We start from the raw sequence: 72089 nt of genomic DNA on the forward strand, positions 1-72089 counted from the left end.
ATGCTTTGTCTCTTAGGAGTGCTTGGGCTTTGTCAAACTATCACCGGTTTTTCAAGCTTTATAGACAAGCGCCACGCATGTCTAGGTATCTGATCGACAAGTTTTCAGAAAGGGAGAGGAAGGAAGCAATTAAGGCCATGATTAAAAGGTATGTTTTCGCTAGCATATTGCTTAATCAAACCTCACTTCAGATTTCTTCCCCTCTTGTGTTTAAAGAACTATCTTTTTTTTTTTTTTTTTTTTTAACTCCCTAGGGGACTAAGTGCTATATGCAGAGGGCCACCAATCTGAATGGGACCAAGTGCTTGGTCTTGTTCTGATTAGTGATCCTGTTGTCCCCTAAATGTATTTCTGTATGCTGGCTATAGCCTCACCCCTTTAGAACCCCATATTATGAGCATTCTGTGGGGGAGGTACAACCAGCATAGAGCCCCTACGATTTATCTACAGCGATCAGATCACTCCAGGTAATCGCTGGCTGTACCAACAGCCATAGATCACTGCGGCCACCTCTGACCTGTCAAAGTGTGCAGACTCAGCAGCTAGCTGCTCACAGGTAGCAGAAAACAGCTACAGGAATCAGCCTCCTTTTTGCTGGTGCTATTAGCAGTAGACTGAATCACCCGTGTAAATGTAGCCTTATGAATGAACGGTCAGTGTTGGTTGTGTATAATAGTAAAAGATCTCTTAGAGCTTTGGCTCTGTGTAAAGTATCTGTCCTATTTGTGTAGAATACACAATACACAGAGCTGGCGCTCTTAATGCTCTTTTACTATTATAAATGAACAAGGAGCACTGATCAATCAATTGTGATGCTTGTTCATACATAAACTGGTTGATGGATCTGAGCTCTGCAGATTTGTGAGCTTTCACTTGAATGAATAAACTATCATCAATGTATGACCAATACCATGTAAAGCGCAGCCCAACAGCAGGGATCACTCATTCATAGAACTGAAATATCACACTTCACTGCAGGCTGTGTGATCTTTTTTTGTGAATGGAAGCACTGGCCTCTGGAGTGGCTCCTGCCAGATACCAGAGCGTACACTCACAAATCTGTCTCCTTTCTAGCAGCGTTGTCAGATGGGGGTAAGAGGGATTTGTGCTTGTCGGACCAAGTGGCATAGAAACTAAAGGGCCTGATGTGAACAAAACCAAGTGCTGTATCCACTTGCCCCCCTAGGGAAATGAAAAAATGTGTGGTGGTAATAGATTTTTAACTTGTCTATTACTACCAATCACATGGAAGGAGAGTTGCCCTATTTAAACAAATTCCGCAGACCTAGGTTTATCATTAAGATAAAGGCAAAGCTGGGTTAATTTTATCTAAAAGATGTACCTGAAACCATAGCAGCATTTAGTGAAAAGCCTACACCACAGTAAGATGTTATAGGACGATTCTCTGTCATTAGCCCCCCAGTTAGTAGGTTTCATAGCTATAAATGACACATGTATTTACTGTTGGGAATGCCATCAAACAGCCCAAGTAATTGTTTAGTCTCTCCAGCTGTGGTGTAGAATGCTTTTACACTTGAGGCTGATTGCAGAAGGATATAGGATTGTTCTGTTCTTTGCAAACATCATGTAGGCTTTTGCATTAAACCTTTGCAGTGTTGAAGGTAAGTATGAAGTAGGTTGACTTAACATACATTTATTATAGATGCGTCAAATAACATGCATATATCCTTGTTGCATCATTTAGAATCCTTTAGTTGTAAATCTGTTAGTATATTGGATCTCACAAGGCTATGGGCTTTGTTTTGCCAAGGACTTCTGTACAGACGGATTGGGGTCCCCCCCCTCCCTTTGTCAGTAATCTGTTTATTCTTCTCAAATCTAGCATTGCTAGATATGGCTGCCCATAGATGTTCCTCGGTGCACTCTATAGTGGTCTCTAGTATCCTGTGCTATATTACTTCCAGGGCATTTCCTATTGTACAGTTGTATTAACCTTTACAATTCTCCTATTTTTATATTCAATGACTGTGACTTAAGTTTTTTTTTGAGTTTTTTTTCGCAGAATAGAGTTCTATGTTAGGGGAAAGGGGGCATATATAATCAAAGATAAGCAGAATAGTTAGAAAAAAAGTAATTTTAGTCTTCAATTTTCTTTTTAATGGAGAAAAAAGTGGTCAATCCCTTGCTCTTCTAAAAATTCTAGCTGCCTGGCTGATCTGTTGACCTCTTGCTTCATTACGCACTGAAAGAACTCTAGCTTTTCCAATCTGCATACTTTTGCCTAGTTATTGATTTAGGAAGCATTCAAAAGAGAATTGATATACCAGCCAGGTAACAAGAATTTCAGGAAAGCAAAGGAGTGCAAATGAACCACCTAAAAACAGGTATACCTGCATGTGGTATGCACATGCAGATTTGTTCAACCTGCCAAGAGACATGCAATTTACAGCCTTGGTTGCCTAGCTTTATGAACTGATTTACACAATATACATAATCACTTGAGAGATAACATAATTTTTTTTTTTTTGGGCATCTAGCTATGTACTAATTCAAAAAGCTATATATCAATCCTAGTTAATCTGTTCAGACACAGCTCTGCATCAAAATAACATTGTCCCTACCATGCACACTGATTGTGCTATATTATGCAACCTGCCCATCCATTGGCTCAGATTTGTCACTTTTCTGGTGGCTAACACTGGCCTTTCACCATTGATCAACTCCGGGCATAATAAAAAAAAAAAATACATAATGCAGTCTGTCATTGGCATTAATATAGTCGTTTTTGTTTTTCGAAGGCCCCATATCTTTTTTTTTTTTTGCCTGTTTTATCCAGCCAGTAAATCCACTATTTTTCCACTCCTAATAGAGTGACAATGTGGTTTTTGTTGCGAAACCACACAGCAGCATTGTTAACCACTTTACCACCGGAGGATTTTGCTGTCTTACGTCCAGGCCACTTTTTGCGATTTGGCACTGTGCAACTTTAACTGACAATTGTGCGGTCGTGCGACGCCGTACCCAAACGAAATTTACGTCCTTTTTTTTTTCCCCCCACAAACGAAGCTTTCTTTTGGGGGTATTTGATCACCTGTGCGATTTTTACTTTTTGCGATAAAACAAAAGAGCGTAAATTTTGAAAAAATAACAATATTTTTCACATTTTTTTTATATGAAATTCCCCCCCCCCCAAAAAAATGTAAAAATCAAAATTTTTTAAAATTTTTGGCCAATTTGTTTTCTGCTACCTATGTTTTGGTAAAAAAAATCACAGTAAAAAAAATCACAATAAGCGTATTCTGATTGGTTTGCGCAAAAGTTATTGCGTTTACTAACTAAGGGAAAGATTTTGTCATTTTTGGTGTTTTTAATGAGTAATGGCGGCGATCTGCGAAAATGTTGTTTTTTTTTTTTTTTTTTTTGCGGGACTGCGACATTGCGGCGGACAGATCGGACCCTTGACTGACATTTTTTACACTTTTGGGGGTACCAGTGTACTACAGTAATCAGTGCTATACATATGCACTGTTACTGTAAAAATGACACTGGCAGGGAAGGGGGTTAATTTTATTGGAGAGGGGAGTGGGTAATGTATGCCTGGTGCTTACTAACGTGTGTGGGGGGAGGTGACATAGGGACAGATTGCAGGTTCAGCTATGCTGAACCCTGCAATCTGACCCTGTCTGTCACTTAGGAGATGTGTAAACAAAGCGGGCGGATCTCCAGACTTGATTCCCCGACGATCGGGGAAGAGCGGCGGTGATCACCGCCGCTCCTCCCCTGGCCCGACTCCCGCTGTGACTGAATACAGCGGGAGCGAGTCTCCGGCGGCGCGCGCGCGCCGCCCACGAGGGGATGAGTCCAGCGACGTAGGTATACGTCGCTGGATAGGAACGAGCCACTGTGCCGCAGTAGAGGCACAGTGAGCGGTCGTAAAGTGGTTAACCTTCGGACAGCGCAGTCTTTGCTTGATGTAGTTTTGAATGAACCTTCAAGGACAGACTCCTCAAATCCCAGCTCCAACCTACACTTTTTCTTTTTTTTTTTAGGTTCAAGCAGATCGCAATTTGTGGATCTATACATGGCACCATTGTTTCCTTTTGGGCCCATGTATACAGTTCTGTTTTTGGTCTGCAGCATACGGATGCTTACACTGAAACTTAAACAATCAGCATTCAAGGTCCTATGTAAGGGACTGTATTTGATACTGTATGGATGATAGATATTTGTGCTAATGTTTATATGCATCTAGTATACATAAACCTTTTACACCATTGCAGCTGCTGCTTAGGGCTGACATGCAAATAACAATCTGTAAGCATCGTCGATCACACACTATTGGGGGTTACATGTTTGCCCTGGACTATTCATGTGCTGGAATGTGCACAGAATACTTGGCACAGTTCTGGGCCCGCTCACAGCCTGTGACTGAATAGTGAATGGAGAAGTCTTTCTGCTTGCTCCTCCTGTCAGCATGCCTTTTGTCAGTACATGAACTGATTGGCTCCTTGTTCTGCCTTTTCCTCTTCTACTTCAGCTCTGATGTATAAGGACTGCAAGGGGGGTGTAACTAGGTTGAATTCAGGTACTTGATCTCCATGCATTTAAGAATGTACATTGATGAGATGTATTGTTTACAGAGCTGCATTTAGTTGTATTTTTTTATAAGGTTCGGCTTTAAACAGTCTGAATTAACAGTGACCATTGTAAGCATCCTCACATCTGTAATGTTATTCCAAACCTGTAACCTCCACTCTTGAGAGCCTGGCCCGTTATCATGAGAAAAATAGCTCTACTGGCATGATCAAAAGGTAATAAAACTATAAATTAATGGGCTGTAGATAAAACAAAGACTTCTGCGTTAATGCCAAGCTGCATCATGCTCTTTTTATTTTTGTGCATAGTTGCCATTTAAATAATGGATACAAGTGATTTTATTAAACAGTGTTACCTTGTATTAACACTGTATTAAAATCTTGCTAGAAATTACTTCTCTGTGCCATTGCAGTAATTTTGTGTAGCATTTATTTTACATATTTGCTGCTGTACTTTAAAGTGTTTTGCACCCTGCAGTTAGTGAAGTTACAAAGGTAGGTATGTTTTTCTGCTTGTGTATTGTGAACTTACAAACTTTTATTTCAGGTTGGTAATGCATATTTTCATTGTTCTAACTTGTGGTTTTTCTTTTTGCTCCTTTTCCCTTGCTGCTTTTTTCTTTCAATTCTTTAGTTTTCGGCCAGTGCTCCCAATTTCCTACATTCAGTCAGAATTGGCCTTTGAGAGTGAGGAGGAGTGCCATAGTTTCCTGGCTTCTCTGTCCCTTGTATATGCAGAGAATGACACCAGCAAGATTGATTGCAAGCAAAGCTTAACGGTCTTGCCAAACTTCTGAGCCAGGCGGTCTTTCCAAACTTCTGAGCCAGTTTTTATTTGCAAATTAAAGTTTTTATTTTACATAGCATTTATTTTACATATTTGCTGCTGTACTTTAAAGTGTTTTGCACCCTGCAGTTAATGAAGTTACAAAGGTAGGTATGTTTTTCTGCTTGTGTATTGTGAACTTACAAACTTTTATTTCAGGTTGGTAATGCATATTTTCATTGTTCTAACTTGTGGTTTTTCTTTTTGCTCCTTTTCCCTTGCTGCTTTTTTCTTTCAATTCTTTAGTTTTCGGCCAGTGCTCCCAATTTCCTACATTCAGTCAGAATTGGCCTTTGAGAGTGAGGAGGAGTGCCATAGTTTCCTGGCTTCTCTGTCCCTTGTGTATGCATGCAGAGAATGACACCAGCAAGATTGATTGCAAGCAAAGCTTAACGGTCTTGCCAAACTTCTGAGCCAGGCGGTCTTGCCAAACTTCTGAGCCAGTTTTTATTTGCAAATAAAGTTTTTAAATGTGTTTTACAACACATGATATAAGCTCACACTATGTGTATATATGAAACTATGCTTGTATTGGATCAATTTCTGATCGGAGGGTCCATGACTTGGTATTCCATTCTGAACCTGGGCTTCTCTGACTTACTGAGAGCCGTTTCAGACCTTGGTAATTTTTCTTTGTTCAATGTGCTATGCTTTCATACTCAACATGGAATTACCATTGATTTGATTGGGTTCAGCCATTATAGCTAGAGCTTCCAGAAGGTAAGTGTTAACTGCTTTGATTTTACAATGCAATTTGAACATGCTGTGGGTGCTGGACAGAAGATGGATACCAGTTAATATAGCAAGGCAACTATTAGTCTATGTGTAAAAGAAAAGTGCGCTGGTCTGTGATAAGCTGCTCCCAGATAAAAAATATGAAATGGTGCGCTTTATCAAAATGGTGATGTGCAATAAATGTGCAAAGAAATCACAGATGCAAATTCAAAATAAACAAAGTATTATGATGCAAAATTGTGATAAATAAAGTCCCAGACACAACGTGTCTATGTGTTGGAATAACAATCCCGTGATATAAATGTTGACAGATGGTGATGAACTCAAATGGTGACTAAATTCCCTCCACCTGCTGGAATTCCTCCTTACCGGACGGAATAAAAGTAAGTGCTCTCCTCTGCAAAAACTAACAATCCCTGTGCTCCAACCAAAATATGTGCTCTCCACCGTGCATGCAAGGTAGCCCGCTGGGCCTCTTACCAGATGGATATGGATAACGCACACTGCTACAAACTCTCAGAAGAGTGTATCTCTTAATCCAGATGATATTGACAGCCACTTGATTGGGTTAACCCGAAGGATCGTATCACTCAGCATAGCATGTAAAGCAATGACCACTGATAGTGCATTACCCTTGATACATTATTTATTCAAATAAAATTGCACTTACATTTTATGCAGACAAATTCGCTAGTTGTTAGAGAAGCGATGAGGAATTCCTATATTGCCTGGGTCCGGCTGCAGCCCGGTTCCCAAGCGACGTAGTGACGGCACGCCTCCTATCTGACGCGTTTCCACCGATAGGTTATCTTCAGATGGAAACGCGTCAGATAGGAGGCGTGCCGTCACTACGTCGCTTGGGAACCAGGCTGCAGCCGGACCCAGGCAATATAGGAATTCCTCATCGCTTCTCTAACAACTAGCGAATTTGTCTGCATAACATGTAAGTGCAATTTTATTTGAATAAATAATGTATCAAGGGTAATGCACTATCAGTGGTCATTCCTTTACATGCTATGCTGAGTGATACGATCCTTCGGGTTAACCCAATCAAGTGGCTGTCAATATCATCTGAATTAAGAGATACACTCTTCTGAGAGTTTGTGGCAGTGTGCGTTATCCATATCCATATCCATCTGGTAAGAGGCCCAGCAGGCTACCTTGCATGCACGGTGGAAAGCACATATTTTTGTTGGAGCACAGGGATTGTTGGTTTTTGCAGAGGAGAGCACTTCCTCCTTACCGGACGGAATAAAAGTAATTCCAGCAGGTGGAGGGAATTTAAGTCACCATTTGAGTTCATCACCATCTGTCAACATTTATATCACGGGATTGTTATTCCAACACATAGACACGTTGTGTCTGGGACTTTATTTATCACAATTTTGCATCATAATACTTTGTTTATTTTGAATTTGCATCTGTGATTTCTTTGCACATTTATTGCACATCACCATTTTGATAAAGCGCACCATCTATCACACACCAACTATTAGTCTATACCTGTAGAAGACCCTCTGATCTAATAGCCAGCCCATTTGTGGATGAGGTTTAAGGTCCGCAGAATGGTTTAACCTGGTCAGGAAGAGAACTTGTCTCAAAGAGGTTGGGAGATTTAAGCTGGAACTCTAGCTTTTTACACTTAAAGCGGAGTTCCGGGCACAAAAGTCATTTTTTACTAAACATACCCCCGGGACAGTCAGGGCTAGCACATTCCACAATGGCTAGCCTCTGATCTGTCCCGGTTCGCACTTACCTTTTAGAAGAAATACTTACTTATAAAATTTCTTCCACAGCGTTTCCATCTCTCTTGTGGGCAGCTGAAGCCGGCGCGGTCCTCTTCTGTGTCTTCTTCCGCGTCTTCTTGTCCCAGAATGCGCCGCACCGGCCCCTCTCGTCACTTCCGGTGCGGCGCTGCATTCCTCCACAGCCTCTGGGCATGCCCAGAAGCTGTTTAGCAGGGGAATGCGGCGTCGCCCCCGGAAATGACGAGCGGGGCCGGTGCCGTCGCATTGATTCCTGGGAGCTATGACGTTCAGCTCCCAGGAATCATAGCGAGACAGGAAGTGACGGGGTGAGCCGCGGCTCCGAGGGAGGAAGTACTCTGAGGTGAGTATCTTCGATCTTCAATTACAAGGTAAGTAAACAAAAAAAAAAATAACTATCCAATTCCTTTTCAGGTGAGGTGTACCTAGCGGAGGGGCACAAAAAAAATCGTTTTTGTGCCCAGAACTCCGCTTTAAGTTAAAATGAGTGTTCTATACATAAGAGATCCTATTTAGCTGTTTACAAAGCAGTACATTTTGTATTTAAGGGTTTCTTTTGAAGTGAACAAAGAATTTTTGTTTGTTTTTTTTTTTTTTTACTTTTTGTATTTTGAATGTTTGTTAGCTTTGATGTTGTAAATGGACACGAACTATGTTTCAGTTTCTTTTCTCTCTTTACCTCACTTGCACAAAGCCTTTGTCCACATGCTGCACCAAAGCAACTATTGTGGCTCTGGGGAGAAGGCGTAAATTACAGAAGGAAAAAGCCAACTCATAGATTGGGAGAAACCATATAAGCACCACAAGCTGCTCTGCCTTGGCGAAATAAGACTTTCCTAAATGCATACATATAAAGAACTGTTTTAACATCCAAAAAATCTGCAAATGAAGAAAGAAGTTTCTCTGTCGCTCATTGACAGACGCAGACTTCTTGATTAATATCAGTAGGGATATACTGCCCCCTACAGGAGTAGGACACTAGGCAGTAAAAAAGTTCTGGCCACACCTTATGGGCAGTCCCAGGGGGTATATCCTCTCTCTCCCTGCTACAGGATGTCAGTTTTTTTCTGCCTAGTCAGGAGTAAGGACCTAAGTTCCTTGCTGGGATCTCTGGCCCTGGCAAGCTTTTTTAGATAAATATTTTTTAGTTAGCTTTTTTTCTCCAGTTTCTTCCTGTGAGATCTTCAAGCAATTATGCTGGATCTGGGCGACGGGCTGGATGTTGAGATCTGGTGGTCACCCCAGCCAGCCTACGAGCACGTGCAGGCCCTAGCTCCGCGCTGGGTCGGCCGCGACATAGTCCCGCTGGACGGGGACTGGCCCCGCGAGTTAAACGTCTCGCCAGGTCGCCTACGACCAGTCGGAATCTGAGTCGCGGCGTCCGTATTGGCCGACAGCCCCCCACCTCGGTGGAGAGGGGTTCTGTCAGGAGTTGGTGGCCGCCTGTTCCAGAATGGTGAGTAGAATGTTCCCCCTCTCCCCCTGACTGGTTTTGGGATGGTCGGACCCTCATGATTCCGGGTTCCCCTCTGTCCAATTACGCACCCCCACCTATCTGCCCCCCCTCACTAGTGGGCCACATATGGAGGCGGTGGAGGGGCGCCGCTGGTGTTACCCTAAAAACGATCAGGGGAGGGTTAATACCTGTGCTTTCAGGCCCATCTATGATCGACTTGGTACACCCAGCTCGTCCTGCTTGAGAGCTGAGCAGCTGTAGTAATCACCAAGGGCGTGGCCCCTCCCTAGACCCGGGAAAATCACTCCACAAAAGACTTCCTGTCATAAAGACAGCGCTGAGAGCAGTCCTGGTTTGAACTCTGGTGCAGTGGTGAGCCTTTTGGGGGTCTCTCTTCTCTCTCTGCGGGGGTCTCGAGCACGTGACCACTGGGGGCGCTTTAGCGCTGGGGGATTCTTTTTTTTTTTTTCATTTTGTCATTTTTTGATGACAGGTTTCCCTGGCATTGCCATGGACCCTGCTGCACATGAGTCCCCATCTGATCCCCTCGAGGTGGCCGCAGGACCCTCTGATTCTCCACTCACCATTGATTTGCTTTCAGCGGTCCTGGAGTCATTTGTGTCCCGGGTGGAGGTGGCCTGTCAGGGAGGGGGGACTAAAAAACGACCCCCGCCCACCCCTATCTCGTCCGATACCTCAGACTCTGATCCTGAGCCCGTCGCTGCTGTTGCGGGTTCCTCCTCTAGGTTTGATGTCCCGCGTCCCTCTGACAGTGAGGATGATCTTCCTGCCTCTGCCATAGCGCAGGACAAAGCACTGGTGGGCGCACTGATTATGTCAGTCCGGGAGACCCTAAAACTGGAGGTTGCACCGGTGGATGCAGCTCAGACGGAAGTTGCCTTTGGCACTCGCAAGCCCTCCAAGGTGGAAAAGGTGTTTCCCTTTCCCAAATGCTTTGATATTATTAAAGATGAGTGGGCCCATCCAAAACGACCCCCTGGGATGCCTAAAGGGATTGCTAGGCGCTACCCGTTTGAAGAGTCCCTCCTTAAAAAATGGACGGTGCCACCTTCGGTGGATCCGCCGGTTTCCAGACTAACTAAAGCCACAGTTATCCCGGTGGAGGATTCCCCGTCCTTTCGGGATCCAATTGACCGTAGGGCGGAATCTGTGTCCCGTTCCATATTCTCCCTGGCAGGATCTGCCCTAAGGCCAGTGTTTACCATTGCTCTGGTTTCACAGACATTGACGGAATGGGCCAAGCTATTACGCCATGACCTGGAGGGGAGAAGTCTCCCTCCTGCCGTGCTGGAGCAAATAGTGCAGGGGCTACAGTTTGTTTGTGACGCCGCACTGGACGCTGCCCCATTGCTGGGGCGTGTGTCGATCTCGGCGGTGGTCCTCCGGCGCATGCTATGGTTAAAGTGCTGGTCGGCGGATCAGGCTTCCAAAAAAGCATTGACTGATCTCCCTTTTCAGGGGGATGGCCTGTTTGGTGCTACCTTGGATGAGATTATTAAGGATCTCACTGGGGGTAAGAGCACCTTTCTACCATAGGCTAATAAGGGTAAGGAACCTCGTCGCAGACGGGGACCTTCCTTTACAGCTCACAAGAAATTTTTTCGCTCCTCCGGGGCGGGCGATAAGGCAAAGTCCTCCAAAGCCCCCCCGGGGGGTTTCAAGAGACCCTGGTCTGGTAAGCAAAAATCCGGTCCTTCCAGACCTGAGGATAAGACCGCTTCAGCCTGAAGGTGCGCCCCCACCCAGATCAAGGGTGGGGGGATGTCTTCGCCGGTTCCCGGACCCGTGGCTCTACAGTATTCAAGTCAAATGGGTTCACGAGGTCATACGGTCGGAACACAAGATCGAGTTGCGATCGCTTCTACGGGTGCTGTTCTTCCCTTCCAATATGCGACTGTCCCCGAATCGCCTAATGGCTCTGTTGGGGGCAGTGCAGCACTGGATGCAAAGGGCGCCCATAGAGGGTGCCTATCTTCACGTTCCCATTTACACAGGACACCAGCGGTATCTGCGCTTTGCGGTGGGAGCGGACCATTATCAGTTTGTGGCATTACCCTTTGGTCTCGCCTCTGCTTTCCAGGTCTTCACAAAAGTTTGGGCCCCAGTCCTAGCGTTGTTGCGGCAGCGGGGCATATCAGTCCTGGGCTACCTGGACGACGACCTCTTCTGTGCGAAGTCTCCGCAGGCTCAGTGTCATACGCGGACTCTCCAAAAGGAGATTCTTCTCAAATGGAAATGGCATTCTGATTCCCTGGACAATCGGATCCGGCTGAGCGAGCGGACCAGGTAGTTTCTGGTTTGGGGGCCTCGGTCTCCGATGCTCAGTCAGGGGAACTGAACTGAAAGCGATCAGGTTTTGCCTGGCTCTCCGGATCGAGCATCTTCAGGGCTGCTCGGTTCGAATTCAGTCGGACAATGCCACGGCGTGGCCTATGTCAATCATCAAGGGGACACCAAGAATGTTCTGGCGGCCGTGGAAGTGGCCGGCAGGTTTTGGGCGGAACAGTTTTTGTTCCGGCTCTTTCTGCAGTTTGGGTGTGGAAAATTGACAGACGGATTTCTCAGCCGTCAGACCCTGGATCAAGGGGAATGGCCTCTTCAGACAGAGGTGTTTCACCAGTTGTGCCTTCATTGGGGCACCCCGGACCTGGATCTGTTGGCATCTTGGCGCAACAGAAAGGTGCAGAGGGTTGTAGCCCGCGCTCGCGATCCTCTGGCGGACGCTGCAGACGCACTGAATACTCTGTGGGGGCAGTACCAGCTGCTGTATGCCTTTCCTCCTCTCAAGTTGTCACCGAAACTTCTTCACAGGATAGAGGCGGAGGGAATTCCAGTCATCCTTGTGACTCCGGATTGGCCTCATCGGGCCTGATATGCTGTCGTGGTCAGGCTGGTCGCAGACGCTCCTTGGCGACTTCCTCTCAGGGAGCATCTGCCATTTCAGGGACCGATCGTCCATCCTGCTTTACGATCGCTGGCTTTGACGGCTTGGCTGTTGAGAGCCAGGTGCTGAAGGACAGGGGTTTGTCTGCTTCAGTTATCCCTACTCTGATAAAAGCGAGGAAAGCGACTTCCAGAAAGGTCTATCATCGCACATGGAAGTCTTATATCGCGTGGTGTGAATCCCTTGGGTTTCCTCCACGTTCTTACTCGGTGGCTCGGATATTGGCTTTTCTGCAACGGGGGGTTAAGCAGAAACTGGCCTTGAGCACTATCAAGGGTCAGGTCTCAGCATTGGCAATCTTCTTCCAGAGGCCACTGGCTACTCATTCCTTGGTGCGGAGTTTCATCCAAGGGGTGCGCACCTGGCTCCTCCGGTGCGCGCGCCCTTGCCGCCCTGGGATCTTAATTTGGTGTTGTCGGTTCTCCAGAAACCTCCCTTTGAAAATATTAGGGAGATTCCCTTGCTTACCTTATCCCAGAAGGTGGCCTTTTTGGTGGCTATCACTTCTGCACGCAGGGTGTCGGAACTGGCTGCATTGTCCTGTCGTTCCCCATATCTGGTGGTTCATAAGGATAAGGTGGTTCTTCGTCCGAATCCATCCTTCCTTACTAAGGTGGTTTCAGAGTTTCATTTGAATGAGGATATTGTGTTACCTTCCCTGTGTCCAAAGCCCAGTCATCCTCGGGAGTTTGCGTTACACTCCTTGGATGTGGTTTCGGGCGATCAGGGTGTACTTGGCTACTACTGACTCTTTTCGTAAGGCCGATTCACTTTTTGTGATCACGGATGGCCCTAGAAAGGGGTTGCCTGCGTCTGCCGCGACTATCTACAGATGGATCAGACAGACGGTGGTACAGGCTTATTCTATTAAGGGTCGGGTTCCTCCGTTCCCTGTTAAGGCACACTCCACTCGGGCGCTTAGTGCTTCCTGGGCCTTCCGCCATCAGGCGTCGGTGCTTCAGGTTAGCAAGGCGGCTACCTGGTCGTCGGTTCATACCTTTACAAAATTTTATAAAGTTGATGTGCTGGCATCTGCGGATGCCTCTTTTGGCCGCAAGGTTTTGCAGGCCGCTGTATGAGGGGGCCTTTTGGTCTACCTCGGGGGTTTTTTTTTTTTTTCAGTTGGGTCTCATCCTTTTGTTTCGATGAGTCCTCGATGCTTCTGGTTGGTTCCGGTTAGGCCTTCTGGATTGGATTTTTATTTCTGATTATCCCACCCCTCATTTGTGGCACTGCTGATATTAATCAAGAAGTCTGCGTCTGTCAATGAGCGACAGAGAAAACTGGATTTTTGACTTACCGTAAAATCCTTTTCTCTTAAGCTCATTGACAGACGCAGGACCCGCCCCTCTAATTTTGAGTTAGTTTGGGTTGAATTCTCTGACACTGCTTTGTTACATAACTGACATCCTGTAGCAGGGAGAGAGAGGATAAGGTGTGGCCAGAACTTTTTTCCTGCCTAGTGTCCTACTCCTGTAGGGGGCAGTATATCCCTACTGATATGAATCAAGAAGTCTGCGTCTGTTAATGAGCTTAAGAGAAAAGGATTTTACGGTAAGTCAAAAATCCCATTTTATGCTTCGCTGAAAACCCTCCTGTTCATCTTCATGGAATTACTTCCCACTCCTGGATCCTTATAGCCTGTGAGAAGATGTGCTTATAGTTGTATTAATTTGGTCCATTCCTTGTTTTCCTTTTATTTTATTTTATTTTTTTTTAATTTCCCCCCCCCCCCCCTCTACTCACCTATTATATTTGGTTTACTTTTATTTCTGTCCTATTTTCAGCAGGTAAATATTGGGTAATATCAAATGCCAAAGCCTCCCCTTCCCAAAGTGTTTTGTTTCTTTTTTAGTTTTCTTTTTTTTTCTCTAAGCTTTTCTCATGCTTTCTATTTATTTATTTTCTTTTTCCTTATTCCCAACCTCCCTTTCAGCCCATCTTTATGAAAAATACTCCCTGCCCCCAATCTTAAAATTGTAACAATGTGGTATTGTGCAAAAGTGAACTGATGTTGGTCAAGTGCTCCTTTCATTGCAGATGCGTTTTTGTTTTTTTTTTTTTTTAATTTTCCTTTCTCCCTTAATAAACTCATGAGTTGCAAGTGGCTTTTATTCTCCTTTCAAAGTGAAAGTGTCAGTTTAGAAGAAATTATAAGGGCCGGTTCACACCAGAACGAGGTGCGGTAAACCAAAAAGCACTGCAGATGGGTGACAATATTAAGTTAGTGATATTCCAAACGCACTTGCCCGCAGCGGCTCGTACGTTTGGTTTTTGCACTGCCTTGGGAAGTACTAGAAAATAGTACATTTTTGAGCACATATTAGAACTATTATGAATTCAACCTGGCTTTGCTGTCTTAAAAGGGGGCACAGCTGATTGCGGGAGAGGCTTTATAGTGTACAAGAGTGTATACAGGGGTGTACAAAACATACCACGTGTAACAGTCATGCATAATAATGTAAAAGTGTGGCCTATATAATACGCACAAGACATTATACAAATTAGAATGTGGTGGGGAGTAAAGAATATACACTGCAGACACATAAGAACTGTGGGGAATAAAAAAGCAGAACAGTATGATGTGGTATTGGGTACATTGTGTAACAGTCCAGAGACTAGAACATTCAGGGTACTGTGTCGGTTGCAGTCTTGAGAACAGAATTCTGCAGCATAGAATTGTTGGATAGAATGTTCAGCACGTCCTGATACTTAACTGCTTTAGTCCCCAGTGTGTTTTAAAGCGGCGCTTGGAGAGCGGCTTTTTGTCGCAGTGCTGTTAAAAGAAAAACTGCAACAATTGCCTGGTCCTGGCGGGGTATTAAATGCTGGAACTGACAACTGTCTGTGACAGCTGGCATCTAGGGCTAAGCCAAGGAGTGCTTTGTGAAGGCAAGAGTAAACAGCATGCCCACGTTGTTTTACCTTAAACATGTGGAGTCACAAGTGACGTCACCACCGCACACCTATACACCAGGGTTGGGCAGAGCTATCATACCAGCCATCCACACACCAGCTGTTCACTACTAAAGATGACTGCTATATATACCTGTAAAAAGTGTGTCCGTCTTGCTACTATAGTTTGTTCCCTCATCAACCCAACTTGTTCTAACGATTTACACAATTGTTTTTTTTTTTTTTTTCTTCATATAGTTTGTAGCATCAAAAGGGAGCAAATCTCTCATAAAGTAAAACGCATACATTTGCTTTGACCTTTTTTATTCTGCTATGTTACATAAGTCATGCTAATGTGATATCATTTTAACCACTTTAGGATTTGGCTGCTCAAAGACCAGGCCCTATTTTGCGATAAGGCACTGTTACTTTAACCGACAATTGCGCGGTCGTGCGACGCTGTACCCTAACTAAATTGATCTTTTTTTTCCCACAAATAGAGCTTTCTTTTGGTGGTATTTGATCGCCTTTGTGCTATAAACAAAAAAAGAGCGACCATTTTGAAAAAATTACAATATTTTTCACATTCTTTTATATGAAATTCTCAAGAAAAAAATGTAAAAATCTATTTTTTTTTTTTACATTTTGGGCCAATTTGTTTTCTGCTACATATTTTTGGTAAAAAAAATCGCAATAAGCGTATTTTGATTGGTTTGCGCAAAAGTTATTGCGTTTACTAACTACGGGAAAGATTTGTCATTTTATAGTTTTTTTTTTTTTTGTTTTTTTTCTTGCGGGACTGCGACATTGCGGTGTACAGATTGGACCCCTAATTGACATTTTTGACACTTTTGGGTGGTACCAGTGACATTACTACAGTAATCAGTGCTAAAAATATGCACTGTTACTGTAAAAATGACACTGGCCGGGAATGGGGTTAACAGTATAGGTGATCAATGGGGTTAAATGTGTCCCTAGGGGCGTGATTCTAACTGTCGGGGGCGTGGCTTGTGACGTAATCAGAGACATGCAATCCTATATAGCAGGATCACATAGCCTCTGTGATCACTTCAGGGAGAATGACAGACGACTGTTTACATCAGCCGTCTGTCCTTCTCTCTCAGCTTTGGGAGATCGCGAGTGGCCGGCGGCTATCGGAGCCGCTGGTCACACGCTCTGGCTCCCCAGCTAACGAGCGGGGCGGGAGCCGGCCGCGTGCCTTCGCCCCCTAGTGTCTCCTGAGCGCGCGACGTTGTATATGTTGCTTTGCCCAGGAGCGGCTGCCTGCCGCAGTAAAACTGCAGTGGGCAGTTATGTGGTTAAAGGTCAAGTTCACCTTTCATTTTTTTACAAAAAAAAAAAAATGCACATGATTTTGCAGGTAAAAAAAGTGCATGATAGGGATACAGGTTGGCTGCTTCAAAGTAACAGGTTACGCCCTAAATATGTGTGTAACATATTAGAAAGGGTGAATTTATTCTTTTAACTAGCTGACTTTGTTGATTACAGTATATTGGCCCACATTTCTATGGGTGCCCAAATTGGGTGTTTCGTTGGGAAAATTTCAGGGAAAAAAAAGCAACCTTCTAATTTTTTAACATTTTCAGTAAGTCCCAAGGAAATAAATTATATACTACTGTGTAAAACCTTTTGGCAGGTGTGAAAAAATGCTGTAAATTAACAATACTTTCAGAAATAAGTGTTTATTTTTATCACCTAAAATGGAAAGTAATTGAACAGAAGAGAAATTCAAATCAATATTTATTGTGGCCAACCTATTTGTCTTCAAAACAGTCAATTCTTCTGGGTACACTTGCACACAGTTTTTGAAGGAACTTGGCAGCTAGGTTTTTCCAAACATCTTGGAGAACTAACAGATCTTCTGTGGATGTAGGATACCTCACATCCTTCTGTCTCTTCGTGTAATCCCAGACACACTCAATGTTGAGATCTGGGGGTCAAACCAGCACTTCTAGGACTCCTTGTTCTTTACGCTGAAGATGATCTTAATGACGTTGGCTGTATGTTTGGGGTTCTTTGAACCTGCTGCAGAATAAATGTGGGGCCGTTTATGCCTCCCTAATGGTATGACACAAGTAATAAGTATCTGTTGTTTTTTTTTTTTATTTTAATCTTCCCTTTCGTCTACCGACGGGTAATAAGCCCCTCCTACTAGGAGTGTCGAGGTAGAGCCAAAGGCTTTGACACGCCCAGGGGGCGTAATCCCTGGGTTATTCACCATTGTATCTTCAGTTTTAGCTGCCTGGTCTTTGGAGTTGGTTCCTCCTTGGATGACTTGATCAAGATGGTCACTGGGTGAAAGAGCACACTCCTTCCTCACTCAACTAAGGGTAAGTCTCCCTCGGGTAAGTGAGGTCCTTCCCTTTACAGTCCAGAAGCGTCTTTTCCGTGCGACCGTGTCGCAGAAAGCCAAACAGACTTCGGGCGAAAAAGGATATTTGCCAGGGTCATCGATTCCTCCGCTTCGCGGTGGGCAAGGACCATTTTCAATTTGTGGTGTTACCGTTTGGTCTTGCCTCTGCTCCCAGGGTCTTCACCAAAGTGTTAGCCCCTATCCTGGCTCTGCTAGGAATAGTGATTCTGGAGTACCTGGACGATCTCCAAGCAGACTCGTCTGTGACAGTGGAATGGGATTTGGAGGTGACCAGTCACACACTGAAGCAGTTTGGTTGAAATCTCAACCTTCAGAAATCTGCCCTCATTCCAACAACCAGACGAGTATCTAGGGATGATCCTAGATTCAGCTTCGGCAAAGGTATTTCTACCTCCTGTGAAGTTACAGAAGTTAAGGGAAGCGATTTTTTTTTTTTTTTTTTTTTCGCTACTGCCTTGCGACCTGGTATCTCAGGTAATCTATGCAGGTGCTGCACCTGATGGTGTCCTTCTTCTAAGCCGTACCATATGCTCGGGCCCACAGGAGACTTTTGCAGCAGTAGATCCTTGTCAAAGGGGACAAGGATCCTCTATCCCTGGACAGTTTGATTCAGAGATCCAAGGACTCCCTTAATTGGTGGCTCAGCTCTCTGAATCTTCTCCATGGGAAATCCTTCCTCTAGTATTCTGGATGGTGGTGACGACAGATGCCTGTCTGACCGGTTGGGTGGGAGTGCTGGGCACCCTGAATGTTCAAGGGACCTTTACGTTGGAAGAGTCCAAGCTCCCGATCAACGTTCTGGAACTGAGAGCAGTCAAGTTGAGCCTGTTCTACTGGACGGACAATCTCAAGTGGTGTTCTGTCCGAGTCCAGTCTGACAATGTCACGGCCGTGGCATATGTCAATCAAGGAGGCTCTGGAGGTAGCTGAGATCCTGCGTTGGGCAGAGGACTACGTCCCAGCCCTATACGCCATGTACATTCCTGGTCTAGACAATTGGCAGGCCAAACCCTGGATCAGGGAGAGTCATCCCTGCATCCACAAGTGTTCCACCAACCCTGGTGGCTCCCTGGAGCCGGTACGGGCTAATTTATGTGTTTCCTCCGCTGAAACTGCTACGCAGGGTTGAGTTGGAGGGGATTCTGGTAATTCTGGTGGCTCCAGATTGGCCCCGGAGATCCTGGTACGACGACGTGATTCGGCTAAAGATCGCAGGTTCGTGGACACTTCTTCTGCGGGAAGATCTTCTATCCCGGGGTCCGATCTTCCATCCTGCTTTAGTCGCTGGCTTTAACGGCTTGGCTGTTGAGAGCAAGATGTTAAAGGACAGCGGTCTGTCCGATTCTGTGATCCCTACCTTTCTCAAGGCTAGGAAGTCCACTTCTCGGAAGATTTATCATCGTACTTGGAAAACGTACATTACTTGGTGCGGATCGCTGAAGCTGCATCCTAGATCCTTTGCTATCTGCAGGATCTTGACCTTTCTACAGAAAAGGGTTGACCAACGTTTGGCGTTGGCACTCTTAAGTGTCAGATCTCGGCCTTGGCTGTGTACTTCCAACACCCTTTGGCTACGAACGCTTTGATTTGTACGTTTCTTCAGGGGGTTCACCATTTGGCTCCGCCCAAGTCTCCGTTACTTCCTTGGGACCTTAATTTGGTTATATCGGTTCTTCAGCAATCTCCTTTCAAGAACATGACACATTTCCTTGCTCGCCTTGTTGCAGAAAGTTGCCTTCTTGGTGGCTATCACCTCTGCACGCAGGGTTTCTGAACTAGCGGCGCTATCTTGCTGCTCTCCTTATCTGGTAATACACAGGGGATAAGGTAGTGTTATGGTCTAGTCGTTTCTTTCTAAGGTGGTTTCAGAATCCCATCTGAACGAAGACATAGTGCTTCCGTCACTCTGTCTGAAACCTTCACATCTTAAGGAAATTGCCTTGCATTGTTTGGATGTGGTTCGGGCGATATGGGTGTATCTGGAGACTACTGAGTCCTTTCGTAAATCGGACTATGTTTGTGAATACGGATGGACCCTGTAAGGGTCAGGCTGCGTCTGCGGCGACCATCTCTCGATGGATCAGACAGACGGTGGTGAAGGCGTATTCTCTTAAGGGCAAGGTTCCTCCTTTTCCCCTGTCATGGCTCGCTCTACACAGGCGTTGAGTGCCTCTTGGGCTTCCTGCCATCAGGCGTCAGTGATGCAGGTTTGCAAGGTGGCCACTTGGGGAACGTATGTACAGACGACCACGTTTTACAGAGTGGATGTGTTGGCATCCTTGGATGCGTCCTTTGGCTGCAAGGTTTTGCAGGCCGCCATTAAGCATCAGTTTACTTCTCCTTTGTGGTTTTGCTACAATTGAGCCCCAGTTGTTGCTTGTTGGGCTCCATGTTATATAGTTGGCTTTGTTAGCTGTGAGAATTGCATTCTTTAAAGTTTGTCCTTTCCCCACCCCTCAGTGGTTACTGCTTTTGGACGTCCCATCCATCTATGATTTAAAGCAGCAGCTACATCCATCGGAAAAAAGAGAAAATTGGATTTTTTATTTACTGTAAAATCCATTTCTCTGAGTCCACTGATGGACGTAGCTCCCACCCCTCTTCTCTGAAGAGTTGGGTTTTGGTGGTTGTTCACTGCTGCTTGCAACTAACTGAAGATGCAACGGTGAGGCCAGGGGTAATAACCCAGGGATTTCGCCTCCCTCCCCGTGTCAAAGCCTTTGGCTCTACCTGGTCACTCCTAGTGGGAGGGGCTTATTACCCATCCATCTATGATTTAAAGCCGCAGCTATGGCCGTCGGACGAAATTGATTTTACAGTAAGTAAAAAATCCAATTTTTTCCAGCATTGAGGACACCATTGACCCTTACCAAATCTCCAACTTCATTTACAGAAAGGCATCCCCAAACTTCCACTATGCTTCACTGTGGACACTGATAATCGTACTGCTCTTTAGCCCTTTGGTGAACAAACGGTCTTCTGCTACAGCCAGATATTTCAAATTTTAATGCATCAGTCCAGAGAACCTGCTGCCATTTCTCTTTTATACATTGATGGACACAACTCCTGAATCTTCTTAACCATTGGGTTATACTGCCCCCTACAGGAGTAGGACACTAGGCAGGAAAAAGCTTGACTACGCATTTGAGCAGTCCCAGGGGGTACCTACCCACACTCAGCTGTAGACATTCACTTTTTTTTTTTTTTGCCTTGCTAGGATCTCAGGTCCTGGGGATTTTTTTTTATGGAATTTTTTTCTATCTATTTTTGTTCCTGTGAGAATCTACAATCAATTGACGGACTGGATAATCTAGATCCAGAGGGCCCCCCCCAGTCTGCCCAGCAAGCGCATGCAGACTGCAGCTCCATGCTAGGTAGGCCATGACAAAGCCCCACTGGACAGAGGGTGGCCTGCGAGTTAAATGTCTCGCAAGGATGCATATTACCTGATCTCGGCCTAAGGCGCAGCGTTCCTCCTGGCCGACAGCACCCAAATTGCTTTGAGCGGTGGTCTGTCCGGAGCGGTGCCCACTCTGTTCCTGGTATGGTAAGTAGCTGTCCGCCCTCTACTGGAGGGTTTTGGGGTGGACGTGGGTCCCTCCCTGGACAGTGAGACCCCTGGGTTCCTCTCCTCCTCTCCCCCCCCATGGTATTTCTGCTGGCGGGCAGCCCCAATGCATTCAGCTGAAGCCCCCCACTCTTCCTTTGGACATCTGCCAGGCTGGGATCCGTGCACTTCCAGCTGGGCCTCCACAAAAATTTAGGCCGGTGCTTGCAGCCTGCTAGGCCATTTGGTCAGTTTGGCGCCTCCCTTGGAAGGGGGAGCGCTTTTATCGCTGTGGGATCACCAGGGTACCTTGCCCGTGCATCTGGCGGGCAACTGTTTTAAGGGGGCAATTTCCCATTTCGCCCTTTATCAAGGGTGACCCCTCCCCCTCGTTTTTTTTTTTTTTTTTGCAGGGTCCAGTAGGTGGTTCATTAGTGGACCCTTGGTTTGTGTCCCCTTTGCAGGATCGCAATTGGCGGCCTCCCTTCATTATGTTTTCCGGGTGAACTTGGTATATGGCGACCCTACTGGAGTCTGTGTCCACACACCCTGAGTGCTCAGATAGTGAGGAGGATTCCTCTGTTCCTCTAGCCGCACATGAAAAGGCACTGGTGGATGCACAGATTGTGTCAGTGCGTGAAACTTCAAAACTGTCTGATGCTGCGTCGAAGGCGCCGGTCCCTATTGGCACTCACAGGCCATCCAAAGCGGCAAGGGTGTTCCTCTTTCCCGCTTTGACAACATTGTCACAAAACAGCGGAGTTGTCCAAAACGCACTCTTGTAGTCCCTAAGTGTTTTGCTATGCAGTATCCTTATGTAGATTCCCTGCTTTAAAAGTGGAAGGTACCACCTGTAGTGGACTCGCCGGTTCCAGGTTAAATAAAGCTACCTTAATTCCGGTTGAGGAGTCCCCGGCCTTTAAAGATCCAGCTGATAGGAGGGCTTAGGCTCTGGCCCCCCATATGTTCACTGTGGCTGGTTTGACACTTGGGTCAGAGTTTGCGACACCAGGGCAATAGTAAATACTGGCCTGAGTAGTCTAAACATTTTTACGTCAGGACCTACTGATGTTACTTTGATTTCTAGGCTGTCTGTATCAGCAGTGGTCCTTCGGTGTATTTTCTGACTGAAATGCTTGTCTGCGGACCAGACTTCTAAGAAGGCCTTAGCTGATCTCCCCTTTGGGAGGGATCACCTGTTTGGAGTGTCCTTGGATGACATCATTGAGGGTTGCAGGGGGGAGTACTTAAGACGTGGGCCATTCTTCTTGGCTCATAAGAGGCCTTTTCGTCCCTTAGGGTCTCCTGGACAAGGAATCAAAGCTCTTCTAGACCTGCGGAAAATGCTTCCTCTGCATAAAGGAGCACCCTCACTCGTATGTGGGGGGGGCGTCTTCGCTGGTTTCCGGATCCATGGACTTCCCTGGTACAGGACAAGTGGGTCCACAAAGAAATTTGATCCGGCTACACAATCAAGTTTCGGTCTTGTCTTCTGGAAAGATTCTTCCCTTCCAACCTGCACTTGTCTCCAGATTCCTTTTCAGAGTCTCTTTGGGGCAGTGCAAGATTTGTTACTTCTGAGGGGGGATTGTTCCAGATTCCGACTTCGGTTTGTTTTCAGGGGTTTTACTCAACCATCTTTACAGTTCCCAGGAAGGAAGGCAAGGTACGTCCAATTTTGGACCTTAAGGCGCCAAACTGCTTTGTACGGGTACAGAAGTTCCAAATGTAGTCCTTTCGCATGTTAGTGGCTGGTTCTATGGTTAGCGTTCTTGCCTACCATTAGGGGAGCCCCGGGTTCGATTCCTGGCTACTGCAAGTGAAAAAATGTTTTTTTATAGGTTTTTAAACGTTTTTATAATATCTTGTTCATGGCCACATGAATTTTAAAAAAATGACAATTAGGTGAATGGAGACTGCAGTATGTAGCCATGCTTTAAAAATGCACCATCTGAAGGTGTCCATGATATCTTCACAATCTATTTTCTTCATGAGCCAGGCTAACTCAAGAGCATTTCCACATGCAGAATGCAGACTGTTAGTTTGCCTGTATAATGCCCACCTCGCTGTAGGTATAATGGTGCCCATGTTACAAATCTCACCCTATGCACAGTATGCAGAATAAGCAAGCATGCCCATGAAATTCCATCCCTTATATCCTTTATAAAACTGTACCTTATATGAACCGGGCTAGATGAATATAGGGCACCCACCCATACCATGCTGGCTCTGATAGGTTGCCCAACCAAAGCCACCCTTTACATGTCTGTAGGTATCGTTGTTGCCATCTAGACAAGCTGTGTCATATATGTGCTGTTCTAGCTAAACAGGGTACTCACACTATGTAGACGACAGGTTGCCTGTCCAATGCCACCCCTTTTCTGTGTGTAGATGTCACATGTAGTCCATGTTACTTAGACAATCTGTGCCACATATGAGCCAGCGGTGCACACAATATTCATTCAAACCATTTAGACTATGCCAGTTTGATACCCTTTTCTTGTCTATAGGTGTCATTCTAGTCCATCTTATCTTGACAACCCGCCCCCTATATTAGCCAGCATAGCAGTTCCCACCCACACAAAACAGACTACACCAGTTTTGCCATACACACATTTACATTATATATAAATATCTTTAAATACATTCATATTATCTTTAACATATTTTAAAATATAAGTTAAAAAGTGCCGTGTATGTGTGGGGGGTCACAGCTCGTCGGGCTTTCCATTTCCATGGGTATCAGAACATAATAGCCAGCACAGTTCTGAACCCCAACTTGTAGGAAATATTACACTGTTGCCCCTACATGAGGGAATTAAGAATGGTTAGAAGGCAGCATGACCGTGTGTGTCTATGGCGGTGTTTCTCAACTCCGGTCCTCAGGGCACACTAACATGCCAGGTTTGCAAGAAAACTGAAATACATCACAGGTGATATCATTTTCTGCTCAGTGATTGCAGTATTGAAGTCTGCATCTCCCCAAGTTAATACATAAAATCTGGCCTGTTAGTGTGCCCTGAGGGCCGGAGTTGAGAAACACTGGTCTATGGTCATAGCAGATCAATCATGACAATTACTGATCTAGACTAATACAGCTTTCATGCAGACAATTAGCCTTATATTCTAAATCAGGGGTCCTCAAACTACGGCCCGCGGACCTCATGCGGCCCGCCCGCCAGGATGTATCATTCATGGGGCGGCACAGTGGTGTAGTGGTTAGCACTTTCACCTAGCAGCAAGAGGGTTGAGGGTTCAAATCCCAACCATAACACTACCTGCCTGGCGTTTTCATGTTCTCCCTGTGCCTGCATGGTTTTCCTCTGGGTACTCCGCTTTCCTCCCACACTCCAAAGACGTGCTGGTAGGTTAATTGGATCCTGTATAAAAAAAATTTGCCTTACTGTGTATGTATGTGAGTTAGGGACCTTAGATTGTAAGCTCCTTGAGGGCAGGGACTTATGTGAATGTACAATGTATATGTAAAGCGCTGCGTAAATTGACAGCGCTATATATGTAACTGAAATAATTAAAAAATAAATTCACGTGTTTTTTTTTTTTTTTTTTTTTTTTTTTTTTTCATGATTCACCTAATTAGAGCCAGTGCCTAGTTAGAGTAGCAGTTTTACAGTGGTGAAGTCTTGGGTTCTAGCCCTGGTGTCAACACCTTATTATAGTAATTTTATTTTTAAATATGAGTTAAAATAAATGTGTTTTAAAAGTCAGAATCCTGAGTTTATAAATACAGTTGTCTTTATTAGGATGATTTTTGAACCAATGAGAATTAATGTAGTAACTCCCACAGACCATCTTTCTGCAGACACACATATTTTGTGCTCTGTAAGATTTGTAAATCTATCCTAATTCCAGCACACAGTATATATAGGAAAGCAGGGCAGTGCTGGGTTCTGTGGTTCCTGTAGTGTATTAAAAGCTCCTCATTTTGCTGTCATCCTCCTGCTCTGCCATCAGGAGCCATGCTGAAAAGGTGTGTGTCTATGGTCATAACGGATCAATGATAACAGTTACTTGTCCAGACTAATATAGCTCTGTTACAGAGACTTAGATCTCTAAAAGTGCCCTTCAACAGTCTTGGGGCTATAGCGTAGCGGTTAACCACTTAAGCCCCGGAGGATTTGGCTGCTCAAAGACCAGACCCCTTTTTTCAACTTGGCTCTGTGTGACTTTAACTGACAATTGCGCGGTCATGCAATGCTGTACCTAAACGAAATTTACGTCCTTTTTTCCCCACGAACAGAGCCTTCTTTTGGTGGTATTTGATCCTCTGCGCTTTTTTATTTGTTGCGATATTAATAAAAAAAAAAAAATTTTTTTGCAAAAAAATGACATTTTCAACTTTGTCTTTTAAAAAATATCCAATATACTCAATTTATGTCATTTTTTTTGGCCAAAATATATTTAGCTACATGTCTTTGACAAAAAAAATCAATGAGCGTATTTTTATTGGTTTGCTAAAAAGTTATAGCGTCTACAAACTATGGTGTAAATACTGAAATTTACGCAGCTTTAATTTCTGACGGCCTAGCTCATTTCATGAAGTGCTAAAATAGCAGGGCAGTACAACCCCCCCCCCCCCCCCAAACTACCACTTTTTGGAAAGTAGACATCCTAAGGAATGTTCTGAGAGGCATGTTGAGCTCATTCAATATTTCATTTTTTTGTCACAGGTGTTTGAAAAGTGACTAAAAAAAAAATTTTTTTTTTACACAAAGTTGTCATTGAAATTATATATTACTCACACATGCCATGGGTATATGTGTAATTACACCCCAAAATATATTCTGCTGCTTCTCCTGAGTACAGGGATACCACATATGTGAGACTTTTTGGGAGCCTAGCAATGTACGAGAGCCCGAAAACAAATCACCACCATCAGAATTTCAAAGGGCGTACATTTTTCATTGCATTTTCTCACTACCTATAACGGTTTAGGAGGCCCTGAAATGTCAAGATACCACAAAACCCCCCCAAATGACCCCATTTTGGAAAGTAGACACCCCAAGCTGTTTGCTGAGAGGCATGGTGAGTCCATGGAATATTTTATATTTTGCCACAAGTTCCGGGAAATATATATATATATATATATATATATATATATATATATATATATATATATATATATATATATATTTTTTTTTTACACAAAGTTGTCAGTAAATGATATATTGCTCACACATGCCATGGGTATATGTAAAATGACACCCCAAAATACATTGTGCTGCTTCTCCTGAGTACAGGGATACCCCATGTGTGAGACTTTTTTGCAGTCTAGCCGAGTACAGGTCCCTGAAAACCAATCTCCACTTTCAGGCTTTCCAAGGGCGTAAATTGTTGATTTCACTCCTGACTACCTATCACAGTTTTGGAGGCCATGAAATGCCAAGACTGCACAATTCCAAATGACCCCTTTTCGGAAAGTAGACACCCTAAGCTATTTGCAGAGAGGCATGTTGAGTGTTTTGCAGATCTTACTTTTCGTCACAAAGTTTTGTAAATTGAAAAAAGAGGAAAAAATGCATTTTCCTGTTTTTTCTTCATTTTCCAAAAAAAATGAGAGCTGCAAAATACTCACCATGCCTCTCAGCAAATAGATTGGAGTGTCTACTTTGCAAAATGGGGTCATTTGGGGGGGGTGGTTTGTGCCATCTTGGCTTTTTATGGACTTCAAAAGTGTGATAGGTAGTAAGGAGTGAGATCAACAATTTACGCCCTTAGAAAGCCAGAAGGTGCGGATTGGTTTTCTGGGTCCTGTACGCGGCTAGACTGGCAAAAAGTCTCACACATGGGGTATCCCTGTACTTAGGAGAAGCAGCAGAATGTATTTTGGGGTGTCATTTCACATATACCCATGGCATGTGTGAGCATTATATCATTTACTGACAACTTTGTGTAAAAAAAAATAAATAAATAATTTTCCCGAAACTTGTGGCAAAATATAAACTATTCCATGAACTCACCATGCTTCTCAGCCAATAGCTTGGAGTGTCTACTTTGCAAAATGGGGTCATTTTGGGGGGGGTTGTGCTATCTTGAAATTTCAGGGCCTCCGAAACTGTGTCATTTCACACATTCCCATGGCATGCGTGAGCAATATATCATTTAGTGACAACTTTCTGTAAAATAAAAACAACAAAAAAAAAAGAAATAATCATTTTCCCGACACTTGTGGCAAAATATAAAATATTCCATGGACTCACCATGCCTCTCAGCAAATAGCTTTGGGTGTCTACTTTTCAAAAAGGGGTCATTTGGGGGGTGTTTGAACTGTCCTGGCATTTTATGCTCAATCTTATCCACACATCACCCACTCTTCAAACCACTTGAAAACCAAGCCTTTTCTGTGACTTTTTGTTTACATGAAAAAAATATATATTTTTTTTACTAGAAAATTACTTTGAACCCCCAAACATTATATATTTCTTTAAAGCAGAGGCCCTATAGAATAAAATGGTGGATGTTGCAAATTTTTTTGTCACGGTATTTGCGCACAGATTTTCCAAACGCAATTTCTGCAGGAAAAATAATTTCTCTGTCGCTCATTGACAGACGTAGTCCTCCTTGATTAATATCAACTTGGGTTATACTGCCCTCTACAGGAGTAGGGCTAGACAGGAAAGAAAACGTTCTGGCCACACCCTAGGGGCAGTCCCAGAGGGTATATCCTCTCACTTCCTGCTACAGCAAATCTGTTTTTTTCTGTCTAGTTAGGAGTAAGGACCTAGATGCCTTGCTAGGATCTTCGGTCCTGGCAGGATTTTTTTCTTAGATTTTTTTTTAGACCGCTTTTTTCTCCAGTGTTCCTGTGAGATCTTCAAGCAAGAAAGCTGGAACTGGGCGACGGGCTGGATGTTGAGATCCAGTGGTCACCCCAGTTCAGCCTACGAGCGCATGCAGGCCATAGCTCCGCGCTGGGTCGGCCGCGACATAGTCCCACTGGACGGGGACTGACCCTGCGAGTTAAACGTCTCGCCTGGACGCCAATGACCAACAGAGTCACGGCGTCCGTATTGGTCGACAGCGCCCCCACCCCGGTGGAGAGGGGTTCTGTCAGGAGTTGGCGCCCGCCTGGTTCTGTTATGGTGAGCAGAATGTTCCCCCTCTCCCCCCTGTCGGGTTTGTGGTGGACGCGGGCCCCTCTCTGGGATGGTAGGATGGGTCTCCCCTCTATCCTATAACAGGTCACAGATCCCCCAATTTGAGTGTGATTGTTTGTGAATAGTAACCAGGAGGCTTGGTTTGGGAGCTGACAAATCTAAGGTCATTGTAAGACTGTAAGGGCGACTGAAGTCAGTGGCAGTACAAAAGGGCATTACTATTGAAGTAGAAGGTATCCTACCCGTCAGAGTGTGTACACAGGCCGATGCCTATGCCTGAGTTACTGCAGTCCAGATCGCCATTCCTCCAGCAACCGGTCACTTCCACGGGCTGCACAGCCTCCCGACGGCCCACGGAACGCATGTGGCCTGCCAGGGTCCTATACCGCCGGCCAGGCTTATCACCATTCAGGGTGAAGTTTGTGGGGCCGAGGCACTCCCGCAGGCCGCCAGGCCGAATACATACTTCCCGCAGGCCGCTGCTAGCCGCAGCTATCCTACACAGGCCGCCGCCATTGTTTTGCAGATCGCACGAGGCCGCCATAATGGCGTAGCCTCCTCTCTCCAGCATGGGGGCGGCCATGTTTGAGGTGACCAAACACCTCGAGGAGCTAGGGGGAGGCGCCGGAAGGCGTGTAAAGGGGCGGAGCCGCCTCCTTGGCCCAGGGAAAGCAAGCCAAAGACTTCCTGTCTGGAACAGACAGTGCTGAAAGCAAGTTGATAAGAAACTTCTGTGCATCAGGTGAGCTTGGGGTCTCTCTCTCTCTCTTTCTGAGGGGTCCAAGCAGGTAGACTGAGGGGCGCTATTGCGCTGGGGGACTAAAAAAAAAAAAAAAAAAAAGTTTTTTTCTTGCACTTAATTTTTTTTGTTTTCTGGCAAGTGTCTTGTTACATGAACCCTGCCACACATGTATCCCCACCTGATCCCCTTGGGGTGGCCGCAGGACCCTCCAGTACCTCATTTGTGATGATGCATTATCAGCAGTTTTGGAGTCTTGGGTATCCCTGGTGGAGGTAGCCTGTCAGGGACGGGGGTCAAGAAGAGCGACCCCCGCCTACCCCTATGTCATCTGATACTTCAGATACGGATTCTGAGCTGGTCATTGCAGCCCCTTTTCTGGGGTTGTTGTCTCAGGTACGGTCTCCTCCGACAGTGAGGAGGACGCGTCTGCCTCCGCCATAGCACAAGAAGCGTTGGTGGAAGCACTAGTTGTGTCTGTCCGGGAAACCTTAAATCTTGAGGTTACACGGGCAGAGGTAGCGGAGACTCATATTCCTTCTTTGGTACTAGCAAGCCTACCAAAATGATGAAGGGTTTCCCTTGCTCAAATGGGGTCGCCCGTAAACGAGCCCCTGCTATTTCCAAACGCATTGCTAGGCGCTATCATTTTGAGGAATCCCTCATTACAAAGATGGACGGTACCACCAATAGTGGACTCACCGATTTCCAGACTAAATAAAGCCACTGTTATCCCGTTGGATTGACAGAATGGACCCCACCCATCTCTAGGGTGGGGGGACGTCTTCACCGGTTTCCGGATCCAGGGCTTTCCAGAATCCCGGATAAAGGGGTTCGCAAGGTCATATGGTCGGGATACAAGATCGAGTTTCGATCACTTCCACCGGTGCGATTCTTCCCTTCCAATATTCGAAATCCCCGGGTCGCTTAAAAAGCTTGGCGGGGGACAGCTTGATGCAACAAGCAGTGGTAGTTCCCATTCCTTGGAGGAGTTCTAGTCGAACCTGTTCACAATGCCCAGGAAAAAGGGCTAGGTGCATCCAATTCTGGTCTTGGAAGAGATGGAGTCCATCCATACAGTGGTGGCCTCCCTGCATCAGGGGGATTTCCTGGCGTCCATAGACATTTAGGGTGCCTATCTTCATATCCCCATCTTCGCAGGACATCAGCGTTTTCGTTGCTTTTCCCAAAGATTATCCCTGGTTTCCACCAGGAGACTGAACTATCTGGGCCTAATTTGGGATACATCCTTGGCAAGAGTGTTTCTCAATGCGGAGAAACTCCAGAAGATTCAGTCAATGATTTGGATGTTGCTGTCCGTCAACTGGCTGGGATTGATGGTCGCCTCTTTAGAAGCAGTACCGTTTGCCCAGTCTCATACCCGAATTCTCCAAAAAGGAGATTCTTCTCATATGGAATCGGAATTTCCGATTCCCTGGACAATCGGATCCGATGGAGCGAGCGGACCAGGGAGGCTCTGGTCTGGTGGCTTCGGTCTCCGATGCTCAGCCAGGGGAAGTAATTTCTTCTGATAAATTCCAGGTCACCGATAAATGTGTTGGAACTGAGAGCGATCAGACTTTGTCTGATTTACTGGACCGAGCAGCTCCAGGGCAGCCCGGTTCGGATCCAATCGGACTATGCCTCGGTCATGACTTATGTCGATCACCAGGGGGCACCAAGAGTGCCCTGGCGGCCATAGTAGTGGCCAACATTCCTATTGGGGGAACAGTTGTTCCAGTTCTCTCCGTGATATTTATCACGGGGGTGGACAGGCAGATTATTTTCAGCCGTCAGATTCTGGATCAAGAGGAATAGTCTCTTCATCCAGAGGTATTTCACCAGCTGTCCCTTCATTGGGGCACCCCAGAGATGGATCTGTTGGCAGGTTGGCTCAACAGGGCTCGCGCCTGCGATCCTCTAGCAGACGCAGCAGACGCGCTGAGCGCCCCGTAGCGGAAGTATCAGCTACTGTATGTCTTCCCCCTTCTCAAGTTACTGCTGAGATTTCTCCGCAGGATAGAGGTGGAGGGAACTCCAGTTATCCCGGTAATTCCAGGCTAGCCTCGTCAAGCCGGGTACGCCGACTTGGGCAAGACTAGTCGCGGACGCTCCTTGGAGACTTCTTCTCAGGGAGGATCTGCGGTCTCAAGGACCGATCTTCCATTGTGCTTTACAGTCGCTGGCTTTAACGGCCTGGCCATTGAGACCCAGGTACTGAAGGACAAGGAATTGTCAGCTTCAGTTCTTCCTACTCTAATTAAAGCAAGAAAAGCGACTTCCAGCAAAGTCTATTATCGCACATGGAAGGCTTACATTGTGTGGTGTGAATCGTAGGAGTTTTCCCCCACGTACCTATTCGGTGACCCGAATCTTGTTTTTTTCTGCAAAAGGGGGTTGAGCAGAAACTATCCTTGAGCACTATCAAGGGTCAGGTTTCAGCGTTAGCAATCTTCTTCCAGAAGCCTCTGGCTACTCAATCCTTGGTGCGGAATTTCATCCAGGAGGTGCAGCACTTGGCTTCGCCAGTGCGCGCGCCCTTACCACCCTGGGATCTTAATTTTGGTTTTGTCGGTTCTTCCGAAACCTCCCTTTGAAAATATCAGGGAGATTCCCTTGCTTACATTATCCCAGAAGGTGGCCTTCTTGGTGGCTATCACTTCTGCACGCAGGGTGTCAGAACTGGCTGCATTATTGTGTCATTCCCCATATCTGGGGATTCATAGGGAGAAGGTAGTTCTTCATCCGAAGCCATCTTTTTTTCCTAAGGTGGTTTTCAGACTTTCATCTGAATGAAGATATTGTGCTACCTTCCTTGTGTCCTAAGCCCAGTCATCCTCGGGAATGTGCGTTGCATTCCTTGGATGTGGTGCGGGCAATCAGGGTATACCTGAAGACTACGGAATCGTTCCGTCAGACGGATTCACTTTTTGTGATCACGGATGGTCCCAGAAAGGGGTACCCTGCATCTACCGCGACTATCTCCAGATGGATTAGACAGACGGTGGTACAGGCTTATTCTATTTAGGGTCAGAATCCTCCGTTCCTTGTTAAGGCGCACTCCACTCGAGCGCTCAGTACTTCCTGGGCCTACCGCCATCAGGCGTCAGTGGTCCAGGTGTGCAAGGCGGCTACCTGGTAGTCGGTGCATACCTTTACAAAATTTTATAAAGTTCATGTGATGGCATCGGTGGATGCCTCATTTGGCCGCAAGGTTTTGCAGACCACAATTTGAGGAGACCGGTGGTCTACCTCCAGGGTTTTTTTTTCCGTTGGAATTTCTGTTGAGTCTCATCTTTTGTTTGATGAGCCTTTTAAACTTCTAGTTGGCACCGGTTGGGCCTTCTAGATTGGATTTCCATTTTCCCACCCCTCATTTGTGGCACTGCTTTGGGACGTCCCGAGTTGATATTAATCAAGGAGGACTACGTCTGTCAATGAGCGACAGAGAAAAATGGATTTTTGTAAAATCTTACCGTAAAATCCTTTTCTCTTAAGCTCATTGACAGACGTAGTACCCGCCCCTCTGTTTTTGAGTTGGGTTGGGTTAAATTCTCTAAACACTGCTTTGTGACATAACTGATTTGCTGTAGCAGGAAGTGAGAGGATATACCCTCTGGGACTGCCCCTAGGGTGTGGCCAGAACGTTTTCCTTCCTGTCTAGTCCTACTCCTGTAGAGGGCAGTATAACCCGAGTTGATATTAATCAAGGAGGACTACGTCTGTCAATGAGCTTAAGAGAAAAGGATTTTACGGTACAAAAATCCATTTTTTTTTTAATTTATTGCACAAATACACTATATAATTCCAATTTGTTTGGTAAAATTTAAAAGATGATCTTAAGCCGAGTACATAGATACCATCATGACATGCTTTAAAAATTGCGCACGCCTCTGCAGCGGCAACAAAGTACGTACATTTTTAAAAACCTTTAAAAGTCTTTACAGGTTACCACTTTAGACTTACAGAGGAGGCCTACCACAGGAATTACTGCCCTCGACCTGGCGTTCGTGGCAATTTCCCAATGGCGCTGTTTATTTCTGGCGAAACAGAAGTCATGAAATGCTCGTAGCTTCCGGTATCTTAAGCCATAGAGATGATTGGAGCCATTCTCATCTCCAATCAGCTCTATGGTTAGATAATTGAACCACCGGCTGCACTCTCGGGTTAACCGGTGGGACAGGAGAGCCCGAGAAAAACCGCGGAAGGCGGCAGGAGGGGGGGGGGGTTGGAGTCCCCTCCCACTGCATGTAAAAGCAGTCTAGCAGCCAATTATCCGCTAGGATTGCTGCTGGCTGTAAAAAACGATACCAAGATGATGCCTAAATCTGCAGGCATCATCCTGGTATAACTACTCAAAGTCCTGCAACGTACCAGTACATTGCTGGTCCTTGTTTGGCATTAGGTTTTTTTTTTTTTTCATGCAGCCTGTGGGCTGAACGAAAAAAAGAGAACCTATCAGAAATCAGCACAGGAATAATGCGTAGTATTACTCATCATTAACCGCCCAAACAACCACCCACTGAATTTAATGATGGGTATACACGACACTATCCACGTATACCAAAATAGGATTTTAACTGCAGTGCTGAAATCAGAAAATCACCACAGCTGCTACCAGCAAAGGTATCCATATATGCTGAGCGCAAACACTGTTTGTGTCAGAATATATAAAATCAATGTCATGGTAGCCGACGAGTACCTGCAAGAGAAACAGGTCACAAAAGAATGAAAAAACAAACAAAGGACATGAAAAGTACAGTAGAAAGCGTAGAAGAACATATAAAATGACTGACACCACAACAGTTTTTGGATCCTTTTATTTTTCTTTCTAACTATTCCTTGATGTCTTGATTTGGGACTGCGATCTTCCAGCTTGGGTCTCTCAAAATGTCGATGGACATCCAACATCCTTCGAGACCCTGTGTTTGTGTGCCCTACACTGTGTCGTGCTGTACCCTACACTAATACTCCACTAGTGTATGGTAGCACTCAAAACATTCCCCGATGCAGAGACCAGGTTGGTCAGGACATTTGGGACAATAATAACGGGTGTCACTCCTACATCCGCGCCTGCTACAAAAACGACATCTTCTTTGGGGGTGTCTTTGGGTAGGGGTACGCGGGAGGACATAAGGAAAATGTCTCTCATGCAGCCGGCTCACTGCATCTGGAAGGGGAAGTTGGGCAGGCATGCCTCCTGGGTACAGGTAGGCAAGGATGACCGCTTCCTGGAATTCCCGGAAGGATCAAGTTCGTCCTGATTCCCTGTATAGGACAAAGGCGTTCAGCATAGCCAATTGGTAAAGGTAAACAGACACATTTTTGTACCAGCGTCTGGCTTTACGGGCAACTAAATACGGCGCCAAAAGCTGGTCGTTAAGGTCCACCCCTCCCATATTAAGGTTATATTCGCGGACAAAGAGGGGTTTCTCCATAACGCTAGTTGCCGTAGGGATTTGGATCGTCGTGTCTGCGTGAAGGGAGGACAGAACATAAACATCCCGTGTATCCTTCCACTTCACCGCAAGCAATTTGTCCGTTTTCAAGCAGGCTCTCGCCCCCCAACTAAGACGGGAATTTACAAGCCGTTGGGGGAAGCCCCGGCGATTAGGTCGCACGGTGCCACATGCGCCAATTTGTAAATCGAGAAGGTGACTAAATAGTGGCAGGCTTGTGTAAAAGTTGTCCACGTACAAATGGTACCCCTTTCCGGATAAGGGTGACACCAAGTCCCAAACAATCTTACCGCTGCTCCCTATGTAGTCTGGGCAGTTCGGGGGCTCCACACAGCTATCTTTTCCCTCATAGACCCGGAAACTAACTGTATAACCTGTGGCCCTGTCACACAATTTATACAGTGTGACCCCATACTTGGCACGCTTGCTGGGGAGGTACTGTTTCATAGCAAGGCGGCCAGTAAATTTAATCAGGGACTCGTCAACGCAGACAACTTGTTCGGGGGTAAACAAGGCTGCAAACCGCTGATTGAAGTGGTCTATGAGGGGCCGAATTTTGTGGAGCCGATCGTATTCAGGGTCTCCCCGAGGACGACAGATTTCATTGTCGCTGAAATGCATAAATCGCAGAATTTGCTCATATCTCGCCCTGAACATCGTGGCAGAGTACATGCGCATATGGTGAACTGGGCTAGAGGACCAATATAGCCGCAATTCACTCTGTTTAGTTATGCCCATGTGGACGGAAAGGCCCAGAAAGATTTTAAAATCGGAAACCGTTATAGGTTTCCAGCCGAATGGTCTGGCAAGGGGCGAATTTGGGTTGGCGGCGAGGAATTGTTGTGCGTATAAATTTGATTGATCCACAATAGATCTGTAAAGATCTTCCGTGAAGAACAGCTCAAAAAAGTTCAGGGGCGTATAAGCAGCTGTCTCCACGTGGATTCCAGGTTGGGCGGTGAATGGGGGAAGTACTGGCGCTGTAGAATCAGTGGGTTGCCAATTGGGATATGCCAGCGCATCAGGGAGGGCACTATGGGCTCTACGGGCCTGTCTACGAATACGCGGTGGCTGCGGGCCACTACTTGTGCTAGCCACCGCACCAGCTTCAACTGCACTTAGGGGACTCGCCACGTCCCCAGGTGATACTGCAGTGCTGGTTGTACTAGGTCCAGGGTGTACTAGGCCGCTGGTGCTTGCCAGGTCACCAGAAAAATGAGCGGCACTAGTAACCACACTCTGCTCCATACGAGCACCCTGCGATTCCTGCATCTCAACAACTCCAGAATGGGGTCGGGTACGCCTGGGTCTAACAGGGACCCATCTGTCGTCGGAGCTATCTGTCAGGGAGCCGCTGCTGTCATCTGGTTCATATACTGACAGTAATTCGGTCACTGTAGCTTCCCCATCGCTATCAGATGACACGGCCAGCATACTATAAGCCTCTTCACCACTGTACAAACGTTTAGACATTTTGGTAACTAAATTTACCTGTACAGTGGTGTTGACTCACAGGTAATAAAAGCACCTGGTTGTCAAGGACTATTTCAAGCGCTACCAAAAAAACTGCTACTGCTAGCAGGGATCAGGCCTGACTCTGCTAACACAGCGGTTTTGTGTGTTGTGTTTTTTTTAGTGACAGTAATCTATTGATTACTACACTTGCCTGGGTGAAAGGGTTAAACGCAGGTGCTGGCAGGAATCAGTGCTGACGGTGCAAACACCGCGTTTTGGGAACCCTAAACTATGGGGGCGCTAGTATAGTTCTGATCAGATCAGATATTGATCTGTTCAAACACTATACTAGTAATAGAAGTGTATGTGCATGTGTGTATGTGTGTGTGGTAATCAAGGGGTTATTTCTAACTATGCACTGGGGATGGTGGGGACCCTAAACCTCCTTTGGGATAGAAACTAACTCGCTAGCGCAACCTCAAGTCACAATCACACTAATACAAAATACAGTAAAAACAGTATATTATGTGTGTATTAGTGTGCAATGTGACAGGGGGGAAGGGGTTAACTGGATGTGATCAGGGGGGGGTCAGGGGGTTAAATCTTTATTGGGCGGGGCTGGCGGGTATCCTACGGATAAAAGAAACAGTGGCAAGCGCTAAACCTGGTCACAAGTCACACTTATACGGGTATATAGAAAATGCTACATACTGTATACAGTGTGTGTTGTGGCAGGGGGTGTAGGGGTGATCAGGGGGGGATCAGGGGGTTAAATCTTTATTGGGGGGGTGGCAGGGACCCTAAACCTCCTTGGGACAGAAACTTAGTCGCCTGCGCTAATTCTGATCACAATCACACTAATACAAAAATACAAAAACACAGTATATTACGTTTGTATTAGTGGTGAATGTGACAGCAGGGTAGGGGTTAACTGGCGGTGATCAGGGGGGGATCAGGGGGTTAAATCTTTATTGGGGGGGTGGCGGGTAATTTAAGTGGAAAAGGGGGGGCCGCAAGCGCTACACCTGACCACAAATCACACTTATACAGGTATATAGGAAAATTCTATATAATGTATACGGTGTGTGTTGTGGCAGGGGGTGTAGGGGTGATCAGGGGGGGGTTAAATCTTTATTGGGGGGGGTGGCGGGGACCCTAAACCTTCTTGGGACAGAAACTTAGTCGCCTGCGCTAATTCTGATCACAATCACACTAATACAAAAATACCGTATATTACGTTTGTATTAGTGTTGATGTGACAGCGGGGTAGGGGTTAACTGGCGGTGATCAGGGGGGGATCAGGGGGTTAAATCTTTATTGGGGGGGTAATTTAAGTGGAAAAGGGGGGGCCGCAAGCGCTACACCTGACCACAAATCACACGTATACAGGTATATAGGAAAATGCTATATGCTGTATACAGTGTGTGTTGTGTCAGGGACTGTAGGGGTTAATTGGGGGGGGGGGGCGATCGGGGGTTAAATGTGCCTATCTAGCTTTGTGTGGGTGCTTGGTGCAGTTACTCACAGTTAGATGTGCTCTCCTCTCACGCTGGATCCAAAAAGACCTTTGGGAGGGGAGGGCACATCTTCTTTAAGCCTGTGTTTACATTTCACAGGCTTAGAGTGTCACTTCATTGGGCAGGACCGATCAACAGGTCCAGGCCAAAAATGATTGGCCTGGACCTGATGACTGATCGGTTCTGAACCCAATCGAGTCATCGGCGGGATCGCGTGCGCGCGCGCCAGAGCGGCTCGGGCTAGTGACGTAAATATACGTCACTTTGCCTGGCCGGGGCTGACCGCCGCAGTATATTTACTTGCGGCGGTCGGCAAGTGGTTAAAGAGGAGTGGGCTCCCTCCAGGCAAACCTGCCATTTAAAAAAAATAAATAAACAATCATACTCTCCTAGATGGCTGCAGCACCAATCCCATCTGCAGCTGTCTCCTGCGGCATCCAAGATCAAAATCTGCAGGATTCAGGACCACTCCTGGTCTTTAATGAGGAGAGAGATGGTGACTGTCAGTCACCAGCCCTCTGCTCTGCCCATTCAGCGCTCACGGGTGCATTGGGCTTTGGAGAGGATGGGAGCAGCTGGCTCAGGCTCTCAGTGGCTCACTGAGATGCTGAGCCAGCTGCCGGTGTAAGCATCTACATGGATATTTCCCAAGCCTGGACCAGCTGAGTGACGTCAGTCCACAGCAGGTCACAGAAGTGCGGAACAAACTGCACCCCTGTGATCCAAATTGGCTTTGGCTATACTTCTTTCATTTATCCACTGCTATATATGCTCCAACCTGGAGACTCTAATAAAAATATGGGTTAGGCCCCTTTCACAGTGATGCGCTGTTGATGTGTTCCTATTGACCTACAATTAGAGATACACCAAAATTTTGGCGGCGGAAACGTATTGGCCGAATATGGTCTTATTGGCATTTTGCAGATAAGTGCCGATCGTGCCACTGAAAAATGCACATGACTTTGACACGACTTTACCGTTATTTTACAATGCTTATTGACTCAAAAACTGCATAAAAAAAAGTAACACCGGTGCGTTGATGCATTTTCAATGCTTGTTAACAGGGAAGTGCGGTTTTTTTTTTTGTGCAGTTTTTTTAACTGACCAAAAATGCAGCAAGCAGGATTTTAGACACCCCAACGGAAGCGCAATGGACCAGTGTGAAGACATACATGGAATTTAAGGGGATACATTTTTCTTGAGCTTTTCCTGCGCTAAAGGTGCCAGTAATGGCCGACCAATAAATTTTATATTCATTTTAAATTCATGACAATAATTAAAATGTTGAACATAATAAATTTCTATATAAGAAAAAAAAAAAAATGTGTGTGTGTGTATATGTATGTGTGTGTGTGTGTGTGTGTGTGTGTGTGTGTGTGTGTGTGTGTGTATATATATATATATATATTATACACACACACTGCATAGGGAAAGTATTGATAGCGCTTCACGTTTTCCATATTTTGTTATGTTACAGCCTTAATCCAAAATGGATTAAATTCATTATTTTCCTCAATATTCTACAAACAATACCCCATAATGATATAACAAAAAATTATCAGCGCAAAACCAAATATGTGATATAACACTCAAAAATAAATAGAAACACTGTGCATGAACTATATACTGAAAAAGTGCTTAAATATCACTGTGCATAAAAATGTAAAACTTATGTAGCCGGCAGCACACACCAATCGTGTTCACATCCCACAATAAATCATATAAATACATAAAACGTGCTGCGCCAGACGTGCACCAATAAAATCAAAAGATGATAATATAATCAATATCTAAAGTCCATAAGAACTGTGATTGTGCTCAAAATCCAATAAATTGTGCATTAGTGTCCAAGTGTCCAAATCAGAGATGCAATCTTGTGGAAAGTGCACACCAGTCTGTGAAATCCCTCCACCTAATAAATTGGCCTCTCACCTCCAAATAGGACCCAAACGGGCCAGCAAAAGCATATACTGAGGATATCTGACTCCTGGAATGACACTCCAGCCTCTCACCTCCGGAGGTGTCAAGACACGGGACATGCGATGCAAAATATAAAAGGGAAAATATAGTGCTCTCCGTTTCAACAATCAGGCTTTATTGAGGTAAATTAAAGTTTACTCACATGTACAGGGCACTTCGCCGTGCCTGCTGTTATGGCAATAGTAGCGTGTGTGTCACTAGGGACCCCTACCGAGGAAGACGTTGGAGCCATACGGTCGTCGTAACGCGTATAGGGGGGCGGAGCTTGCATGACCGACGTCGAACATCTCTCTAGTGACACACGCTACTATTGCCATAACAGCAGGCACGGGGAAGTGCACTGTACATGTGAGTAAACTTTCATTTACCTCAATAAAGCCTGATTGTTGAAACGGAGAGCATTATATTTTTCCTTTATATATTTTGCATCGCATGTCCCGTGTCTTGAGACCTCCGGAGGTGAGAGGCTGGAGTGTCATTCCAGGAGTCAGATATCCTCAGTATATGCTTTTGCTGGCCCATTTGGGTCCTATTTGGAGGTGAGAGGCCAATCTATTAGGTGGAGGGATTTCACAGACTGGTGTGCACTTTCCACAAGATTGCATCTCTGATTTGGACACTTGGACACTAATGCAGAATTTATTGGATATGCGTCTTTGATCGGGTCCTCTCTTCAGCGGCCGTGCAGGCTGGTTGCCCGGGTCTCCTGGTGGGACGGGATACCCGGGCGAGCCGTGGACGTCCCCTCCCGCTCCTTGTAATGACAGCCGAGTGGCTTCTCAGCCGCATCCGTTGTCATTACAAGACAGCCGACCGTCAGCTATGGACGCCGGTACCGGGGTGATGCCTCTAGCTGCAGGCATCACTCAGGTAAACGCACTTTCCCGAAATATCGGTAATATCAGTAACCTCCAGGGGCCGATTTCGATTTATATCGGGGAAAGTGCATATCGGCCCCCGAAATATCGGCTTTGCCAATAATCAGTCGATCCCTAGTGTATTCATGTTCTTGCATGACTGCTGATAAGCTTAGGCCCATTCTGACCAGTTATTATAAACACAAGACCTTGCCCCCCAGAAAAGACACACAGACTTTTTTAAGTTGGAATTAGGGCAAGGCCACAGCTTTATTGAACTTACCAACTGTAACAATATTAAACTACCACATAATGATGGCAGTCATGGTCTATACCATGAGCATCATAACACAGATTGTCTAACAGTAGGCCTGTCTCCACCATCAGTGCGAGACAGGTATTAAACTGATCCCAGACTAAAACGTGAGGGCATGGCCCATAAAGGAATATCCATATTGCCAATAAAGCTGTGACAAATTTGCAACATGCAGGTGGGTGGGCAACTCTTGTCACATCAAAATCACCTCAGAGTGGTGGGACATGCCCTTGCGTAGCCCCTTTTCTAGAGTTCAGGCTCCACCCCATCACCTCGTGCCTTAGTGGCCAATCCCATCAAATTCACTTAAATTCCCTGTTTATAACAACACCCACATAGCTGCCAAGCTTCCAGCAGTAAAGGCTCCCTTTCCCTAGAGGATGGGGTCAAGGGGCCTTCATTATGCATTGTGAAGTAGGAACATTAAGAGTCGGTTCACACTATGTCGACACGACTTCGGGGCGACTAGTGTAGTCGCCGTGCACTGCGACTTCGGCGCGACTTGCACGAACTTCACATAATGGAAGTCAATGCAAGTCGCTCCGACTTCTGTCAAATGTAGTGCAGGAACAATTTTCTAAGTCGGAGCGACTTGAGTCGCTCCTATTAGAACAGTTCCCATAGCACTGAATGGACCGCGACTTGTCAGGCAACCAAGCCGCCTGACAAGTCGCAGTAGTGTGAACTGGGACTAAAGAGGTTGTAAACCTCAGGAAAAAAAAAAAAGAAATAAAAATAACACCTGAAAGACAAACACATAATGAGCTAGTATGCATCACATACTAGCTCATTAGGAAATACTTACCTTAGAACGAAGCCCCGCAGTGCCGTCCGCTCACCTCTCTCACGGGTGACATGTTCGGTCGCCCTACTTCTGGGTTTGCTGCAATCCGGCCATCTGATTGGCTGGAGCCGCGATGACGTCATGCACGCGGGAGCCGACGTTCACAGCACGGGGCTCTGAAGGAACGACACGAGCGGCCGTTCCTTCAGGGCGCATGCGCAAGTAAATATCTCCTAAACGGTACATGTTTAGGAGATATTTACAGTACTTATAGGTACTTATCATAGGCCTACCTATAGGTACAAGTTGCAGAGGAGGGTTAACTTCCACTTTAAGCGTAGAGATTTTATTTCAAGATATGCAACCTTTTAAGTCTTGAGACCTTTAAAGGAGATCCCACCATAAGTAACAGCATAAACTTTTCTTTTATAACCTCAGCATTGCATAGCAATATAAATGATCATTCCTTTTTATGACAATCCAATATAAGCCTACCTTAAAATCTTCTTTCATGTTGCTAATGTGACACAAACCATGCATAGTCACAAGGCATTGTAAATGTGTCACTGCATTCAAGGAACTAAATGTGTTGGGCTCTTGGAAAAGTATGTTTTCAAACTTCAACATTGTTCAAATAATGGAGGTAGGCTAGAAAAAATTTAAACCTATTTGACGGGGTTCTGAAGGGTAGCATTTTTCAACCAGGGTGCCTTGGTAAAATGTCTAATGCTGGTCATACACTATACGAAAAATCGTTAAAACTAATTTTTGAAAAACGAACACTCGGCCACGAGAGCAAACGATTGTGCCATCATGTAATGACTGATCGTTCAATGGACATAAATGAATCAGTTTTTTGTTCCTTTTTTCACATATACCTAGTGCAAACAGTTTGGACGAGAAACACAATAACCTTTCAATTTATCATTCGTTTGGCAGAAAATTTCAAAACTTGTCCTTTTTTTTTTTTCAGCTCAAAAACTTCATAACCAATTACCGATTTGTGCCCGTTAACTGGCCAAAACGCGATAGAACTGTCCAAATGACCAAATTTCGGACGATTTTTTGTATAGTGTATTGCCAGCATAAGGCTCAGTTCACATTTGTCAGGCCATGGTTTCCCTGTATTTTTAAAAGCAGTCAGGTGCAGTTTTTTGTTCACCAGTTCAGGCGCAAATTTTTACTTGAAATTGCACCTGAACCGGACTGAGAAACTCACAGGGCTCTTTTTAAATGGGGACCACGGCAGGCCCACAGATATGTGAACCGGCTCCATGTAGAAGGCTGCTGGTTCATATGTCATACGAATTGGATGTGGTTTAAAATGCATCGAATTCGCAATATTGGGAACCAAGCCTAAAAGTTGTATACAAGCCAGCGAGTGGACCAGGCCTGCCTTTTAGTTACAGGTTTTCATTGTGCATCATTACAACTTTTTAGTTACTGGCAGTCTAACAACCAAGGATGTCGGATGCCTGCATGCTTGTTTCCCCCTCGCCTGCCCCTCTCCATCAGCACTGGGGTCACATTAGCTGAGTGAGGGAGAAAAAAAACATTGGAATACTGTAATGGCTGGAATACACGATAAGAAAATCGGCCGAAAATTTCCGTTCAGCGAGCAATTGGCCGATATTCTACTCGTTAATGCCACAGCCATCAATGACCGATATCGATATTGTGAACAAAAAATACCGTTTGAAAAAAACAAAAAATTTGTCTCATTTGCGAAAGAACGATATTCTATACATTGGTGTTGAGGTCGTTCAGTTTAAATCTGTATTACCTCATCACGCATGCCCAAAAATATTTTCACTGTTTCGATGGTCGGCGGGCAACGGTCGGGCGTTATCCTTTTTTCCACTTCACAGGTTGCTCCTCCTGATACAGTGCTTCCCCTTCCTATTAAGCCAATTCGCTACATTCAGGGCCGGACTGGCCTACCGGGATAACGGGAGATTTCCCGGTAGGCCGACTGCCCTGGGGCCGCTTTGAGAGCAGCAGCACTCAGAGGGCCCGCCCGCGTGCAAGTTCCAGCTGCCCGCAAGTTCCGGCAGCCCGCCATTCTCGGCCGCCCGCCCGCAAGTTCCGGCCGCCTGCCCGCCATAACCATTCTCGGCCGCTCGCCTGCAAGTTCCGGCCGCCTGCCCACCATTCTCGGCCGCAAGTTCCGTTCCGCCGCTGTGTGACTGGGGGAGTGGCCTGGCCACCGTTGTCTGCTCGCTGCTAAGGGGAGGCTGGCTGAGTGAGCAGTGTCACTGCAGGCCGCCTATCCTCTCGACTCCGCCCAATCGCCCATTGCTTCAGCGAGAGAAGCTGAAGGTGTCGGCAGTACACCGGTGGAAGGAGAAAGTCAGCCGACGCTGTCGCTGACGACCAATAGAGTGAGGGGGAGGAGCTCTGCTCTCTGCTGGGAGACCCGCCACCACACGTCAGAAGAAGCATCCCTGCAGGGCAGCACGTGTGAAGAGGCACTGAGGCTGAATCGACTGACAAAGTAAGTACAGTAATCAGCAGTGCAATTGATCCCATCCTCCATCACCACTGCCCCCTGCTGATCCCACCACCGGCACCCCCACAGATTTTATCCCTGATAGGATGGGGGGGCACCCCCCCCCATCACCACTGCCACTAATCTCCCCTCAGTCACCACTATAGCTGCCACTGATCCCAGTCCCCTCACCACCATCACTGATCCAACCCCCCCCCCCTCACCACCACCACCACCACCCCTGCCACTGATCCCACCCCCCCACCACCACCACTGCCACTGATCCCACCACCGCCAGCACTGATCCCATCCCCCTCACCACCCCCCCTGCTGCCCACCCCTGCCGCCACTCATCCCACCCCCCTCATCACTACCACCATCGCTGCTACCGATCCCACCCCCCTCACCACCGCTGCCACTGATCTCACCCCCTCATCACCACCACCGATCCCACCCCCCTCGTCACCACCACCGCTGCCACCGATCCCACCCCCCTCATCACCACCACCACCGATCCCACCCCCCTCATCACCACCACCGCTGCCACCGATCCCACCCCCCTCATCACCACCACCGCTGCCACCGATCCCACCCCCCTCATCACCACCACCGCTGCCACCGATCCCACCCCCCTCACCACCACCACCGCTGCCACTGATCCCACCCCCCTCACCACCACCACCGCTGCCACTGATCCCACCCCCCTCACCACCACCACCACCGCTACCACTGATCCCACCCCCCTCACCACCACCACCGCTGCCACTGATCCCACCGCCCTCACCACCACCACCGCTACCACTGATCCCACCCCCCTCATCACCACCACCGCTGCCACCGATCCCTCCCCACCTCACCACCACCGCTGCCACTGATCCCACCCACTCACCACCACCCTCACCGCTGCCACTGATCCCAACCCCCCCTCACCACCACCATCTTCATCACCACTACTGCCACTGATCCCACCCCCTCACCACATCCACTGCTACTTATCCCACCCCCTTCAGCACTGCCACTGATATCACCCTCCTCACCACTACAACCAGGGCTGCCGTTAGAAATTATGGGGCCTTGTATAGCCTACCAGACCTGTTTTTTATCCTGAAGCTATTCTCCCCTACCCTGCAGCAGCCGCTGTAGGGGCACAAAGGACAGCAGGCGGAAAGTGGTCATCAACAGTTGTTTACTAGAACAGATCTCCTGTGGTTCCCCCCTTCCCTCTGCAGCAACTGAAAACATATGGGAGGGAGAGAAGATGAAGCCAGCAGCGCTGCGAGTAAGGGGGACACATACAGGGGAGCCTGGGCAGTAGGGAAAAGGGGGCATCTGATCATGGACAGGAGGGGGTGATCAGTATAGAGGGGGGCAATTGCAAGAACCAAAGCAGCAGGAGAGGGAGGAGGAAAAGCCAGCTTTCAGCTGCTGCAGGGAGACCCATACAGGGGATCGGTTCCTGTAATTTTCCTCCCGCCACACCAGTCACCCCCCTTTTCCATGATCTGATTCCTCCTACTGCCTGGGCCCTCCTGCTGAACTGATGGGGCCTGGGCCTCATACAGGGGGCCCGTACCCAGCTCACTCCTCTTGGCCCTGCTTCCTAGCTGGGGGGGGGTTGCCTAGGGTGTCAAAAATCTTTCCACCAGCCCTGGTGGCACCCGTATAGTATATGGCTGCAGCTAGGCCGGGGACGGCCAGTAGTGATGTAATGGCACTGGGCGGTGTCATTTTTATAGAAGGGCACTGATCTCGGTCGGGGTGGTGAAGCGCGCCTTTCTACACCAGGGGCGGGTAAGATTGGACCCCTCCGCAGCCTCTGACATCTCCTGTGCCATGTCTGCAACCTCTGACATCTCCTGTGCCATGTCTGCACCCTCTGACATCTCCTGTGCCATGTCTGCAACCTCTGACATCTCCTGTGCCATGTCTGCAACCTCTGACATCTCCTGTGCCATGTCTGCAACCTCTGACATCTCCTGTGCCATGTCTGCAACCTCTGACATCTCCTGTAACATGTCTGCAACCTCTGACATCTCCTGTGCCATGTCTGCAACCTCTGACATCCCCCTGTGCCATGTCTGCAACCTCTGACATCTCCTGTGCCATGTCTGCAACCTCTGACATCTCCTGTGCCATGTCTGCAACCTCTGACATCTCCTGTAACATGTCTGCAACCTCTGACATCTCCTGTAACATGTCTGCAACCTCTGACATCTCCTGTAACATGTCTGCAACCTCTGACATCTCCTGTAACATGTCTGCAACCTCTGACATCTCCTCTGCAGTCTCTGAGGGGGAGTCTGGAGAGGAGTCAGGTGTGGGAGTGCCACCAGGATGGGGGTCAGGGGAGAAGTAAGATGTATGTGGACTGTGGAGAGAAGACTATAGGATAAACCCAGAGCCAACAAGCTGGAACCAACTGACTGGGCCCTGCACGGTGCACCTGAGAGGAGGTCAGTGACAGCTCCGCCAGACCAGTCTGAGTAGGGGTCAGTGACGTAAGGGGGAAGTGAATACAGTAACCCCCCTTCTTTCTGCAGAAGGTAGTCTCTGGTCACATTTCCAGAGTTCCTGGGGTTCCCCTTTACATCAGTCTGCAGGATTCACCATTACAGTGCAAGGGGGAACTCTGCGGACCCTCATGTAAAGACAGACTTTGATTATTTTTTATTCTCGTAATATATCACCATCACAATAAGTGGACTGTTCTTGATAATTGCTCCACTTTTAACTGGAATTTGCTCTTATGTACAGTATGTATGTATGTATGTATCTATCTCTATATACATATAGATATAAAACCCTATGTGATTTTATATCTGTCTTATCTACATATAATACACGCTTTATATGTGCTTTAAAATGCATGGTTTTCCCTTTTATGATCAAGAAAATAATGACGCTATGCTGTTGGGCCGGTATAATAATGCTATGGGGCTGGTATGAAATTATTTCCAGGGCTGGTTTTTATTCCCAGTCCGGCCCTGGCTACATTGTCTGAAATATAGATCCAGTACACAAAATGGCAGCCTTCGTGGGTTCTGGATTATGTGGACATTTTTAGGGGCGCTATTAGAGTCTAATGAAAGTTTCCTGTAACAGAAGAGATATCATACACATGGGCTCACCAACTGTGAGAGCTTGCCCCGTCAGTCCAGTCAGCAGTGCTACTTACATTTGCTTTGTTTGTGCTTGCAGCCTCTGTAAAGGCTGGTACACACAGGCCGAGTAGCGGCTGGTTCAGAAGAAACCGGCTGACGTTTGGGTAGTGTTTACAGTAGCTTGTCTGACAGAAACCAGCCTAATGTCTGGCTTCTGTTGAACGGGCATGCTGGAAAACCAGCAGCCAATCATGGCAGTGATTGGCTGGCGGGGGGAGGGGGGGAGAGCAGCAGTCTCCCTGTTAGAACACAATATCTCAGTGGGGGGATCACTGTAGTAACATCCCATAATAGAGCTGCAGGGTTCTGGATAAAATGAGGAGCAAGGTTACAATTCTTGGTGTAACAACATCTTTTACATTCTACAAAAATAATTGGGCTAACTTTACTGTTTGTTTTTTTTTTTTAATTCATTAAAGTGTATTTTTTCCCAAAAAAATGCATTTGAAAGACTTCTGCGCAAATACAGTGTGACATAAAAGATTGCAACAATCGCCAATTTATTCTCTAGGGTCTCTGCTAAAAAAAAATTAAAAATTATATATATAATGTTTGGGGGTTCTAAGTAATTTTCTAACAAAAAAAATACTGGATTTTAACTTGTAAGCAGCAAGTGTCAGAAAAAGGCCTGGTCTTTAAGTGGTTAAACTGCCCTCCTTTAAGTGGGATACACACTAGTAGAAAATCTGCCGAAAATACCCGCCCGATGTGAAATCGTCCGATTTTCGCCTAGTGTGTACACAACTTTCAGCAGCCGATGCCGACATTTTCAACAAAAAAAAACGGAGGGACAAACACCAAAAATTTTTTTGTCCTTCCCCAAACGATTTTCGTTTAATGTGTATGGAGTACGTCCGTGAAAAATCGGATACGAAAGATGTGAAGTTGTTGACAACCCGGAAGTCTAGGAACAAATGTGCCAAAAAAAAAGAAAAATCGGACGAGAAATTTAGTGAACATTTATGCACTGTCGACTAAAAACGGTAATGTATAGCAGGGGGGGGGGGGGGGAGTACCGCGCTTTAAAGGTGCTTAGTGAAAATAAATTAGTGCATATTATTCATATAGATAAAATTGCTTTCAGTGCTTCCAAATATGTTAATCATATAAATCCCTATGTGCTTGAATAAAATACTGTTGACTAATAAATAAATTTTCTCTAGTGCATAAATAATATCTAATAAGTGATGTAAATATAAATTAGTAATAAATTAATTTCTCTTCAATACATAAATATTATCTTATAGGTGATGTAAAAATTAGTGCTTAATACAATCCGCAATCCTTATATAAAATTGTTATAAAAATTATTATTAATAAAGTGCCAGTGATAAAATTATATAGTGGTGCTTTTAAACCGACAATACATATATAATTCAAAAGGTGGTAAAGTGCTAAAGTGTCCTTGAAATAAGTTAAATAAATAAAGCGGTGTGTGTTCAAAAGAATCTTCTTTCCCAAATCTCATGCAGGTGCTCTTCCATGCAGTGGCCACTAGGTGTCCTAAGCGCTCACCTCAATTGCCTTTACAATAAGCCTTGTGTTATTTGCTTTTGTATGGTATTTCCTCCTTCTCTATGGCGTGTAGGTCCCGCTAGTAATACCCGAAAACTCTCCTCTGTGGACCGGTATTCCAGGGGGTATGTGTGGAACCGTTGTATCTCCAAAAATAAATGGGCCACAATAGTGAAGTACCGTTGATAATTTATTAAAATAGATTTAAAATCAGACTCACATTATATTCCGTCTTTCCTATTGTATAACACTCGTATTGCCGCTACGTCACTTCCGGTTTGGCGTCCTACGCGTTACGCTGCGTGCCCACACAGCTTCTTCCAGGGATTCTTCCAGCGCGAGAATTTCACCAACCCATTACATAAAAACGGTAATGAACGCTGAGAAGACAGAGAAAAATCGGAGGATATTTCGTCCGATTTTCGTCAAGTGTGTACGGCCCTTTACAGACGGAAGTTCATTCCTTTTGAATTAAAAGAACAAAATGATACATTTTGTATGTAAAAAAATAATACAAATGTAAAACATTGTGTTTATAGTTATCTAGTAGCACAATGTTGATAAACATTTGCCAGAGGCTCCTTTTTTTTTTTTTTGACAGCCGTCAGTGAGCAGAGAACGGCTCTGTATGAATCGAGGAAATGCCGTTTTAGGATCATGAGGAGGGTGAATCAAGATCGCGATTTTTATTTTATTTTTTTAAACAATTTATCGTGCAGCTCTATCGCATACTTAGTACAGCAAGCTCCTCATGTTTTTTTTTGTGTACCAGGCTTAATACTATTCAGCATTCAATACTTGTGGGAACATTGGATGCCACGAGCTGTGGCTCAAACCTTTGACCCTTACATCAATACGGTACACAGTAGCGAGATGGGAGTCAAATGATGGAACCGTGGCAGCATAAGGGGACATAGAAATCCAACAATCTCTGAAATGTTGAATGCAGAAAAGTCTGATACATGGAGCACTGGAATGGAGCAAAAGTAGGGTCTATGTGCTGCTGGAGATGTGAATGTACAAGATCTTGTGGTTGATTTACTAAAACTGGAGAGTGCAAAATCTGTTGCAGCTCTGCATAGAAACCAATCAGCTTCCAGGTTTTTTTTTTTTCATTTATTTATTTTTTTAAAGCCTAATTGAACAAACTAAAGTTAGAAGCTGATTGGCTACCATGCACAACAGCACCAGATTTTGCACTCTTGTTTTAGTAAATCAACCCCCTTGTCTTTATTTTCAGGGAACATCAACCAATTCATGAGACTTTCCTACTTTCTGGATCTGTTACCATTTCCCATTGCCTTGACTAGAAATGTCTTGTACAGGTCAAATAATTGCGATCTCAATTTATGCCAATGGAAAATTAATTGGGTGGCGCATGACACCCTTTCCAAGAATATGGATGAAAATAAGGTGAAAATGTAAATAGTTGAAGCTAGATTATGCCAAGCAGTAGAAGAAGCCAGCAGGTGTTATTCAGTAAGGTAGAGCCAAGAGCTATTAGGAAATACAGATTGTGAAACTTAATAGTAAAATCAGAAGTTACTCAGTTCAATTGTTAGGCAAGTTGCTCTGCTGCTGAGATAAGTTGGCTCAATTTAGATGAGTGGAATTCAGAGACTTGTCTTTTACTACTGCCTAAAATAAAGTTTGATACATTTTTAATCATGCCGTGTACACAAGTTATAGTACGCATCTTGCGGACACTCTTTGTTCCTCCGGTTTCAAGGCCTGTTTTTACTATCCCCTCCGAGACCTCCTGCATTCCAGCTGGATGCCAAGCACGCTGAACATATTTAAGTATGCGTGTCACATCAGATATTGTGTAAAACTGCTGGTGAGATTCTCTTTAGGAAGTTACAGCTGTGGCAATGGCAGTGATAAATGGTCTATACAAGAAATGGGCAAATTGGGACTTTATATGAGAACTGGCGAGCACTGCACAGTGTCTCCATCCCTGTGAATAGTCAATTGAAAAGCAAGATGGGATAAATGAGGGTGTGTGAAAAACAGCCGATCCCTAGTTTGAAATACTTACCCACCAGTCTGCTAACAAACCAAAATAAACCTGTCTAACAATAAGTTAAAAGCAGGAGTTTAGTTAACACATATTTGCAAATGCATGCGGAAGCTGCAAGGCCAGCGAAAAGGCATCCTGCGTACTTGCAGAACCTAACACTAAACACTGCTCAACCTGAGTGTATAAGTGTCTTCACAAAGGGAAGTACATGCTTGCTAATAGATGGATTGGAAACAGATGGGATTGGAGACCGCCCAATCCTCCCCCACCTGCTCCAATCCATGACTGGCAACGAAAAACGCATGGCTGCACAGAAAAGCCATGGGGTGCAAACTAAATGTGATCAGCTGGGAGACACACAACCCCATCCCTTTAGTAAAGATGCCATAGGCAAATTTGGGACTTTGAGTGAGACACCCGCCTGTAAAGCAAGCGTCTCCATCCCTAGTAAGATACAAGAAATGGGCAAATTGGGACTTTATATGAGAACTGGCGAGCACTGCACAGTGTCTCCATCCCTGTGAATAGTCAATTGAAAAGCAAGATGGGATAAATGAGGGTGTGTGAAAAACAGCCGATCCCTAGTTTGAAATACTTACCCACCAGTCTGCTAACAAACCAAAATAAACCTGTCTAACAATAAGTTAAAAGCAGGAGTTTAGTTAACACATATTTGTCTCCCAGCTGATCACATTTAGTTTGCACCCCATGGCTTTTCTGTGCAGCCATGCGTTTTTCGTTACCAGTCGTGGATTGGAGCAGGTGGGGGAGGATTGGGCGGTCTCCATTCCCATCTGTTTCCAATCCATCTATTAGCAAGCATGTACTTCCCTTTGTGAAGACACTTATACACTCAGGTTGAGCAGTGTTATTTAGTGTTAGGTTCTGCAAGTACGCAGGATGCCTTGTCGCTGGCCTTGCAGCTTCCGCATGCATTTGCAAATATGTGTTAACTAAACTCCTGCTTTTAACTTATTGTTAGACAGGTTTATTTTGGTTTGTTAGCAGACTGGTGGGTAAGTATTTCAAACTAGGGATCGGCTGTTTTTCACACACCCTCATTTATCCCATCTTGCTTTTCAAGTGATAAATGGTCTATTTCCAAGTGTCTGTTTTATAGTTTTCATGCTGGCTGGATATGGAGGCCACCTGTGCAGTTTTAAAGGGACACGAATGCTTGGAAATATGAAATATCAACTGGAATGTAACCTCCCTGTGTATATTCAATCATATGTACTCTTTGGTTGTAGAGCAATTTTCTGTATAGCCTGTAAAAAAAAAAAAAAAAAAAAAAAAAAACACACAGCTTTTGCCTTTCCTTATGCATATCTAAACCCAAAACTAATATGCAATAATTGACCAGCTTACCCATTCTTAAACGCGGTGCCTGTATCGGGTCCATTTATTTTTACTTGGCGTTGTAGGGTGACATTGCTAACTCACTGTACAGTATTTGAGGAGGTGTAGCATAGTCATCCTGATTTGGACTACAAACACCTGTCCCTTTCCTTACCTTCATTAAAGGGTTTAGGGGTGGGGGATGTTGTTCACCAAAGAAATTTGAAAGGCTGATGAAGTTGTTTGGGGTTTCGGTGTAGTGCAGAAACTGAGAAAAAGTTACAAGTAAGCTTGATTTTTGTCAGGATCAACATCATTTTTTTGGTAACTGCATTATATTACATATTTGTTCTTGGGTTTAAATATAATTTGAAAACTTTTATGTGAGTTACAATCAAAGCCCGTGTTCTTTGATTTGGCAAGCCTCCTGAATTATAACTGAATTCACCTTTAAAAAGCTTGCTTTAAAATGTATGTATACCTTTTTAACACTTTTTTTTTGGATAGAGTAGGGAAGGCTACAACCTCTGTCAGATTTCCCCTTTATTCCTTTTCTGGCAACAACTGTCAAATGTTGAATATCCCATAATTTTCTATTGACAATAGCCGACAGGACAAATAAATAGGTTGAACCTCCCCAGTTGGGTCACCGGCAACACTTAAACCAAGGCCCTGTTTACACCTGGGCAGAACAGAAACAAGGGCCAATACGAGTGCTTCCGCTCATGTTTCTGGAAGCATATGAAAGCGCAAAACGTGCTTCTGGTGCCATTATTTTTTGATGGCACCTCAAACGGGGATAGCAATCAGGTTTTGCTGCACAACAAAATGTGTGAAAAGCTTGATGCAAAATGCATTTGGCATAATGATAATTTGGTACATGAGCTTCTTTATTGAGTTTTTGGCGCAGAGAGAGGCCTTTTTAAAACGAATGGCGCTGCTCGAAAAATGTGCAAAAAAAAAAAGAAAACCACCTAGAACACGCTTTGTGAATAGGGCCCAATAGTACAAAGTAACCTATAGCAGCCAATGAAATGGCAGTTTATTATAGTTTGATTGTTAAAAGATGTTTGGTTTGCAGTGAACATTGTACTTTGCGCATCTTCATGGCTATTACTTAGTAAGACAGTCTGTGATGCAACTATTTTTTTCAGCTAAACTAAGCCCCCGTTCACATGCAGGCGACGCTACTTCGCACCGTGACCTCGGAGGTCGCGGTGCGAGCAGCGCGCCGCGACCTTGGAGCGGCCGCTACGGACTTCATAACATTGAAGTCTATGGCGGTCGCCTCCTGGTCGCCCCAAAGAAGCTCCGGACCCTTTTTCTAGGTCGGAGCGACTTGTGTCGCTCCTATTAGAACGGGTCCGCAGCTTCCCTATGGGAGGCGACCTGCGGCGACCTGTGAGGCGACCAGGTCGCCTCACAGGTCGCCCTAGTGTGAACCGAGCCTAAATCTGTATTTTTATTTACAATTCTTAACTTCTCAGTAGCCGTGATTCAAATGATTTATATTGTGTTTTTTCTTTTGCAGTTTTCACAACAAGATACCTATCCTCAAGCAGTCCAACGCTCACTCAAAGAAGCGAACCCGCATAGATCGAGAGATGATCAGTGCCCCTCTTGGGGATTTTAGACACACTATGCATGTTGGTAGAGGTGGGGATGTGTTTGGAGATACATCCTTCCTCAGTAACCATGGCCCGTCTTCGCCTCAACCTCTGGAAGTACCAACTTCTAAGAAAAATGGTGTCGTGAAACTAGCTGGAGATCATGATGATAATAAAACAGCTGACTCACTAAGTCAGCTTTCTCAGTCCTCTGGAATAGGCTCTGGAGCAGGAAGCATTTCTTCTAGCCCCGTTAATCATGCACCAGAGGTCACTCAGACCAAGTAGATTGGCTTCCACTGGATTGTGGGTTAAAACATGCTGAATCTATTTTGTCCTTCCATCTTGATTTTGGCCCATCCATTTTGGATGATGTTTTGGGTGTAATGGACAGAGATGCTCCCACCGATGACTGGAACAGTCTAGATGACCAATGTGATTACAAATTTTCTGCAGAAAGCAGTAAACTTACACAGCTGTCTTCCATCACAGAGTCCCCAGGAAGCCAATACAGTCACTCCACCACACTGCCTATTACAAACCCTAGCTTGGATTATAATTCAAGTGTCATCTCTGAAAACCTGGAAGGAAACCGATCAGCTTATGAAGGAGACAGTGAAGAAGAAAAAAGTTCTATCTATGAAGGGGTTGCTGACAGTCCAGCACAAAAAGATAATAGTTTTCACACTAGTCACTGTGAAGAGCTTGATGATGACGAGGAGGAGGAGGAGGACGAGGAAGTTGGTCAAGGATATACATTTGAAGAAGATCTTGATGATGAGATTGGCGTATAGGGATACAAACTACATAAACTCTATGGACTTACATGTTTGTTTGATGAGCATGGTGGGGCACAGACCAACCGTATCATATGGTATAAATGTTATACATTGGACTTTATACAGATATTTTTTTTTTCATCGGCCTATTCTAAAAGAATATACCTTGTACAGAGACAATTTTCATTTTACTTGTTCCTCTTCTGAGAATTTAAGACTGTACCTTTTCACAACAGTAAGACCGATATTCATAGATGTTAGCAGAAAAAAAATAGATCTCAGTTCCCACTGGTTGAAGGAATTGAAATGTTTTAGGATTTCTTGTTATATAATATAAAATGTAATTTATCTTAATGTTTCATGAATACAGAAAACATTTCCTTGTAAAAATGTTCTTTGTTGAAAATTTATTTTCTTCAGTTATTGGTGCATATGTCTCAAAAGATTGCTGAAAAATTAGATTTTTACTCTCAAATACCAATTCATAACCTATGTTTTTGGGATCCAGTATAGGCCACCTTTGACAAAAAAAAGAGTTGCACAAATCCTAAGAAGTTATTATGTTTTTCCGCTATGACTTTTTGATACCTACAAATTGTAAATGAGGTTACGAGGGTACCAGTAGAGCAAAGTAAGAGCTTGGACTTTCACAATTGTTGGCACAAGATTTTATTATTTTTTTTATTTTACTTAGGAATAGGTTTGATTTAACACACATTTTTTACTTGGATTCAATCATTTGTTGGATTATTACTTTTTGCCACCTTCTGTTTTTTTTTTGTTTTTTTTTTTGATTCTTCAAACACAATTTTTAGAAGACACTTAGTAACCAGAGTAGTGTAAAATGAAGAAAGTTTGTTCCTGGTCCTGGAATCGTCTTCCTAATTTATCAAGCTCTTTACCTAGTTTCAACAAAAGAGCCAAACCACCAATTTGATCATTTCATGCAATATTAAGCAAATTCAAGCATTGCTTTTAGTAATTAAGTTGAAAATAATTGTGCAAGTGGTTACAAGATTGTACGAGCATCATTTCCAGTGCCACTTTGCTACAGAGAATTTTCAACATGTTGGGAGAGCTCTGCCATTTTCAATAGAATTTTCCCTTTTATCCCAAGTGGAAGTAATCTTTTCATTACACATGTATCAGAATTCAGATCAAGGTTAAAAAAGTTGGGGGCGTGGCTTGGCGCGCAGCGTGGATGGCTGCCTGAGAACGGAGCTCCGGACCTGAAGCGGCTCAGCACCCGTTCTACGGCCTCATCTCAGCCAAATATTGCTGAAATATGGGCAGAGTTATGAAGACTAATCCCCAGGGCAAAAATTTGAAGAACCTTAAGGCCCCACAAGGGAAGATTATTGCCGATATCTTCAAGGCCCAAACGCTCACAAAGAGACACACCACGGGCAACAAAATGGCGCAGAGGCCATCCTTGGATGAAGAAGAGGAGAATGACAAGGAATCTATTGCGGCTTCAGAGGATAATGTAAGTGCCACATCCCCTAGAGACAGACAGCTAACTTTTAATGACATGATGGCAATAGCAGCCGATATCAAAGGCTCCTTTGCAGCTGCCATAACAGATTTGAAAACGGACATTGTAAGGCTGACTGACCAAATGGCGGGAGTGGAAAGAGCAGGCAAACAAAGGGACAGAGCGATTAAAAGGTTACGAGCACTCATTCCGGACACCTGATCGCTATGAATAGACATTTGGAGGACTTAGACAATCTTGGCAGGAGAAATAATATAAGGGTGCAAGGCCTGCCTGAGTCTGTGGAGGGGGGGGGGGGTGACATTCGATTAGCACTTTCATCCATTTTTAACAATTTACTGGAAAGACCTGCCGAATCACCAATTGAAATGGATAGAGCTCATAGAGCTCTCAGACAGAAGGCACCTGACTCTATGCCCCCAAGAGATGTAATATGTTCCAGCCATACACTCAAGGAAGAAATCCTGGCCAAATCTAGGCAGAGCGATCAAATACTATTCAATGAGGCTCAAATTTTGCTTTTTCAGGATCTCTCTCCAATCACCCTGAAAAACAGGAGAGCGGTGAGACCTCTTTTGGAGGTTCTGAAGGGTAGGAACATTCCATATAAATGGAAATATCCCTTTGCTTTACAAGCTACCTTGCAAGGAATAAATGGTGAGGGAGGGCATAATTTGCACTACCTACACCTGTGGGACTGTGGCAGACCAATGAGAAGTGAGCTAATCAGTTCTTAGTGTATTAGACATTTTCATTGGTCATTAGGAAGATTAACCGTTTTTCTCCCTGTGCTAAGCATTTATATAGATCCTGCTTCGTCATCATTTCAACAGACGCCGGCGGGGACAGAGGAATCAACTGTCTCCGGTATACTCTGCGCTTCTGTTGCCTGTCTCCGGTGTTTATTCTCGTCCCAGCTATGGATTCTTTGTTGAAAGCAGTGCTGGATCGCGCTGGTTCGTCTGGCGGTGAACTGTGGCTTATGCGCTGCCTTTCTTTACCTGAGGGTTCAGCTGTGGACGGTCACCCCTTCGTTCCGGATGGATACAATCAACTGCCTCAGCTTGACCCGTCTCAGAGCCTCCTTCCTTCTCTTCGGATGTCTCCTCCTTCTGCACCGGATTTTCGAAATCAGCATGGCCGCTCCCCTTCGCCCCGTCATCGCCGGAGGTCTCCGCCTTCTTGTCGTCATCCGTCTCCTCCCCAGCCATTTCGTGAGTGTCCGTCTGTGGAGCCGAGGCCTTCTGCGGGCGCATGCGCAGTTCCGGCAAGCGTTCGGGACCTGCGCACTTCATCTGCTGGGCTCCGATCTCCACCTCCATCCTCCCGTGACTTTCCGGAGGATGCGGCTGCAGGCTCATGCACAGTAGATGCCCCAGTACGGGAGCCCCGCAAATACAAAAAGAAGCCACGCAGGTTTGAGTCTCCCTCTCCTCCCCGCCGGCCTGCTGTGGCTAAGAAGGCAAAAAATTTGTCCAGGCAAAACAATGACTCAAATAAAACTGCGGATCAGCTTTATGGGGGTCCGGATCCTCCCCCCCCTATTATTCAACCATCCCCCCCTTCTCATCCCTCTTTTCTTTCACAGGTGTCTAATCAACAAGCTGAGCGGCCAGTTTTGGCGCCTGCTATTGGGTCTCAGTCAGTAGGTCCTGCAGTGGATGTTACAGCTGCCAATCATGGTGAGTCTGGTAATTTTGCTTTGCTTATGCAATTGGCACGTTCATTTTCCGCATTGGTGAATAAAAGTAATGTGCCTTCTGATTTATTGTGCAATGCTGTTCCTCCTGTCAATTGTACTGGTGTACCTCCTGTTAATGTTGCTCCAGTCTGGCAAGATCCTAATTCTGTTGTTCTTCCAGTGTCAGTCTCTACTTCTGTCCCTGTGTCATCTGTTTTACCTGTTGTTTCTTCTTCTGTTGCTAATGTGCCTGAAAGCTGTTATAAAGAAGCTATGTCATGTGTTTTATCTCCACTGGGTTTTCATTTGAATGAAAACATAAAGGAAAAGATTTGGAAGGGTGATTATATAGATCTGCTTTCATTGTTGCCGTCTTCTAAGGATGTTGATGATAGAAGAAAAATTGATGAAGAAAAAAGGAAGACGGTCCCGAGATCATTTAATAATTGGCTTCAGGCCTTTTGTATTTATGCAAGTGTTATGGGAGAAAAGCACCCCGAGAAATGTAGTGGACTTTTTCAGCACGTTGAGATAATTCTTGAGGCGTATAAGCATTTTAGCGGTATGTCTTGGTTTTATTACGACGAGTCATTCCGCCAGAAGCTTGCTGTCCACCGTTCGCTACATTGGGGAATGAAAGACGTTGGGCTCTGGCTCAATCTTCTGTTACCACAGCGCTCGGTTAGTAAGCCTCCTCCTACTCCTGTTAGTACTTTCCGTAGAGGTTTGTGCTTTAGTTTTAATGAGGGTTCCTGTAAATGGCCGGGTACATGCAGGTTTAAGCATGAATGCGCTCATTGCGCAGGGAATCATTCAGCGTCTCGCTGCTTTAAGAAGTTGACGCCTGCGCCATCTCATGGCCAAAGTGATCTTTTTCGTAAAAGCGTCCACTCCAGTGAACCTGGGAGCCATGCTACCTTGGCTTCGCATATGGCCAAACCAACAGATGGCAGAAATGTTAATTAATGGTTTTAATAGAGGTTTTTGTTTGCCGGCCTTTAGTGGATCTGGCTGTTTGGTATGCGAGAATTTACCTTCAGTACGCAGACACCCTGAGGTTGTGGCTGAAAAAATTTTGTTTGAAATTCAAAAGGGTAGAGTTTCAGGACCTTTTGTTTCCCCTCCGTTTTTGGATTTTAGAGTTTCACCATTGGGGGTTATTCCGAAGAAAGAAAGTTCTTCTTTTCGTCTAATACACCATCTATCTTACCCCAAAGGGCTGTCTTTGAATGACGAATTGGATCCTGAAATTTGTACTGTTTCTTATTCGTCATTTGATGACGCTTTGAGTGTTATTAGGAGGGTAGGTGGTTCTGCACTGTTAGCTAAGGCCGATGTTAAATCAGCTTTTAGGTTGCTGCCTATCAACCCGGAAGCTTTTAATTCATTGGGCTTTTATTTTGATGGTTTTTATTTTTTTGATCGCTGTCTTCCAATGGGCTGTTCACTGTCTTGCCGCTACTTCGAGATGTTCTCGACCTTTTTGGAGTGGGTTGTGAGTCACCGTTCTGGTTCTTCGAATTTAGTTCATTATTTGGATGACTTTCTTTTTGTTGGCAAGGAAAGTTCTGACGATTGTTTATTGCTTTTTTCTACTTTTAACGCTGTATGTTTTGAGTTTGGTGTCCCTTTGGCCAATGAGAAGTCTGTATATCCAACTCATTGTTTGGAGTTCCTTGGTATCACTATTGATACGGTTGAGATGGAATTTCGTCTGCCAATGGATAAAATTAGTAGGTTATATAAGTTGATTGATTTTGTCTTGTCCAAGCGTAAGGTTACTTTGAAGACTTTGCAATCCCTTCTGGGACTTTTCGCATTTGCTTCTCGGGTCATCCCTTTAGGTAGGATTTTTTCAAAGCGTCTATATAAGGCTATGTCTGGAGTTTCTTCTCCTTACCATTACATTCGCATTGATTGTTCTTTGCGTTCAGATTTGTCGGTTTGGCGACGTTTTTTGCGTGATTTCAATGGCTGTTCTGTGTGGCGTATGCCTTTCTGTAGTATGTCTTCGCTGAATCTATTCACGGACGCTTCCGGTTCTATAGGTTATGGTGCTTTTTGGCAAGGCCATTGGGCTGCTGGTTCATGGCCTGAGTCTTGGATTTCAAAAGGTTATACAAAAAATATTGTTTTGCTCGAAGTTTTTCCTTTATTGATATCTCTTGAATTGTGGGGTCACCATTTTAGGGATAGGAATATTCTATTGCATTCTGATAATTCTGGAGTGATTTATGCTATCAATTGCCTTACTTCTAAATCTTTGCCAGTTCTGGCTGTTTTACGCCATTTAGTTTTTAAATGTTTAGAGCTTAATTTATGGATTAAGGCAAAATACATTCCTGGTAAGAAGAATTTAATTGCTGATTCTCTTTCACGTCTGCAGCTGGATGTTTTTCGGGATCTGGTGCCGGATGCGGATCTATATGGCAGTTTATGCCCGCCTCATTTATGGGATCTGGTGTGACTCCTCTTCATATTGCAGTTCGGGATTCCTTGGCTCCCTCCACGTGGGCACAATATATTGCCGCGTGGAGGTTATGGAATCAATTTTTGTCAACTTTGGTTAATGATTCCGGTTTGTCATTTGAAGAATCGGTCTTGAGTTTTTTTAATTTCTTGATGTCTGAAAATTATTCTTATTCTTACATTAAGAAAACATTGTGTGGTATTTCATTTTTTATGAAATTGGTTAATGGGCCTTCATGTTTGCATTATTTTTCAGTTCAACAAGCCTTGAAGGGCTATCGTAGGAGTCGTTCACATGTTGATAATAGAGTACCTATTACAGTAGCTCTTTTGGGACGTTTGTGTGCTTCCACGGACTCTGTTTGTAATTCTTTGTTTGAATCTTTACTGTTTAAAACAGCTTTTGCGCTGTGTTTTTTTGGTGCATTTCGCATCTCTGAATTGTTACCACCTAATTCTGATGCTATTGCTGGTTTTCAGTTTTCAGACTTAAAGGTTGGCGATGGTTTTATCCAACTCTTCTTGCGTCATAGTAAGACTGATCAATTGGGCAGGGGTAGATGGATTACACTCCGTAAGTTGGCTGGTTTTTCGATATGTGTAGTTTCTTTGCTTATGGATTATTTGACAGTTCGCCCTGCTGGACCTCATTTGTTGTTACATCTGTCTGGTAAACCCCTTACAATTTTCCAATTTAGGTCGGTGTTGAATAAATGCCTTGTCTCTTTAGAACTCCAACATTTACGTATTACTTCACACTCTTTCCGTATAGGAGCGGCGACAGAGGCTGCTATGTTAGGTTTTTCTGCTAATGATATTCAACGTATAGGTGGGTGGTCTTCGAATTGCTTTAGATACTATGTAAGACCTAATTTTTGCATTTGATATCCACAGCTAAGAGACACGTCTGGATTATTGGACATTCGTTTGTCTTTTGGGCCTCCAAGCGAGCAGTGTCAAGATCCTACGGTTCTAATTTGGGTTTTCCCATGGACTCTGTTCAGATTTGGTGGTATGGCAGGCGTGGAATGCTGTGGACTGATCTGCATGATATTTTGTCTATGCTCATTGTAAATTGGCCCCCCCCTGCTTTTGTTATTTTTCATTTAGGGGGAAATGATGTTGGAAAATTTCGTACGTTAGATATACTATCCAATATTAGGTTGGAATTTATAGGTCTTCGTTCTGTTTTTCCGGAAACGATTTTGATTTTTTCGGAAATAGTACCGAGGTTACTATGGTATTGTTCGTATGAATTTTATTTTTGCGAAAAAATCCGTAAGAGGATTAACAGGGCTATTGCTAAATTCATCCCTTCAGTCTCTGGTATTTCTTACCGACACGTTGACTTAGAAGGTTTTTTACCGGGTTTTTATCGGCCTGATATGGTCCATTTATCGGATATCGCATTAGATGTTTTTAATGTAGGCCTCCAAAATTGTGTTGAACTGGCCATGGTTCGTGTGGGGTGCCAGGCTCGGTGTGTTTGAGCCTGGCGTGTGGATGTAGTTGTAATTCATTGTTTATTATTGGCTTGAGCTGTTTAGCTAAGCTATATATATTTATATATATATATACACTTGGTTGTATATATGGTATATTAACTAAAGTTTGGTGTATAGATAGTATTTATACTTACATTGCTTGTTGTATATTAATTGCAAATAAAGGGCCGTGGCCAGTTCAAATCCAAATAAATTTGTGAAGTTATTTCTTTTAATTATAGTTTGTTTTAAGTATTTCTCAGGTGTTCTGCCTACAGTCCCATAAATGGTGAGGGAGGGCATAATTTGCACTACCTACACCTGTGGGACTGTGGCAGACCAATGAGAAGTGAGCTAATCAGTTCTTAGTGTATTAGACATTTTCATTGGTCATTAGGAAGATTAACCGTTTTTCTCCCTGTGCTAAGCATTTATATAGATCCTGCTTCGTCATCATTTCAACAGACGCCGGCGGGGACAGAGGAATCAACTGTCCCGCCCACCCGCCCATGTCACGGTTCCTTTTATTGTGCATTCTGGGATGTAGTTGTAATTCATTGTTTATTATTGGCTTGAGCTGTTTAGCTAAGCTATATATATTTATATATATATATATACACTTGGTTGTATATATGGTATATTAACTAAAGTTTGGTGTATAGTATTTATACTTACATTGCTTGTTGTATATTAATTGCAAATAAAGGGCCGTGGCCAGTTCAAATCCAAATAAATTTGTGAAGTTATTTCTTTTAATTATAGTTTGTTTTAAGTATTTCTCAGGTGTTCTGCCTACAGTCCCAAACACTATATCTTGCGAACCCCTGATGATCTGCCCTCCTTCTGTTCCAACTTACAGATGGATCTTATAGATCTACCAGATTGGTACGCCGAATTTTTACTACCTGTAGCCCCTGTAACACATCATGCCTATGAAAGCTCTCCTTCAACGTCCGCTCACAGATCCCCTTTCTCCAAAGGGGGGAAAAAAAACAAAGAGCAAAAACCCTCAATTACCTTTTGCCTCTCCTCCTAAAACGCCGAGGATAAGAGATCTCAAGTAATTCATGCTGCTTCAGAGATTCAGTGACTATTCCTCTATCAGCCTGATGCCATGTTTTTGTTTGCCATGTTGGCTGTTTGGGGTCATGTGACATAGTTGGAAGCTTGCATTTACCTTTCTCTTTATATGGACTTGTCCTCATGAAGGAAGTTGTTGCTTAAGATCGGGCACCAGCAGTTGATGATTTTGGTTTTTCCTACTGCACAGTGTCACCAGTTTGCCTTGTTACATATCAGCTTAGACTGTTTAACAGGCTGTACCTTAATTTTTTCTCCACTAGATGTCACCATTGCATAAGATTGAGACTCTGCTACCTCAGAACACAGACAGGAGTTTGAGATTTTGTTTTAACCCCGAAGTCTTTCCTTCATGTATTTTCTACCTAGTGTTAGAAGAGGATGGACGGCGTGGGCTTTCAAAGTCCTGAGTATTCCTAATACATTTATGTTTATCGCAGAATCTCTTCTTGATGAACGAAGCAAGCACGCACGAACTGAGTGTCCACAATCTGCTTTGACTTGCTCCTTCTTCTCCTTAGGCTCCGAAATACCCACAGAGGGACCTTCCATTTGTGCATCCACTTAAAGCGGAGTTCCACCCAAAAGTGGAACTTCCGCTTTAGGGAGTCCTGACCCCCTGACATGCCACATTTGGCATGTCATTTTTTTGGGGGGGGAGCGGGTACCTAGTTTTGACAGGTACCCGATCCCACTTTCGCTCAGAGTGCCGCGGCACCCTGAACGGAAGTTCTCCTCTCCCCCTCCCTCCCTGCAATCTTCTGGGACACGTCAGAGGTCCCAGAAGATTGCCGGCCAATCAACACGCGCAGCGCGACTCACGCATGCGCAGTGGGTACCCCGCTGTGAAGCCGCAAACTGTCACAGCCGGGTGCCCACAGCAGTGATGCCGGCGCCGAGGGAGAGGATCGAGGCTTCGGGCGGCCGCATCGCTGGACCGTTGGACAGGTGAGTGAATGGCTGGAACTCCGCTTTAAGGTACTGTAACGATTGCTCACTCGGACCCAGAGACTTCCTTGGCTCTCTAGCCTTCATGTCTGATTCGCCCGAATCTCCTCACACCGTAGTTGCTTTGATGTCACTGCAATTTTATCTTGACAGGGCCAGCGCCAAAAGTTGTTTTCATGTTTAAGGGGTTAATGAAGATGCTATTTTTGTATTTTTGCTCCAACTTCAATCTTTTCAATGTGTATGTAAAGATGTTTTCCCAGTATTCAAGCTGTAGAACTTTATTTGCTTTAAATTTAATAATTGAGTTTAGAGCCGTCTTCTTATGGGTCGGGGTAATGCCTTGACGCACGGGAACTTAGGGTACCTTAGGTACCACTGTGTGGCGCTCCTTCCAGCGTTCCCACCAGGCTATTATATTGTGTTTTCTTATTTTTCATCACACTTTAGTTAGTTTGATATAGCCTAATTTCTTCGTTGACGAAGGGACACGTTCTCAGGTCAACTTGACAAGAGTTTGCCTTTCCTTTGTATTCCTATACCTACCTCTGCTCTTTTCCTTTCTGTTTTCTTCCCTCTTCCCTTCACCAAATCCCCCTCCCCCGTCACTAACCAGTGAGACTACGAAATGGCTTTTGCTCACCTTGGTAAGGGACCACTGATCATATCTTTCAATGCTAATGGCCTTAACATACCAGAGAAAAGGAGAAAATTGTTGGGGGAATTGAAAAAGAGCAAAACACAAATTGCATTTATACAAGAGACCCATTTTAACCACTTTACCACCGGAGGATTTTGCTGTCTTACGTCCAGGCCACTTTTTGCGATTCGGCGCTGTGCGACTTTAACTGACAATTGCGCGGTCGCGCGACACCGTACCCAAACGACATTTACGTCCTTTTTTTCCCACAAATAGAGCTTTCTTTTGGTGGTATTTGATCACCTGTGCAATTTTTACTTTTTGCGCTATAAACAAAAAAAGAGCGTTTATTTTGAAAAAATAAAAATATTTTTAACATTTTTTTATATGAAATTCCTCCCAAAAAATATGTAAAAATCAAATTTTTTTAAAATTGTTGGCCAATTTGTTTTATGCTACATATGTTTGGTAAAAAAAATCACAATAAGCGTATTTTGATTGGTTTGCGCAAAAGTTATTGCGTTTACTAACTAAGGGAAAGATTTCTGTCATTTTTGTTTTTTTTTTTAACGAGTAATGGCGGCGATCTGCGTTTTTTTTTTTTTTTGCGGGACTGCGACATTGCGGCGGACAGATCGGACCCCTGACTGACATTTTTGACACTTTTGGGGGTACCAGTGACATTACTACAGTAATCAGTGCTATATATATGCACTGTTACTGTAAAAATGACACTGGCAGGGAAGGGGTTAATTTTATTGGAGAGGGAGGGGTTAACGTATGCCTGGTGCTTACTAACGTGTGGGGGGGGAGGGGACTGTGTGAGCCAGGGACAGATCGGATGTTCAGCTATGCTGAACACTCCGATCTGTCACTCCCTGTCACTGAGGAGATCCGCCCGCTCTGTTTACATAGGCGGCCGGATCTCCAAACTGGATTCCCCGACGATCGGGGAAGAGCAGCGGCGATCGCCACCGCTCCTCCCCTGGCCCGACTCCCGCTGTGAATGAAAACAGCGGGAGTGCGCCTCCGGCAGCGCGCAAGCGCCGCCTACAGGGGGAGGAGTCCAGCGACGTAGGTCTACGTCGCTGGACGGGAACGAGCCACTGTGCCGCAGTACCAGCACAGTGGCCAGAGCTAAAGTGGTTAAAGGAGATCAAATTCACTGACAAACATTTTCCAAAAATTTACTCTGCATCTAATCCTCTGGCAAAGACGAAAGGGGTGGCCATCTTGCTTAGTAAGAATTCTTCATTTTCTGTAGAAAAAGTACATGCTGATCCTGATGGGAGATTTCTCTTTCTGGCGGGGTCCATAAATGGACGCCCCATCACCTTAGCAAATGTTTATTTTCCAAATAAGGCACAAGTATCCTTCTGCTCAAAGTTAATAGACGAATTAAAGAGTTTTGCCTCTGGATGCATTATACTTGGTGGAGACTTCAATGTTCCCCTGGAACCTCTACACGACACATCCTCAGGCAAAACCAGTATAGCATATAGGAAGCTAAAAAAAATCAAAGACTTGTTGCGATCTTTGAACTTGGTGGATTCGTGGCGCGCATTATATCCCCTTGAAAAAGACTACACTCATTACTCTGCCCCGCACAACAAATATGCAAGATTAGATATCTTTCTGATTTCGCAAAGAGATTTACCAGATTTAGTAGAGGCCAAGATAAGATCAGATCATGCCCCTATCTCAATTACAATTAATACAGACACACAATGCAAACCAACGTTTAATTGGAGACTGAATCCCTCACTATTACTAGATCAGAAAATCAAAGATGAAATTACAGAGACTATTTCGAATTATTTTAAAGAGAACGCCTCTCCCGAGGTGTCACCGATGACGTTCTGGAAAGCGCATAGAAGTGTTGTTAGAGGAGAATTTATCAAATTTGGTGCCAGAAGGAAGAAAGAAAAAGAAAAATTGGTGAATGAATTGGTCTCCAAAATAACCCAGTTAGAGGCACAACATAAAGTATCCTTGGCCCAATCTCTTCTGGGGGAGCTGTCTGATGCAAGAAAAGCACTCACAGACATACTCAATAACAAAACCAAGAGATCGATTTACTTTAATAGAGCAATCTATTATGAACACGGGGATAAAGGCAGTAAATTCCTGGCTAGTGCCCTTAAAGACCTCCAAGCTGCTTCACACATTCCCTTCATGAGAGATAAGCAGAATAATAGGATACATGACCCTAGGTTTATAGCGGAATCATTTCGATCTTTTTACGAAAGCCTATATAACCTACCCCCACAAACTCGCCCTGCTGGCTTAACTGGTTCTAGAGAATCATTAATTGCTCAATACATAAAAGAAAGCGGACTTCCAAGCCTCTCACAATTAGATATCGCCCAAATGGAAAAAGAAATCTCTTCAGAGGAAGTACAACAAGCAATTAATTCATTGAAATGCGGTAAAAGTCCAGGACCAGATGGTCTAACCTCCCAATACTACAAAACTCTACAATCGATTCTGACCACACCTTTAACGATAGCTTTGAACTCTCTTTCTAAACAAACCCAACCCTCTCCAGAATTTTTAGCAGCCCACATCACGGTCATTCCGAAGAAAGACAAAGACCCGACATTATGCGCCAGTTATAGACCAATTTCCCTTCTCAATCTTGACGTTAAACTTATGGCGAAGATTTTAGCGAATAGACTAAGGCCTCTTTTACATCTTATTATAGGCCCAGAACAGGTAGGCTTTATGCCTGGGCGAGAGGCTCGAGATAATATCATTAAAACCCTCAACTTGTTACATGAAGCGAAGATTAATAATCTAGAAGGATTGATTTTATCTACTGTTGCTGAAAAAGCTTTCGACAAAGTGGCTTGGGATTATCTCCTTGCCACCTGTCGCCACTTAGGTCTAGGCGATAATATGATGGGGTGGATTGGGGTCCTTTATAAGAATCCAACTGCTAAGGTCAAAGTGAACAATGTGTTCTCCACACCATTACACTTGCATAACGGGACGAGACAGGGTTGCCCATTGTCTCCGATCCTATTTATACTAGCTCTAGAGCCACTGATTAGACACACAAATACCGACCCAGCGATACACGGATTTTGTGTTAAAGACAAGGAATTCAAGGTCTCTGCTTATGCAGATGATCTTTTGTTCTATATCACCCAGCCCCATATATCTATACCTAACTTAAATCTCCAGTTTCAAAAATTCAGATTTCTTTCCAATTTTAAAGTCAACCATTCCAAGTCTGAAGCGTTGGATGTTTCTTTATCGGATAGCATCAAATCGCTCACTCGCAACAACTGTCCTTACAAATGGGAACCCCACTCATTAAAGTATTTAGGAATACATCTGACTCCCAAAATTGAGACTATTTTTGAAACTAACTTTACTCCTTTGTTGTCGACCATTTGTAAGGATCTCAAAAGCTGGAACTCCAAGAACTTCTCATGGTTCGGGAGGGCAGCTATCCTGAAGATGGTTATTTTGCCACGTTTACTATACCTGTTCCACGCGTTACCGATCACAATTCCCAATAGCTTCTTCCGCAAGTTACTCACTATCCAAAGGCAATTTCTGTGGGCTATGAAAAGACCTAGAATTAACCTACAGACCTTGCAGTGCTCCAAGCCTAATGGGGGCATTGGCCTACCAAACTGTTCCAGGTACTATCAAGCCACTTACATCACTAGGGTTGTGGATTGGCATTGCCATTCCCACCAAAAAGACTGGGTAGAGTTGGAAAAGAGCTGTTCAAAGTTTCCCGTTCACAATCTAATTTGGTCCAATCCTTGTAACTACCCTCCTGAAGTCAGGAAACATCCCTTGATATCCACCACACTGGCTATCTTAAACCGTATAGCACATAAACACCATCTTGTAACTAAATACGGGATTATGACCCCCATTACAAATAACCCTGACTTTGTACCAGGTCTGGATTTCAGAACAAAGACTTCAAATACACAAATATTACACTCACAGCTGCGTGTGAAGGACTGCTTAAAGCGATCATGTTTACTCTCTTTTGATGAATTTAATAAGCAACAACCTAAGGGATATAACGTCTCATTTTGGAATTATATGCAACTGCATGATTTCATACGAAACTCAAAATACAAGTTTCAATTGAACACTCCTCCGACGGCATTAGAGGAGATCTGCGTTGGCCAAACACCCTGTACCAAAACCACATCACTGGCTTATAAATGGCTGTCTCAGACTCTGAGGGGGTCACTAGATAAACACAAATTGACCTGGGAGAGAGACCTCAATTGCAGCATTTCTGACAAGAACTGGGAGAAAGCTTGCGTTTTCACACACAAGTGTTCCCTGAGCACCAAAGTTCAAGAAACCTCCTTTAAAATACTGACACAATGGTATCTCACCCCAGTGCGATTAAAGGTGTGGTCTCCGCAGATCTCCGACAACTGCTGGAGGTGTTTAAAAGAAAGAGGAACATTCTTGCATTTATGGTGGTCCTGCACAGTTATCCAAAAGTTTTGGAATGAGGTTATTCATCTCATTAAAAACATCACCAAAACTTCTCTCACCTTAGATGCTGCCTACTGTCTTTTACATTTACACAACTTTTCTTATAAAAGATATAAACACTCTCTTTCCAGACATTTGCTTAACGCAGCCAAGGCGGTCATACCCCTCCACTGGAACTCACAAAGGAAACCTTCCACAAAAGAATGGCTTGATAGAGTGAAAACTTTTTATGAGATGGAAGAAATCATAGCTATTAAAAAGGAAAACGACTCAGCTTTCCATAAAACTTGGCGTCCTTGGATTGAATTTACCTTGTCTGATGATTACATGACCCTTACTACACGTTAGCCACGAAAATACTTTCTGACTATTTAGCTCACGACATAAATAACAAATAACAGTTACTCAAGAGGCAAATAACCTCCGGCCTATTCTGGTCTCACCTCCTTAGGTCCTACCCTACCCTACCCTTGCCCATCCCCTTCATTCACTTTACTTCTTGTACTTTCCTCCTCTTCTCTTCTTTCTCACTTAGTTACGGCTACCTAGCCGCTGGATTGGGCTTTGGCCCTCCAGACCCTGGTTTATGTTCAGGTTTCACTCATCCTGATGCCAGGCTTGGTAGGAAAAGGGAAGCAATAGGCTAAAGTATTCCAAACTAGTCGATTCAACTAATATTCCAAGAACAGTTGGAAGGAGGTGTCTGCTGATACATGGAAAATTGTTTGGATTGGTCAGGCAAGGACTTTATAGGCACAATTTGTTTAAAAATCACAATTTATTGAAAAATCATTAAAATCGAAACAACAAATCAAAACAGAAAAAAAGAAAAAGAAAATATGTATATATAGGTGCATGAGTACATGTACCTCATATACAGAGGACCACAATCATAAACAGATGTAACAATTGAGTATATAGATTTGTTATGAAAATGTTATGTCCTACTACATCACATAATGGGCCTTATGATCGGTGACAGGGAAAGCAGCTGTCGTCCGTCAGGGTCCCATGACGTTATATTCAAATGGTGGAAGGTAGATATATACAATGCTCAACATGTTTCGCTTCTATACAAAGCTTCGTCGGGAGCTTAACTCATGTTTCTGTACATTTGAAGTAATTCAGTGGGAAAGGTTAATGAGCCCACAACCTAAGTTTAACGAGGAAGGTGCTGGGATTGCAGGTGAGATCCAGCTGGATGACGAATATCAGTAAATGCTTTCTTTGGTAATAGGCTAATTTGAGGACAAGCTGGTTTGTAAATCCAGCCTTATCTAGGAGCTGTTAATGGTATCACGCATATGCAATAAGGACATAGGAGTCAGACCTCCCTATTGTAGTACGCCGTCCGTGCTTGTAACAGGGACAGTCAATCCAAAAGAAGGATGAAGAAAGCCCATTGTTTGTAATCCTGACCCACGCAGACACCTTCCTCGGATGGCGGCGGTTCCATGATGGATGGAATGATGGAATAGGCATGGCACAGGTGATGGTAAGGTCATGGCACAGGTGATGGAATAGGCATGGCACAGATGATGGTATAGGCATGGCACAGGTGATGGAATAGGCATGGCACAGGTGATGGAATAGGCATGGCACAGGTGATGGAATAGGCATGGCACAGGTGATGGTACAGGCATGGCACAGGTGATGGTACAGGCATGGCACAGGTGATGGTACAGGCATGGCACAGATGGTATAGGCATGGCACAGGTGATGGAATAGGCATGGCACAGATGGTACAGGCATGGCACAGGTGATGGTATAGGCAGGGCACAGATGGTACAGGCATGGCACAGGTGATGGAATAGGCATGGCACAGATGGTATAGGCATGGCACAGGTGATGGAATAGGCATGGCACAGATGGTACAGGCATGGCACAGGTGATAGAATAGGCATGGCACAGGTGATGGTAAGGTCACGGCACAGGTGATGGAATAGGCATGGCACAGATGGTATAGGCATGGCACAGGTGATAGAATAGGCATGGCACAGATGATGGTATAGGCATGGCACAGGTGATGGAATAGGCATGGCACAGATGGTATAGGCATGGCACAGGTGATGGAATAGGCATGGCACAGATGATGGTATAGGCATGGCACAGATGATGGTATAGGCATGGCACAGGTGATGGAATAGGTATGGCACAGGTGATGGAATAGGCATGGCGCAGGTGATGGTATAGGCATGGCACAGGTGATGGAATAGGCATGGCACAGGTGATGGAATAGGCATGGCACAAGTGATGGAATAGGCATTGCACAGGTGATGGTACAGGCATGGCACAGGTGATGGTACAGGCATGGCACAGGTGATGGTACAGGCATGGCACAGGTGATGGTACAGGCATGGCACAGGTGATGGTATCGGCAGGGCACAGATGGTACAGGCATGGCACAGGTGATGGAATAGGCATGGCACAGATGGTATAGGCATGGCACAGGTGATGGAATAGGCATGGCACAGATGGTACAGGCATGGCACAGGTGATGGAATAGGCATGGCACAGATGGTACAGGCATGGAACAGGTGATGGAATAGGCATGGCACAGATGGTATAGGCATGGCACAGGTGATGGAAAAGGCATGGCACAGATGGCACAGGCATGGCACAGGTGATGGAATAGGTATGGCACAGGTGATGGTAAGGTCATGGCACAGGTGATGGAATAGGCATGGCACAGATGGTATAGGCATGGCACAGGTGATAGAATAGGCATGGCACAGATGATGGTATAGGCATGGCACAGGTGATGGAATAGGCATGGCACAGATGGTACAGGCATGGCACAGGTGATGGTATAGGCAGGGCACAGATGGTACAGGCATGGCACAGGTGATGGAATAGGCATGGCACAGATGGTATAGGCATGGCACAGGTGATGGAATAGGCATGGCACAGGTGGTACAGGCATGGCACAGGTGATGGAATAGGCATTGCACAGGTGATGGTAAGGTCATGGCACAGGTGATGGAATAGGCATGGCACAGATGGTACAGGCATGGCACAGGTGATGGAATAGGCATGGCACAGATGGTATAGGCATGGCACAGGTGATGGAATAGGCATGGCACAGATGGCACAGGCATGGCACAGGTGATGGAAGAGGCATGGCACAGGTGATGGTAAGGTCATGGCACAGGTGATGGAATAGGCATGGCACAGGTGATAGAATAGGCATGGCACAGATGATGGTATAGACATGGCACAGGTGATGGAATAGGCATGGCACAGATGGTACAGGCATGGCACAGGTGATGGTATAGGCAGGGCACAGATGGTACAGGCATGGCACAGGTGATGGAATAGGCATGGCACAGATGGTATAGGCATGGCACAGGTGATGGAATATGCATGGCACAGATGGTACAGGCATGGCACAGGTGATGGAATAGGCATGGCACAGGTGATGGTAAGGTCATGGCACAGGTGATGGAATAGGCATGGCACAGATGGTACAGGCATGGCACAGGTGATGGAATAGGCATGGCACAGATGGTATAGGCATGGCACAGGTGATGGAATATGCA

At 45.0% G+C, this 72089-nt stretch overlaps 1 protein-coding gene, 1 long non-coding RNA gene and 1 pseudogene across 3 annotated transcripts in view; 2 read left to right on the top strand and 1 right to left on the bottom strand.

The window, feature by feature from the left end:
- LOC309568303 (leukocyte receptor cluster member 8 homolog) overlaps window positions 1-5353 on the top strand; it is a gene marked incomplete at both ends in the record, with an annotated part of 58851 nt that extends 53498 nt beyond the window's left edge. Inside the window, 2 exons of the mRNA XM_082273971.1 lie at window positions 1-148; window positions 5191-5353. The exon at window positions 1-148 is cut by the window's left edge and continues 60 nt beyond it. Coding sequence (XP_082130097.1) covers window positions 1-148; window positions 5191-5353 — 311 coding nt within the window. The remainder of the gene's footprint in view (window positions 149-5190) is intronic.
- LOC309568633 overlaps window positions 1-7757 on the bottom strand; it is a 119816-nt gene extending 112059 nt beyond the window's left edge. The window contains exon 1 of the long non-coding RNA XR_014226046.1: window positions 7621-7757. This is a non-coding gene — a long non-coding RNA (uncharacterized lncRNA). The remainder of the gene's footprint in view (window positions 1-7620) is intronic.
- A 30062-nt stretch (window positions 7758-37819) lies between these two features.
- On the top strand, window positions 37820-54721 carry LOC309568890 (annotated as a pseudogene). Its single transcript has 3 exons — window positions 37820-37922; window positions 49768-49846; window positions 53417-54721. The product of its transcript is annotated as an uncharacterized misc_RNA (transcript).
- Window positions 54722-72089: the final 17368 nt, after the last annotated feature.

This window comes from Pelophylax lessonae (assembly GCF_965119305.1).
Source record: "Pelophylax lessonae genome assembly, chromosome: 12".
Classification (NCBI taxonomy): Eukaryota; Metazoa; Chordata; class Amphibia; order Anura; family Ranidae; genus Pelophylax; species Pelophylax lessonae.